Source organism: Abrus precatorius, unplaced genomic scaffold (genome assembly GCF_003935025.1).
Source record: "Abrus precatorius isolate BTA unplaced genomic scaffold, Abrus_2018 Scaffold9, whole genome shotgun sequence".
NCBI classification, from domain to species: Eukaryota; Viridiplantae; Streptophyta; class Magnoliopsida; order Fabales; family Fabaceae; genus Abrus; species Abrus precatorius.
Genome location: NW_020874439.1, coordinates 8,508,086 through 8,580,174, shown reverse-complemented (window position 1 = coordinate 8,580,174; position 72,089 = coordinate 8,508,086). Strand labels below are relative to the sequence as shown.

At 32.8% G+C, this 72,089-nt stretch overlaps 1 protein-coding gene and 1 non-coding gene across 2 annotated transcripts; one reads left to right on the top strand and one right to left on the bottom strand.

The window, feature by feature from the left end:
* Nucleotides 1-40,895: 40,895 nt before the first annotated feature.
* Nucleotides 40,896-44,236, bottom strand: LOC113850740 (GTP cyclohydrolase 1-like). Its single transcript, XM_027481291.1, has 2 exons — nt 44,026-44,236; nt 40,896-42,103 (listed from the first exon to the last, which is right to left on the bottom strand). The coding sequence occupies exons 1-2, from the start codon at nt 44,234-44,236 to the stop codon at nt 40,896-40,898; spliced, it is 1,419 nt and encodes a 472-aa protein (XP_027337092.1).
* Nucleotides 44,237-58,169: 13,933 nt separating this feature from the next.
* On the top strand, nt 58,170-58,274 carry LOC113851687. The gene has a single exon (XR_003502258.1). It is a non-coding gene; the product is annotated as a small nucleolar RNA R71 (small nucleolar RNA).
* Nucleotides 58,275-72,089: the final 13,815 nt, after the last annotated feature.

The following is a 72,089-nucleotide window of genomic DNA, read 5'->3' as shown; positions in this document are numbered from 1 at the left end:
TTTTGATAACTTTTCAATATGGCCAAGTGGAGACTTCAAAAAATTACTTTCAATTTAGCATAGAGAGCAAACTTATTGCCATCAAAATAAATGAACTCTATTAGCATTTACCACTACAATCTTGTATAATACCACCATCTCATGAAAAAAGGAGAATTTGAGAACTAGTTTAAAATTAGCAAAGAACAACCCTTTTTAGATTGATTGATGAAAGCCAAAATATGTCGATACTTAATTTGTTCTCATCAAAGAGTATACTATTCCTCCATTGTCAAAGATTCCAAAGAATGAATAAATAGAAAATACAATTTATGTGTCAAGCTAAGGTAGCAATCCAAATAGTAATAGAGTCATGAAAATTAAATGGGCAAATGACACTCCTAACTGAACCCAAACTTTTTTAAGGTAAGAAATTTTTGTGACAATGGTTAATGTCTTTAAGCTCATGAAAATGCGTAGGACAAGAACTTAAGGAAGTAAATTCATGATGATGATGCAAAGCAATAGTGGAAAAAGATTCATGACCAATAATTCAAATGAAAAATCTAACTTTGTACATTACTGGCAACTTCCAGACTTAATCAAGATCAGAATTGGTAAGGGGTTAGATCTCAAATCATTGAGTCAAACATAAGTTGTCTTTGCAAAGTAAGTCTTTACTGTACTTCCCCAATACCACTAGTCTTCTATACTTCTAATTGTTAGCCCAGGGAGTTGGTGTATATTGTAACACCCTAACTTTTATTGCACTTTTTGTTGTTTTGTTTTCAAAATGGAAGATTTTTATTTTTTAAGACAACAATATTTATCGCTTCAGCGAGAAATGTCTTGCTCAAGCGAGATTGTTTGATCTCGCTTAGGCAAGAAATATCTCACTTAGGAAAAAATATCAGCAAATGTGTAGAAAAAATTAATCTCGCTTAGGCAAGAAGTATCTCACTTAGGCAAAAATATCAGCAAATGTGTAGAAAAAATTTGTCTAGTTTTCTTGCTTAGACAAGAATGTCTCACTCAAGTGTGTAATAGCCCAACAACTTATTCGGGACTGACGACTGTCCCCACAAACCAACACGAGACTTTTCGGTGTGCTTTGTTCTCACTCGCACACTTCCCAGAACTTCCCAGAAGGTCACCCATCCCATAATTGGTCCAAGTTAAGCATACTTAACTTTGGAGTTCTTAAGTGATAGGTCACCGAAAAGTAAATTCATTTTGTTAGTATAGGTAGTCCTAATCAATTCCTTTAAGGTATCCTTAACTGTATACATAGTCTTTGGATCCCCCTCTTATTCTGGTGTAAGTTTGATTCATTCATGTGCCCCTTACCACCGGAAGTCTGCCAGGTAACTGCTCCTTGTTCATGCCACATTGCACCGACAATCACTCTCCGCCCTCGCCTAGCGCTTGGGTGTCACATGCCCACTAGCTTCCTCTTGGTTCGTCCTTGAACCACACACAACTTATTCGGGCACTGGCGATCACTCCCCGCCTTCGCCTAGCGCTTGAGTGTCACATGCCCACTAGCTTCCTCTTGGTTCGTCCTTGAACCACACACAACTTATTCGGGATTGACGACTGTCCCCACAAACCAACACGAGACTTTTCAGTGTGCTTTGTCCTCACTCGCACACTTTCCGGGAACTTCACAGAAGATCACCCATCCCATAATTGGTCCAAGTTAAGCACACTTAACTTTGGAGTTCTTAAGTGATAGGCTACCGAAAAGTAAATGCATTTTGTTAGTATAGGTAGTCCTAATCAATTCCTTTAAGGTATCCTTAACTGTATACACAGTCTCTAGATCCCCCTCTCATTCTGATGTAAGTTTGATTCATTCATGTGCCCTTACCACCGGAAGCCTGCCAGGTAGCCACTCCTTGTCCGTGCCACATTGCACTGGCGGTCACTCTCCGCCCTCGCCTAGCGTATGGAAGATGGAGACAATTTAGGAAATTTGGGAGAAATGCAAGGTGGTGACTACTATTCAATATGGTTACTGATAAGTCCATATTTTGATATGTTTTGACTTTATGTATAGACTTGAAACTTATTTTATAGGTGTTCCACACTAATTTTATTATTAATTTTCATAATTAAGCATAAAAGAACTACCAACGCATTATGGAAACATTCTGAGTAAAAGTCGGGTAAATGCAGTTGAACTTGCGAGCAAGCACGATCATGCTTCGTACTCTTCATGGGTGTGCTTTGTATTCAAGCATGGTCATCCTACTTGAATTTGAGATCAAATTTTGAAATTTAATTTTGAAATTTTGAGAGTTTGAATCCAGATAAAGCTTGAAAAATTCGAAGGATGTTTTAGCTAAGATTTTGAAAGTTGGCAAAACCAATTTCCATTCTGAGAGATAAAGCTTATCTGTTGAAGGCTGTAACACCTTAAATTTAATTTCAAATAAATAATACTTTTGCAAATTCGAAATAATAAAAGTTTCATGAAATATTTTGAAATAGAGAAAGGGTTACAAGTTTATATCAAATAACTGCTACAGGACCATTTCAAATACAATAATTTCAAAATGACATTTTAAGTCCTATAACAGTTCCATCCAACCCTTCACTGAGTCCGGTGCTGATCGTCTTGATTACCTGAAAAAAGAATGTAAGGGTGAGTACTCTACACTATCCAACACACACACACACACAAATAGAGACTCACTTCAAACACTACACATTTACTAACATTTAAATCATGCATTCATGAGACAAGCATCTCAATCTCAGTGACAATCATCATTCATCATCTATTCAAATTTAAAATACAATCGATGCACTCATTGCACCAATATTTCACACACGTGCTCTTACTGCACCTAACCACACTCATTGTGACACTGTGATCACAGTTTCATACCATGAATGGTCGCAGGTTACCCCTGCCTCACGGATACCACGTGACAGTTACGGGTCGCTCAGCAAAGGTAGTGGTCAAAGGTCTAGTCAGGAGGATAGCGTGTGGCCCGTGGTGCACCCATGCTCACTGTTGGTGTCACCACCAGTTTCACACCATGAATGGTCGCAGGTTACCCCTGCCTCACGGATACCACGTGACAGTTACAGGTCGCTCAGCAAAGGTAGTGGTCAAAGGTCTAGTCAGGAGGAGAGCGTGTGGCCCGTGGTGCACCCACGCTCATTGTTGGTGTCACCACCACTCGCTCTTCCCCAAGGTATTTCTACCGTCCTCATCTTCCACACCTCTAGTGTATCTCTGAACCATTCATAACTTCATTACAACGACGTTTAACACACCTCAGTCACACACACAATATTTAACCTTGCACACGACACATAGCCCACGTTCATTCACAATACTCAGCACATAGCCTACATTCATTTACATCACACGACACTAGGCCCATATTCATTCGTATTACACAGCGCTCAGGCCCACGTTCAAATCATATTATATGACACTGAGGTCTATTTTCATTTACAACACTCGGCACATGTGTCCCTATTCTGTTACGCTACATTTTCCACATTTACCTACATATATCATGCCATCCATATCCATTTTCAACTACTTACATTATTCAATCATCAATCAAAGATATAATCACACACATTTCAATCAAGGGTATGTCAACCCAATCACAATCAACTCACATTACATTCAACACACAATAATTTCCATTAACACACTCATTCTTACTCTCTATCTCAATCACATTACAAAAAATATAGCAATTAAACAAATTTTCAAGCAAATGAGATAGGATAGAGTCCTCCCTTACCTCAAATGAAGACCCACACGCAAATCGACCCAAGGAAGTGCTCCCCACACGGATTTCATCCTAAATACATGGAAGAATTTCATGAAAACCTAGGGAAATCACAAAAATAGGGAAGGGGAGTGAAAAAATAAAACCCTAACTATTAACACTCGCCTCCAAGTGTTCCCAACACGAATCTAACCTTCAATCTAGCTTCCGAATGGCTTTGGAGGCAATTTAATTGGTGGAATAGGGTTGTGGGTCGAGAGAATCAAAGAAATTTTGAAGGGAAGGTGAAGAAATAACCTTTCTCGAACCCTAACCCCTTTTAAATCCTCTCTGGTCATGACACTTTCGCTACAACGAGGACCTCACTACAACGATACCCTCCCTCGCTACAGCGAAAAACTCAGACAAAATTGTATTTTGGTTTTTACAAAATCTCGCTACAGCGAGACTGCACCTAGAAATGCATCCCAAACTGTGGCTTTGTCGCTACAGCGAGGGGACCTCTCGTTACAGTGACAAGGCGACAATTTCATCCTTCTCTCCCAGTGCCCTCTCGCTATAGCAAGACATCTCTCACTGCAGCGAGAACATTCTGCACCAGAACACTTAGCCAAAATTCAGTCTAATCCCAATCGTCTAATCATCTACAAAATATAAATACACTACACAGAAAAGTCAATACAAGCACTTATATTAATAATCAACTATATTACAAAATTCGGGGCTTACAAAGGCTATTTTGTAACACCTCTAATTTCGTATTCAATTTATTTAATACATTATGACAATTTAAAAGGAATAAAATGAATTTTTCTTAAACAAGTAGTATAAAAATATGGTGACATTAAAACTTTCTTCTAAATGAATCCTTTCATGATACTTTGCAAAAACATTAGAAATACATTTTTAACAATTTAAAATTCAACATAAAAAAATACGATTGATAGAATTAATTGTTGAGTATTACAAATATAATTCAAATCATTATTTATAATAATCTTTAGCAAACCTTTTAAATGTCTAAATTTATCATCACATTATTTACATATCAAGAATTAATTTCTAACTAAGACTTAATCAAAACTTTTACAACCTTAATACAATTTAAAGCCTACAGAGCAGATTCTTCCTTGCAAGATTGCTGAGAGTATAATCCTAGAGAAGATCGTCCTTCATTTTAATTCTTAAAAAAGTGGTTGTAAGGGTGAGTATTCCCACCCCCACTAATTTTTATTCTTATAATTCAATATAAATAACGTAAGAAATATTTTCTAATACATTATGGATCAAAATAGAAATAATTCATTTTTGTATAATATTAACCAAACAGAAATCATCCATACACATCATGTCACACTAAATCAAATACAATCATTTAACACAATATGCAATGAGATAACATACTTTGTACCAATAAAGTAAATAATACTAGTTTTGATACTAAATTAATAAAATCATAGTAGCAGTAATCATATTATTTATACTTCAAATCATACAATATGCATTGACATAATATCAAATCATACATTACATTAACAAATATTTCAGCATATCAACAGATTATCCATCTCATCATTATTACTTCAAACATACACTACGTTCACACCACTTCATTCATTTTCATACCAAGCAGTATGTCATAACAAGTGCATCACAACTATATTAATTAATGCATTATACTCGTCGATGTATTATAATACCTGTATTATAATTAAATTAATTAATCCATTATGATTCACCTATTACAAACATACATCTCACAAATTCACATTTATTACATTTGGGATCCCTTGAGGTCTTACATATGTATAGATAGTCGCTGGCTAGCCGCAACTACATAGATACGTGTGTTCCCCCGGCCCCTTTTAACAAATGTATAGTCAGAAGTCTCGTCAGGAGATGAGTGTGTGGCCTGTGAATGTTTTTACTTTCAGCAAATCATTGTGCACTCTTTTACAATTAGCATTCACCACCCTCATTTTCCCAAGATTTTCCAAATCTGCTCTGAACTCTATATCTCGAGTGTATCTCTATTGTAACATCCTAAAATTTCTAATTCGTAAAACGTAGATCTTATTTCTAATAATTCAAGATAAAATACCAATTCTTGTGTGTGATGAACTTTATTATTGCAAATTAATAAAATTTTCTTTCTGGGGAATTTGTGTATATGAGATTTTCAAACTTTGCAATATTAATGGAACAATAATACAAAAAAAAATAAATCATAATAAACTAGAATTAATTATTCTCAGTGGGAAACCTAAATATACGTTACATATATCAAATATAAGAATTTACAAACTGTTTGTCAGAATATATGGGACTTAAAATAATATTTACATAACCAAAATAATTACATCATATATGAAAATTTAATTCCCAGAACAGTCCCTAAAATACATCCCAACCCTGAGAACCCGGTACTAGTCAATTCCATGCCAGCTTTCTATCTCTGCCAGATCTTCACAATCAAGGTCATCGTCTGATCCAAGGTAACGATTGCTTGAATTAGTTGTGACCTTTGTGCCAGTCACTCCCTCAAAGGTCCATCTGGACAGTCTTCCGATATGGTCGTGGTCATGATATGTAAATAGGTATGTGAGGGCATGCTGGAGTTCTAACAATACCACTATAGATATAGATACATAGGGTCTAGTATATTCTATTTCCAGGAAAATCAAAAGGGATACTATAAAAGAAATCCATCTCTAACATAATAAAGGTCCTAGGTACATCTTCAAAAAGAATAGAAAACTTAATATAACATAATCTTTTATATTCATTAAACACATAATTAAGCCTATTATGTACTGAGCTATCTAATAGTCTAACTCTTTCCTGAGGCTTGGTCATCTTGATTTCATGAAAATATTAGTAAGGATAAACATCTATTCTATCATTTACAAATCATTATATCACAGAATCATAGTTTATAATATAAAGAAAATATATTCATTTTTTCACATTTATTCATATTGCAAACATATTCACGTATATACAACTCAACAATTTATTATACATTATCAATTATCTCATTCCAATACGCACTTCCAGTGCATTGTGATCACATATATCGATGCATGCAACATTTCTTGAGGTTTTATTCAACTAGGTAAATAGTCACCGATTAACTCATGCACACAGATACAATGTATACAATAATTGGGCCCCATAGCAAAGACATAGTCAGGAAATGAGTTTGAGGCCAAGTGGCACTTTCGCTCTCAAAAAGAGTGTGTACACATACACGAATGTCGCTCACTACCTTATATTTCTCCCAGATTTCTTATTGTCTCCAGACTTTATACCCCCAGTGTATCTCTATAACTATTCACACTAGATCCAATTCATAGTCGATACTTAAAGTCATTCTTATAATTATTCCTTTTTCCTACTCATAAGATCGTGCTTAGTAAAGCACTTATAGACTAAATTTATTCCACTCATACCCTTTTTAATATAGTTACAATTACTAAATTCTTCAGACCAGTATTACACTTTATCATAGCATCTCATCCAAACATATTCCATAAAATCATATCATAATCACTTAGCAAATTTAATAATATTCCACATTGAACACTCATCATATAATGCATATAAGCACGTAATAACCAATCAGTCCAAACAATCAAACAAGTATATTTTCAACCATTATTCACACAATATATTTTTCAACCACATATTTTCATGAAATATCCATGTAACAATGCTCTATCGAGTACAAAATAAATACTATAATATAACAACAAAATAGAGCCCTCCTTGCCTCGACTTGAGTTTATGGAAAGATATTGGTGAAGAATAAAGTTCAAATATAGAAATTCTCCTGAGTACCAAGAGATATCCGTAAGGAATGAAAAACATGAGAAATAATTGGAGAAAACAAAGTTTTTATCTAGAGAAACATACTTGGAATCATTTAGATTCAATGTCTAAGCTCAAATATGAAGAGTAACCGGAGTTTTTGAGGCTTTTCTCTAGAAAAAGGAAGAGAGAGCTCGAAGAAAACAAGAGAGGAACGGGAGTTTGGAATGAAATGAAATTTCCATGCTGAAAATCTCTTAAATATCTCTCAGCCCCCCGCGTTCTCGCTTGAGCAAGGAACAACTCGCTTGAGCGAAAAATATCTCGCCTGAGCGAGATATGCAGATAGTGATCTCACCCAACATATCTTGATATGCTCGCTTAAGTGAGCTCTATCTTGCCTAGGCGAGGTGACAATTAAGCTGAATTTATCCTATCTTGTTTGAGCAAGAATTATCTCGCTTGAGCGAGACTACCCTGAAACATCATCTTCCTGGGCGCTTAGTCTTGCTTGAGCGAGATTGCCTCGCCTGAGTGAGACCTCTTACACCAGAATCCTTCTAATAATACTCCATACTCATTTCTAAATGTATTCTAATACTACTTAATATCAAACAAAACATAGTTTTACTGAAAATGAAAAAAAAGGTGTTACATTTGTAATTATTTATACTGTGTCTCAACATTTCTCATGACACTTAATTTCTCTGTATTTCGTATAACATTCAATTTCTCAACATTTTTCATTACAATTCATTTTATCAGCATTTCCACGTGACACATATCTTATCATCATTTTAGCATTTCATATTCTACATAATTTATCAACATTTCCCTTTCCACTTTGATAACATATACAACTTTAATTTTACATGCACAATTATTCACATAAGCCCGCTATTCATCAATTTCACTAATAAAACAATATCATTCAAGGCAATCAAATACTTTTCATAATAACATGAATTCACTAATTTTCATATTCATCAGTTACAAAACACAAACTCACACTCATCACACTACACAATTCCAATATTGACAAATCGTCCACCTATTTCATATCATACAAATCAAGAAAGTGTGTCAAAGGTCGATCACCCTCAGGCTCAAACCAGTCGCGCAGTTTAACATACATTAAAACTAAGTCACAGATAAATTGCCGAAGATCCCACTCTCTCAGTTTTTTTAATAAATTTGTCTATCTTGGGATTTAGTATCTTTTATCCTCTATTGTTCAAAGTCCTACTCTAGTAAAAATTATACGTACATATTAGTATCAAAATCATAAACTTTCTTAAAAACTTGTTTTGCTCATAATTTCTTCTGTAAAAATCTCATCTAGGTGTTTTTAGAAATAGACCATCGAATTTTCATGCTCAAAAAATCCTATTTAGCATTGAATTTTTAATAAATATGAGGGCTTTACTATTCAAAATAAGAGTATTGAAGGACACAAAATAGGAGTTAGGGTTCAGGATCTACTCCCCTTACCTAGAAACGAGTCTCAGATCAAATTCTTCTTAAGGTCCAAAGGAAAGGTACAATACTTCTGATGGAAGGTTTTGTCCAAAATATAAAGATTTCCTTGGTTTTGAATGACATAGATGTTTGAGATTAGATCTGCAAGAGATTCAAAGTTTGGGAGAGTTTTTCTTAAGAGGGGAAGGAGAGAGAATAGAGATAAACGAGGAGAGAAGGTTGTGTGGTGAAAAATGAATGTTTTTAGGGCTTGAGTTCCTTAAATAGCCTTCTATACCCGTGCGTTCTCACCAAAGCAAGTAGATTCTCGCTTGAGGAAGCTCTGCTCTCGCTTGGGTGAGCGCTTCCTTACCTGGGCGAGACAACCAAATAGCAGGACTACTCATTTTTTGCTATTCTTGCTTGAGTGAGAGATAATCTTGCCTGAGTGAGCTCCATTTCGCCTGAGCGAGAATGGGTCTAAAGACCTCCTTGTTTGCCTATGACTCCTTGCTTGGACGAGCTCCATCTCACCTGGGCAAGCTGCTTCTCACCTGAGCAAGACCCTTTCTTACTTAGGCAAGAGGACAATTGGGTCAACCTTGTCCTATCTCGCTTGAGTGTGATGGATACTATTTTATAATTGCATATAATTAATGAAAATATAGGAAAAAGACACTACAAGTCTCTTACTCATTTCCTAACCTAAACCCTTGACCACACTTTTGTTAAAATGAGTCGTGTTGGTACATATTGTATTCGTATGCAGCAGCTAACCAATTACTATCTATATTATAAAGTCCTCAAAGAATTTCAGGGGCAATGATTGAGAAATTATGATGAATATGAAATAGTATAATTTAATAATTGTGTGATAATAATATATGTGTTATAACATATTAATTGATGTTGTTATGATACATGTGTTGTAATACATCAAAGAGTGTGATTAGGACATATGTATTATAACATATTGATTGATGTGATGCGATATAATACATGTATTATGACATACAAATCAGTGTAGAAATGTATGCTATGAATTTTATAAGTGTGATTGACTTAATATGTGCTCTGTTATGATAATCATTGTATGATCTGTGTGTTATAATCAATATATATATATATATTAGATAATATTTTTAGTATCATTTCAATTATTCTGTCAAATGAGGGATTTAGTGGGGTGAGAAATACTTATCCTTACTAACTATTTTTAAGAAATAGATTTTGAAGAAAATTAAAAAAGATTGACCCAATCTAAAGTCATATTCTTAGTGTGACTTTAAAGAAGGACTATTCTATAGGGTTTAGAATAATTTTAAAGAGTTGTAATATTTTATTAAATTTACATTTTAAGTTGACCAATTTCTGTAAATATTTTAAATGTCAATTTTAGAATTTATAATACTTTGATAAATTTTATCGTAATTAATAAATTTGAAGTGTATTTATAATATTGGTAGTTAGTTACTTTATTATAATTCATAATCAGTTTTAGATAATAAAATTTATTCTCTTGAGAGGTGTTATTGATTATGTTTGAGACTCATGTATGTGATGTGAACCAAATGATTTGTTAATGTAAATTTAAATTTGATTCTATTTATCACTCTAAAATTTTGAAACTATTTCTTTGAAAGATTTAAACACTTTTACATCCTATAAAATTTAATAAGAAAAATGTAATTTTTTCTTTTATTTAATTCTTTAATCTATAAAATAGAACAAAGTTCTTCTATTTTTCCCTTTTTGTTATAAAAATTTATCTATTTTTGGATAATAAATTGAGAATGTTATAATTGACAATCATAGGAAAACTAAAATTAAAATTAATCTAAAAGAGAACATAAAGAATTGTGAGAATGGAATCATAAACCCTATGTTCTTCTTGATTAATTTATTGTCAGAGGTTGCGCTATTTTTAATTCTATTTTAATCATTTTCATATTTCAATTCTTATTTTATTTAATTTCATATCCTTTAAGTTCAAACAATTAAATTAAAAAAATTTTAGTAATTGGAAACAATCCTTGTGGGACGATAATTTGGAAACTTATTTTTAGAATCTTTTATTATTTTTCGACGGATATACTTGCATATGAACAACTAGTGATTAAAATAGAACCAACATTTAGAAATAGAATAAAATCATCAACATGTATAGAAATAAAAAATTGTATATAAATAATCAAAATATATTCGAGTTGAAGATTACATCCAATTCTAAAGGAAACTTTGTAACATCTAAAAATTTTGGTCTTAAATTGCTTGTTCTATTTGTACAAACTTAGTATAAAATATGAACTTTTTTGTATATGACAAGCATTGTAATTACTGGTAAATAAAATATCTCTCTGTGAAAAAAGTTAGTTATAAAATTTACCAATTATACAATATTAATTAAGTAACAGTAGAATAAAAATCATAATCAACTGGAAATAATTATACAAATATAGGTACAAGTCCGCATTTATATATATGTTAAATACAATAATTTATAAACTGTTTGTCAAAATTTATAGGACTTAAATAATAATTACATAACCATAATAGATAGAGTCTCAGAGTAGCCTCAAAATACATTCTAACACTAAAGACCCAATACTAGTCATCTTCGTGCCATCTCTCTATCTCCTCTAAATCTTCAGAATTGAGGTCATCATCTGATCCGAGATATAAATCTCTTGAGTCGGTCGTAACCTTAACATCTCTAACCTGTTCACTGGTAACTTGGGTCGGTCTTCCAAGATGGTCATGGTCATGATATGTAAAGATATATGTGAAGTCTGCTAAGGTCCTAATCGTGCCTCTATAGATATATATGCATAGAGTATAGTGTATTCTACTTACAAGAAAATCAAAGGGAATACTATAGAATAGATCCATCTTTAACATAATAATATTCCTAGGTACATCATCAACATGGACAACAAACTTAAAATAATATTTACTCTGATACTCATTAAATACATAGTTTAGTCTATTGTGTACAAAACTGTCTATAGCCTAATTCTTTCCTAAGGCGCTATCATCCTGGTTTCCTGAAATATTTAGTGAGGATGAGCATTTATCTTATCATTTAAACATAACACCATTTTAAAGACCAACATCACATCATAATCATAATCATTAAACATAAGATAACATAATTGTAACACCCTCATTTCATTATATAGAAAATTATGTTTTGTTTGATATTAAATAGCAATAAGATGTGTTAGGAGTGTATTTTGAAGAGTATTAGAAGAGGTAAGTGCAGGGAATCTCACTCAAGCGGGACTGAGCGCCCAGAGATATCTTATTTCAGAGAAATCTTGCTCAAGTGAGATGATTCTCGCTCAAGCGAGATAGAATAGAATCTGCCCAACTATCACCTCACTCAAGCGAGATGAAGATCTTGCCCACGCGAGCTGTGTCGTTCAGGCGAGAACTCACAATAGAAACACCGCCCTCTTTGGTCGCGATCTCGCTTAAGCGAGATAGAGCTCACTCAAGCGAGAATATCAGAAAAATGTTTGGAAAATCATTGTCTGCATATCTCGCTCAAGCTAGCGATCCGTTGCTCAAGCGAGATGTTGTCGCTTAAGCAAGATGTTCCTCACTTAAGCGAGAACGCGTGAGGTTGAGGGGTATTTAAGAGATTTTTAGTATGAAAATTTTATTTCACTTTCACAACTCACGTCCTTCTATCTTTTCTTTGAACTCTCTCTTCCATATCACAGATAAAAGCCTTAGAAACTCCAAAACTTCACCAAATCTGAGCTCAAACTTTGACTCTACAGAATCGTCGGTGAGTATCTTAGAGCTCGAATCTCTTATTTTCACTTCTATCTTCTTTGTTTACATTGAAGTGTTTTTGGTGTGGAGGACCCCACATAATATGAAATTGCCCATAGCCAACTACCGCGTGTGGTCACTACAGAAAGATGGGGCATCAGACTAGTGGTTGTTGATTTGCACCCAGAGGAGCGGAAGTGTTAGTGGGAGTAACAGGCCAGCATCCAAGAATAGTGGGGGATCACAGTCTAATATGCAAGGAAAAGTGTTTCCCATGACTGGCTTTGAAGTAGCAAAGTCAGATGACTTCATTCGAGGTAAATATATTCTGAAGGAAAAGCTCGTAGATGTTCTTTTTGACTCTGGTGCTACTCATTCTCTTATCTCTTTGGATTGTGTGCATTGTTTAGAATTATCTGTTTCCTTTCTGCCATACACCATCATAGTATCTACTCTTATAAATCAACCTGTTGTGACTTCCCATGTATGTTGGGGTTATTTGATTTGCCTACCCTTTTCTCAGTTGGACATTGTGTTAGGAATGGATTGACTATCGTCTAATCATGTCGTTCTTGATTGTAAAGAGAAAACGCTAATTTTTTGTGATAGTATGCCGAGAAGTCCTAGACTCTTAAATGAGAGTGACTCAAGGAACATGGTCAATGTCAGGGCCTTTATGGTATTATTTTCTGCTGATGCAGAAAAAAGTATGAAGGTGGAACATATACTAGTGGTGAATGAATTCTTAGAAGTTTTCCTAGACAATGTAACTAAATTTCCACCAGAGAGAGAGATTGAATTCATGATCGATCTCATGCCAAGAGCAAGTCCAGTCTCCATTGCACCTTATCGGATGTCACCAATTGAATTAGCCAAAGTAAAGAAACAAGTTGAGAACTTATTGGGAAAACAATTTGTGAGACCGAGCATATCGCCATAAAGAGCTCGTGTCCTCTTAGTAAAGAAGAAGGATGGAAGCATGCGAATGTGCGTTGACTATCGCCAATTGAATAAAGTCACAATCAAGAACAAGTATCCTCTCCCCAGAATAGATGATTTAATGGATCAACTGAGAGGAGCCTCAGTATTCTCAAAGATCGATCTGCGAACTGGATATCATCAGATTTGGGTGAAGAATGAAGATATTCTGAAGACTGCTTTCAAAACTCGTTATAGGCATTACGAGTGCTTAGTTATGCCATTTGGTGTGACTAATGCTCCGACCGTATTCATGGATTACATGAATCAAATCTTCTATCAATACCTGGACTAGTTTGTGGAACATGCTGAACATCTGAGGATTGTCTTGCGAATTCTGAGTGAACGGCAATTGTATGCAAAGTTTTCAAAATGCGAATTTTGGTTATCGCAAATACAATTTCTAGGACATGTAGTGTTTAGTGAAGGAATCGTGGTTGACCCAACTAAAGTTGAAGCGGTGTCTCAATGGTCAAGACCTACTACTCCAACAGAAGTTCGAAGTTTCTTAGGATTGGTCAGTTATTATAGAAAGTTGATTGAAGGATTTTCTAAAATAGCCTAACCTTTGACGAAGCTGACGCAGAAAGGGAAGGATTTTGACTGGAATGAAGAATGTGAGGCAAGTTTCTAGAGGTTGAAGGGGAAACTAACATCAACACCAATATTGATTCTGCCAGATCCCGAACGAAATTTTGAAGTATATTGTGATGCATCAGGACAAGGTCTTGGATGTGTTTTGATATAAGATGGTAGAGTAGTGGCGTATGCGTCTAGACAATTGCGACCACACGAGGATAATTATCCCACACATGATTTGGAATTGGCGGGAATAGTCTTTGCACTGAAGATATGGAGACACTATCTCTTTGGAGCAAGATTCAAAGTCTTTAGTGACCACAAAAGTTTGAAGTACTTGTTTAATCAGAAAGAGCTGAATATGCGACAATAGAGATGGAAGGAATTTCTAAAAGACTACGATTTCACGCTATCTTATCATCCATAGAAAGTGAATGTGGTTGCTGATGCATTGAGTAGAAAGTTCTTGCATATCTCGGCAATGATGGTGAAGGAATAGAAGCTAACTGAAGAATTCAGAAATCTGAACTTAGCGATTGAGCTACGACCTAACAGCCTATATCTGGGAACCTTGAAGATCAGTAATGATTTCTTGGCTCAAGTTCGGTTTATGTAACAAGAAGATCTCTCGTTGCAAGAGATGATGCGTCAAAAGATGAAGGCAAGAATTTAGAATTTCATCATGATTCAAATAGGCTAATAAAGTTCAAGGACAGAGTGTGCATCCCTCATAATGAAGAGCTGAAACAAATGATTTTGGGATAAGCCCATAAGAGTAAGCTAAGTTTTCATTCGGGAGCGACAAAGATGTACCAATACCTACGAAAGAACTTTTAGTGGTACAGGATGAAGAAGGAAGTAGCGGAGTACGTCGCCAAATGCTTAACTTATCAAAAATCAAAGACAGAGCATCAACGTATGCTAAGGAGGTTACAGCCACTGGAAATTCCTGAGTGGAAGTGGGATGACATCTCTATGGACTTTGCATTCAAACTGTCAAAGACCAAGCAGAATCATGATACGATATGGGTGATCGTAGACAGACTAACCAAGACTACTCATTTTCTTCCAGTCAACATGAAGTACAAGATGGAGAGGTTAGCAGAGCTGTATATTAAAGAGATCATTTGATTACATAGAGTGCCTTCAAGCATCGTGTCTGATCGAGATTCGAGGTTTACTTCCAAATTTTCAAAGAGTTTGCAAAGATCGTTGGGAACTAAGTTGAAACTTAGTTCAACATATGATCCTCAGACCGATGGACAAACAGAGCGGACCATCCAAACCCTTGAAGATTTGTTACAAGCTTGTGTGATGGAGTAGTAAGGAACTTGGGAGGAGTGTCTACCTTTGGTGAAGTTCACCTATAACAATAGCTATCACGCTAGCATCAGGATGGCACCGTACGAAGCATTATATGAAAGGAAATGCAGAACGCTGTTATGTTGGTATGAGTCTGGAGAAGCGATTCTATAAGCACCTGACTTAGTTGAAAGGAAAAACGATCAGATTAAGAGGATCAGAGAAAAGATCAAGGTTTCTCAAGGCAGACAGAAGAGTTACTACGATAACTGGAGAAAACTGTTAGAATTTCAAATAGGATATCATGTATTCTTGAGCGTCTCACCCATTACTGGAGTTGGTAGAGTGTTGAAATCCTGAAAATTATCTCCCAAATTCATTAGAACATTTAAAATCTTAAGTATAATTGGTCCTATAGCACATCAAGTTGCACTGCCTCCAAATTTGTCCAATTTGCATCCAGTCTTTCATATGTCTCACTCAAAAAGTACATCCCAGATCCATCTCATATAATCAAACTTGATCCTATCTAAGTTCAAGAAAATCTCTCTTATAATGTATTTCCAGTAAAGATTGTTGATCGACGAGTCAAACAGTTAAGGGGCAAAGAAATATCTCTGTTGAAAGTGATATGAAGTGCAAATGATAAAGGAGATGCCACTTGGGAACTTGAGAATAAAATAAAGGAAGCTTACCCCCATTTCTTTCTAAATCAGTGAATTTCGAGGGTGAAATTCCTAAAAGGGTGAGAGAATTGTAACACCCTCTTTTCATTATATAGAAAATTATATTTTATTTGATATTAAATAACATTAAGATGTGTTATGTAACATCCTTGTTTTTATATTTATTATTATAGCATTAAATGTTAGGTGTATTTGTGAAGTTATTTGAATTTTAGAGAGTTTAAATAATGTAAGTTGTAGGATATCTCACTATAGCGAGATATCTCTTGCTGTGGTGAGAAAGAGTGTCTAAAAATCAAGCATTTTGATGCTCTCACTGTAGCGAGGAGATCTCACTGTAGCTAGAATGATAGACAGCAAAGTGCAATTTTGTTTGGTTTTTTCGCTGTAGCGAGAGAAAGGCTTGTTGTAGCGAAAATCTCTCGTTGTTGCGAGAAATGACTCGCTATAGCGAGAATATTGTGAGTCAAGGGGTATTTAAGGGTTTCCAAGTTAGAAAACTTGGATTTAAATCCAAGTTTTGAGCTCTTCCTCCGTTCTTTCGACCTCTAACCCTCCCTTCTCAGAAAATCTCCCTAAAACCTCAACTTTCTTTTTAATCCAAGTTTGGGAACTACATCAATCAACTCCAAGTAAGTTCTTGGAGCTTTGTTTTCTCTTTTTGGTTGTTTTCTAAGTTTCTCCCTTCTCAAAATGTTCTCTTTTGTGATATTTAGGAAGATCTTGGTCCTTTCACCAAAACCCTTCACAAACCTTCTTTCAAAACTTCATTTCAAGGTAAGTAGGGCTTTATTTTGTGATTTTAAGCATAATAACTATTTTGTAATCATATGAGTACTTTATGTATGAGTTCTTGTATGACTCTTATGATTGATTGACATTGAATTGTTATGAAAAATATGTTTGGCTAATTTTGGATGTTAATGATATGTTCAAGTAGTCTATTGTTTGGAATTTAGTTCAGAAGTGCTTTACTAAGCACAATCTCTTACTTGAATAACGAGTTTAGTATGAAGGAAAGTATGAGATAAGTGTAAAAAGCTGAATGGATCTAGTATGAATAGTTATAGAGATACACTGGGGGTATAGAGTCCAGAGACGATAGGAAATCTGGGAAAAATGTAAGGTGGTGAGTGACATTCGCCCATTTGTACACATTTTTTCTGAGAGCGAATGCGCCACATGGCCTCACACTCGTTTCATGACTAGACTCTTGACTATACCTTTGCTAAGGGGCTCGTTATTGTATACGTTGTATCCGTATGCATGGGCTAACCGGTGACTATTTACCTAGTTGTGTAAAACCTTAAGAACTGCTGGATGCATCGTATATCTGTGCTATCCAAAAGAGAGGAATGTAATGAGTTGTGATGGAATATATGTATATGTGATATATATTGCTTTGAGATTCATGATTTTATGATTCCTTGCCTTGTGTTCTATGATTGTAATCGTGCTATGATGTTGGTCTTTAAATTAATATTGTGTTTAAATGATAAAATAGAAGCTCATCCTTACTAATATTTTCAGGAGATCAGGATGACAAAGCCTCAGGAAAGAGTTAGAGTAGTAGATAGTTCAGTACATTATAAGTTATTATGTATTTAATAAATATCAACAACTGTGTTACTTTAAATTTGCTATTTTGGTAGAAACTGAACCTAGAACTCTTGTTACATTAGAAATGGATTTCTTTTGTAGTATTCTGTTTGATTTTCCTAGGAATAGAATACATCAAACCCTGTGTCTTTATATGTATAGTGGTGTTAGGACTTTGGTAGCCATCACATATTTGTTTACTTATCACGATCATGACCATCTCGGAAGACCATTTAGATGGACTTTTGAAAGAGTTACTAGTACTGAAGTTACAGCTGATCTAGGCAATCTTTATCTTGGATCAGATGATGATCTCGATTCTGAAGACTTGGTAGAGATAGAAAGTTGGCATGGGATCGACCAGTACTGACTTCTAAGTGTTGGAATATATTTTGGGGCTGCTTTGGGATGTCTTTGAGATGTAATAATTTTGGTCATGTACATGTTATTTTGAGTCACACTTGTTTTACCAAATAGTTTGTAAATTATTATATGAAACATGTATTACTGCAGGTTTTGTACCAATGTTGTAAAAATTTATTTTGAGTAATTATAATTTATACTTACTATTATTTATTTAATAATTTTTGTATTGGTAAATCTTGTAAACGATATTAATTATAATTAGGTATTTTATCTATTTATATTGACAATATTTTTCATATATGAAATATTTATAGAGTATACTGAGTTGTATAAATGAAATAAGTAGTTTTTAAAATTTAAACAAAAATTAGGATGTTACATGTTAGGAGTGTATTTTGAAGAGTATTAGAAGAGGTAAGTGCAGGGAATTGCCCAGAAATATCTTATTACTAAGAACTGTTGTGTTTGTATTTATGAAAATGCTCTATCTTATTACTAAGAACTGTTGTGTTTGTATTTATGAAAATGCTTGATTTGAGTATATGATGGATGATAATATGTTTTTGATATATTTAGAATATGATTTGTTATGCGTGAAGCATGTTTGGTGTTGATTAATGATGAGTATGATCTTTATTTGAATATATGCATGTACATAGTGGACTGAGTTCGAGGGAACTAACTTTAGGCAATAACTAATTTATTGTATGAAGTAATAATGAGTTAGAATAAAATATAGAGGAACGAGATAGAAATATGGAAAGGGAAAAGAATATGATAAGGACGGGTATAGATAGTTCAAAGGTACACTGGGAGTATGAAAGATGGAGAAGACTAAAAAGTCTTGGGGAAATGAGGGTGGTGGATGCTCCTCTTAAATTACGCAAGACAAATGAGAGTATGAGCACCACAGGCCTCACACTTATTTCCTAACTAATACTCCTGATCATGCTTTTGCTAAAAGGGGCTGGGTCGGCACATGATATATCCGTGTAGCTGCGGCTATCTAGCAACTATCTATGGTAAGGAAGACCTCGAGTGATCCCAAGAGCAGTAAAGTGGAGAACTGGGAATATTAGTAGTAGTGGACCTAAGTTGAATAGAATAGATGATTGATGATTTTGTTATGTGATGCTTATATGATTTCTTTATCTGTATCATTGAATTATTTGTGTTTGTATGCTTAGTAATAAAAATAGAGACCCATCCTTACGTAAACATTTCAGGCCAAGATGACAACAGCACCCACTAAGAGAATTAGTCTTGTAGATAGTTCTATAACTCATAGACTAAATTATGTATTTAATGAATATTAGAGACTTTGTTTCTTTAGGATTACTGTATATGAAAATGATGTATCTAGTGACTTTATTATGATGGAAATGGAATTAACTTATAGTATTCCTTTTGATTTTTCCATAAGTAGAATCCATCATACCCCCTGTGTATATTTTTTTTGGGCACTGTGAGGACCCCAGCAGCTTTTTCCTACCTGTTCACGTACCATAACCACGATCATCTTTGAAGACCATCTCATTGGACGAGCTGATTACGGGTACCCAGGTTACTACAGACCGTGGTGACTTATATCTCGGATGGGATGACGATCTTGACTCTGAAGATATAGTGATGATAGAAGGGTGGCACGGGGATGACTAATGCCTCTTTGGTCATGTGATGGATAGGCTGCTCATTAGGACTTATTATTATATTTTGTATTTTGTAAATGTTGGAAAATAATCCTAATATATTTTGATGAATATTTTGTAAATGTTAATATTTTGTATATTAAGAAAACAATGTATGTTTATTCTAATTTGATGTTTATGCTTAAAATTTGTTTAATCTTATGCACTTGAGCAAGATAAACGAGATATATGATAATTTCACTTGTTATATTTGATCAGTAATAGATTTAACTGAATTTTCATATTTATTTTGAGATTATACTCTTATTAATTTAAATAAAAATAAGGATGTTATAGTAATAACATCAATTTAAAAAAACAAAAACAATATGTCACATATGCATATATTCCATCACAAGTTATAATATTCCTCTATTTTATATACTCACTTCCAGTGCACTATGATCAGAGTTTTCAGATGCCTCTATTTTGAGGTTTTACATATCCATATAAATAGGTTCCGGTTAGCCTATGCATACCGATACAAAGTATACAATAATGAGCCCCTTAGCAAAGGTATAGTTAGGAGTCTAGTCAAGAAACGAGTGTGAGGCTATATGGCACATACGCTCTCAGAAAAAGTGTGTACATATACGTAAATGTCGCTCGCTACCCTACATTTCTCCCATATTTCCTATCATCTCTGGACTCTATACCCCTAATGCATCTCTATAACTATTAACACTAGATTCATTCAGCTTTTTACATGACTTTCATACAACTTTTGTACCAAACTCACCACTCAAGTAAAAGATTGTGCTTAGTAAAGCACTTCCGGACTAAGTTCCAAACACGTATACTATCATAACTTATTTATTATTAACACCCAAAATCAACTAAACATACTTTCACAACAATCTAATAGCATTCAATCATAAAAATCATATAAGAAAACATAAAAAAGTACTCTCATTAGTGCAAAATATTCACTATGCTTAAAATGGCAAAATAAAGCTTTCCTTACCTTGAAACGAAGTTTTGAAGGAAGGTTTATGAGGGGTTTACGAGGAGTTTTGGTGAAACTTAGAAAACAAACAAAAATGAGAGCACTAAACTCCATGAACTTACTTGGAGTTGGATTGGTTGAGTTCCCAAACTTGAATTTGGAGGAAAGTTGAAGTTTAAGGGGGATTTTTTTAGAAGAGAGGGTTAGATATCAGAGAGTACAGGGGAGAGCGCGAAACTTGGATTATAAAATCCAAGTTTTCTAAGCTGAAAACCCTTAAATACCCCTTAACTCGCAATATTCTCGCTACAGTGAGCTATCTCTTACTGTAGCGAAAAAAATCAAACAAAATTTTATTTTATTGTCTGTCATTCTAGCTACAACGAGAGCTCATCGCTACAACAAGATAGCATCAAAAAGCCTGATTCTGATGCTCTTGTCTCACTACAGGGAGAGATATCTCGCTTTAGCGAGATATCCAGCAATTTACATTATTTAAACTCTCTAAAACTCAAATAACTTCACATATACAACCAACAATCACTACTAAAATAATAAATATAAAAAAAACAAAGATGTTACAAACTTAGCCGCTCATAGCCGTCATTGCAATAAAAGAAAGAGATGAAAAGGGATTAAGAATGATGTCCCAATACTCCTCCGCTGTATACCCTACTCTTCCTTTACTAGGTTCCCTTTTTTCTAGCTTCCACTCTTTTTCTTTTTGTTTCTTCTTTCTTTAAGTAGTGACTTAAACGAATTTTTGCTAAAATGAAAATATTTTTGCTCAAGCTTAAAAGGTATTTTTTATCAAGCAAGAAATTTTAACTTGAACTAAAATTAGACAATGACCAATTTCTGTTTCTTGTATTTGTACTCAAGCGATAAATCCTTTGCTTGAGTTACTAGAGTAAAAATTGGATAGATTCACTTCCTTTCTTTCTTTTCTTCCCTTCCTTCCTAAGTTCCTATAAAAAAAAAAAAAAAAAGAAGATCAAAGGAAATCTTCATCTTTGTCTCTTAGTCAAATTAAATGAATTAATTTAAATTCTTCTAAATTAGAAAGAGACTGAAACTCAAATTTAATTCATTTAAGATAATAAGTGCCCTAATTCAAATTACCATTTACTATAAAACTTGATACTTTTCACCTTTACATAAGGTTATTGTATAATTTCTTATTACTAATGTTACTTTATTTTCATGTTCATGTGATACATTTGAGTACAATGTATATATCTTTAAACATATTTGTGAGTGTACAGACTATTTTTTATTATTCATTGTAATTCATCAATGTAATTGTATTCATTTTCTCTTCTTTTGTACTGTTATGAAATTTTGGGATATTGAATTGTTTCAAATTTAATTTAATTATTGATTGTGATACATAAGTTAGTTTATCAAGTATATTTGAAATACCAAAATGTTTCTAACTATATTTAATTATTTTTATGATATTACTTGGTTTATTGAGTGTAACAAAATTTTTAAAATTTTAAAATTAATAAATAAATTGTCAAATTTTTTTCATAATATTAATTAGAAAACAATTAAAATAATCACTTTTAGAACTTGACTTTTGGAGAGTAATTCACGTGAAACCGTTCTTAGAAAATAAAGTTTGGAGAGCGGTATAAGATAGAACTGCTCTTCAAACTGCACTGAGAGTAATTAGGAAACCACTCTTTAAAATTCAACTATTTCCATAATGTTAAATATTAGAACAATTCAAAACGTTATGCAAAAACCACTCTCTTGTATCCTTTCTAGCATAGCAGTACTTTCAAAATAATCTGTTTTAGGCCCGATTGAATAGCTCACAGCGATATATGACATAATTAAAAAAAGAAACTTCTAAATACTCACATTTAAAAGTTAAGATTATAGACTATTAATTTGATTTCTACGTACGTTTTTAAATTCAATTTGAAGTTGCATATCTGATATCTGATATCTGATATCATATATTTGACAAAATCAAAAGCAAATCTAACATAAATGCGACATTATATATAAATTAGGAGCTTGATTGCAGCAAGATCTAACATATAGAAGACACCTTTGCAATTAACCAAATACCTTTCGTCTTCAACGAGAGCAAGAAACAAATCGAATTAAATAAGGCTTTAGCGGATCATATTTAACATGGGGCCAAGGAGTTGTCTCTGTTAGCAATATGTATTGCATGGAATAATGTGAATATGCTGACTCGTAGTAGTTAACATTATAAACCTAATCATTAAAATAAATTAATATTTTTTGTTAAAATTTTAAAAATATATAATTATACTGTATATTTTTAATTGTATGAGATAAGAGATAAAATAATTAATAATTAAAATAAATAATATCCTATTAAAATTTAAAAGAAAATATTTATTTCACATTTTAATTTAATTTAACAAGATATAAACTGAAACCAAATTTATTAAAATTTTAATATGTAAAAACTAAAAGCAGTTTTTTTGTACAGAAACTTTTGAAGGAGGAGATAACGTCCACCTTCAGATAGGAATAAAGATGATTATCTTTTGCCATCAATTGATTGATGACACAATTGTGTTATAAATTATTTATAAAAGGACACCAATTCAAAATTCAATAAATAATTTTTTATCTATCAAAATCGTGTTAGGATATATTAAAAAAATTAAAAGAATGAGTGCATTATTACATTTTAACAAAAAAAATTATTTTTATTTTTAATTATTATTTTTTTCATATTTTTTTATTGGAGGTTGTGATAACCTTAATTTCTTATTTAAAAACAATATATTTTATAACAAAATAAAATAAATAAAATAAATTTATTATAAAAGATGAGGTATGAAAATGAGATTAAATTAAAACTTTCCTATCAGTAAGTCTATCCATGAGAAATTACAAAGACATTAGAAATATCGAAATGTAAATTATACCTTAACCATTAAATTTACAACCAATATTCATAAATGAATTTTATTTATATACAAAGTTTAATATTTACAAACTATTATCAAAATATACAATAGAACTTAGAATACATAATTACAATATAAAAATAAACTAAGTCTTAAGAGCAATCCTTATACACATCCAAAACATTGAGGACTCAGTTCTAGTCACCATTACCGTGCTAACCTTTTATCTCAATCAGCTCCTCTAGAGTTAGGTCCTCATTCTCTCCAAGATCTCTAGCATTAGTCTCAACCTCAATGCTCATTTCTCGCTCAATAGTAAACTAGGTCAGTCTTCCATATAGGTCATGACCAAGGAAGGTATATACATAATTCGCAGCTGCAAGAGTCCCAACTGTCCCTCTATAAACATAAATGTTAAATGTGTGGCAGATCCTATTATTTACAGGATAATCGATCAAAAGGTACATTATAATCTAAATTCATTTCTAATGTAAAAACATTACCCTATTCATTACAAGATCTACAACAAATTAAAAATAATAGAATTGCTAATTTTCCAAAAATACATTGATTAATCTACAGTTTACAAAATAATTTATTAATCTAATTAATCCATGAGATTCAATCATCTTTACTCCCTGAGATCTTTAGTAAGGATGAGTATTTTTTCACCATTAACATAATGTAATTACATTAATACAAAGCATAACATAACTTTACTCATGAATTAAAAATAAATATTGTCACCTTAGTTACACATACAATTTCATCAGCAATTTCCATAAAATCATACATACTCATTCACAAATCATTACACTTATCTCTCTCAAAAATGCATTTTTCTTTGCATTGTAATCACAGATATTTGATGCCTCAAATACTTCATAGGTCTTACACCGATGGGTAAATAGTTGCCAGTTAGTCCTTACACATGTATACAATAACGAGCCCCTCAGCAAAGGTATAGTTAGGAGTCTAGTCAGGAAATGAGTGCGAGGCTATATGACGCATTCGCTCTTAGCAAGAGTGTGTTCATATATGCAAATGTCGTTCATCACATTACATTTTCCCTAGATTTTCTAATTGTCTCTGAACTTTATACCCTCAGTGTATCTCTGTAACTATTTACACTAATTCTCTCATCACTTTGTGCCCATCCATACTTTCTTTCATACCAGTATCATTTATTCAACTAAACAGATTGTGCTCAATAAAGCACTTATAGACTAAGTTCATGCAACACATATATTATGAAATAAACACAATCATCCAAAACTAACTAAACATATATAATCAACTTTTTAGAACAGTTAAGTATCATTCAAACATACTTTTTCAAGCAAAACAAAGAATACATAATTGTACTTTCACGAGAACAAAAATATACATTATGTATAATGACAAAAAAGAGCTCTTCTTACCTTGAAATGAAGTTCTAGAAAGGGATTGTAAAGAATAAACGTTCAAAGGAACAGAGATCTTCTTAGAGTCGATTGGATTGAACCTCCAAGTTCATATTCAAGGAATGATCGGGATTTAAAGGAAGTTTCTTTGAGGAAAGAAAGTGAGACTTTAGAAAGAAATAAGAGAAAATGAAACTTGAATTGTAATGCAAGTTTTCTGGCTGGAAATCTCTTAAATATACCTGAAACTCACACGCTCTCGCTTGAGCGATGCTCCATCTTGTCTCGGTGAAAACATCAGATAATGGTTTTCTAAGCTTTTTCTAATATTCTCTCTTGAGCAAGAGGTATTCCACATGGGCGAGAATGGATTCAAAGAGTTCTCCAATTTTTTATGCGACATCGACTGAGCAAGCTCCATCTCTTCTGGGCGAAAAGATAGTTGGGACAACTCTATCCTATCTTACCTAGGCGAGGCTCATCTCACTTGAGTGAGAATGCTTTAGAATCTCCTGGTCTAAAATGCTCAATCTCGCTTGAGTGAGATTTTTTGTGTAACATCCTTCTTTATAATTTGAAAATCCTTCTTTTCTAAATATACAAATATAAATGAAATTTGATTGAAATATTAAAGGACAAGGATAGTTTTGGAGATTTACATATATACAAATTTGAAACCGATAAAAATTTGCAAAGTTTTAAAACTTTTTATATACATAAGTCTTATTGATAATAGTATACAATAATTTTTCAATCTAAGTTAATAATTAAAATAAAACTAATATTATAAATTGTAGCATATTTCCTAACTCATGTTACATATAAATAAATTTAAAGTACAATTAATACTGCTTTTTGGCAAAATAAATCTTTAACTAAAGTTGAATGTAAGTTGCAATTAAAAATAGTTAACTACTAAATATTATAATTGCACTTCAAATTATTATTTATAACAAGGTTTATTAAAATACTATAAACTCTAAATGAAAACTTAATTATTATTATTATTATTATTACATTCATCAAAATAAACTAGATTCTATTAATGCACTTCATTTTTTTATAATTCACTGCAAATATGATTCTAGAACGAATCCATCTTCTTTTAACTCTTCATTACCTGAAAATGTTTGTAAAGGTGAGCATCATCTGTTCCACTAAATTTTCATTTTTATAATACAATCAAAGTAGTGCAGAAATATTTTCTAACACAATGCATCAAAATAAAAAAATTCATTTTTACAATATTAGCCAAAGAGAAATCATCCATACACATCATTTCATACTTAATTAAATACAATCATTTAATATAATATGCACTGAGATAATACCAACTCATATATTAACGAGTGTTACAGCAGATTAAACAAATTATCAATCATATTATTAGTACTTTCAAACATACTATGTTCATATCATTTCATGCATTCTCACATCGAGCAGTATGTCATAATACGTGTGTTAGAACCATATTAATTAATGCATTACAATACATGCATCATAATTACACCTGTTGATGTATTACAATACTTGTATTATAATCACACTAATTAATTTGTTATGACTAACTTATTACGATCACACATCTCATAATTTCACAGTCATTGCCCCTGGAATCCCTTGAGGTCTTCCATAAGTATAGATAGTTGCAGGTTAGCCGCAATAACATGGATACAATGTGTGCCGATTTAGCCCCTGTTAGCAAAGATATAGTTAGGAGTTTAGTCAGAAAATGAGTGTATGACCTATGATGCTTTCACTTTCAACAAATCATTTGCACCCACTTAAGAATACCAATCACCACCCTCATTTCTTCAAGATTTTTCAAATCGTCTTTGGACTCTATACCCCTAATGTATCTCTGTAACTATCTATACACAGTCTTAACATTTATCATAACATTCACTTTCTCAACATTTTCACATGACACACATTTGATAAGCATTTTAGTATTTCACATTACACACAATTTATTATCATTTCTCTTTCCAATTTGATAATATAAACAACTTTAATTTTTCATGCACTCCCATTCACATCAACCCTCTGTTCATAAATTTTTACTAATAAAATATTTTATCATTTGAGGGTAATCAAACACTTTTCATAAATTTTTAACATGCATCATCTATCAGGCAAAGATTCACACTCATTGTATCATATCAATTCAATATAGAGAAATCATCAATTAATTTCACATCATACAAGTCAATGAAATGTGCAAGAGGTCGAACGCTTTTAAACTTAGACCAGTCATATAGTATAAAAGTACCTTGCAGAATCACACTCTCTCGGTCTTCATAAAATCTTCTATCCTAGAGTTTGACATCATTCATAGTACACATATTATTCAAAATAATAAATGACAGTATTCTCTTTACATATGTAATGATTAATAATAAAATCATAGGACTTCTTTAAAAATGATTTTTGTTCAAACTTTTGCTATAAAATTGTATTTAAATAGTTTTAAAAACAACCATAGGTTTTTCATGTCCAAAATTTTCATTCTTAACATCGAAATTTTAAGAAATATTAGGGTTTTAAAGTTTAAATAGGAAAAACTCAGGTGGGGTTCTCAACTAAAATACATAAATAGGAGTTTGAGTTTAGGATAGTGGGGCAGTGCAATAGCAACATCAAATCTAAGCTCTTTATTTTGATTCAATAGCCATTATTAGCTTAGGCCTAGCATATTTACTTAAATAGGCTTTAAAAAAAGCCTATGTTTATTAAGGAAGCCAGGTCAGGCTAAAACAGGACCCTGCAGTATACTTCACTCAAAAACTTTAAATTTAAAATACAATTCAAACATAATTAACAACAAACAACCAATTAAAAAAAAGACGTTATAGAGGTAATCTTACTTGAGTCAATAAGATCAGTGAATAATAAAATTCTCCCTCTGAATATTTTTCTTTTTTAATTAATATTTTAAAAGTATTAGATGATAACTTTTATTTTTATAAAAAAAAACAATAAATATACAAATGACGAGTGGCATTAAATTCATTGAAGCATGTATAAATATAGTAGTTAGTAGCATGTATATTTTTAAATAAATATATATTTTAATAATTAAAAAATAAATTTTCTAAGTTTTATAAATAATTATATATATGTATGTGTAATAACTTTTTTTAAGAATAACCTTTTTATAATTATTTTAACTTCAGTATGTAACCATAAAATATAAGTTAATGAGGATTTTTTATAAATATAAATATAAAAATTTGTGAAAAATAATTAGAGGTTTATATAAAATAATAAAAAAACATTAAGTAATAATTTTTATTTCCAAAACATGGAATAAAATTAACAAAATAAAGTAGATAAAAATTAAACCGATTACAGATTTTAGTCTTGAAGAGTAAACGTGGCTAGTTATGAAAAAAAATAACTTTACGTGTTTTTTTTTATATATATATATAAAGTTTTGTTTTAAACAACAAAAAATAAGTATATATTTTTAAAGAAAAATAGAAATAAACATACTCTAGATATTTTATTTTTCAATTAGAATACTCTGATTTATATTATAAAAGTTGATTAATTCCTTAATCACGAAATATAAAATAATAATTTTTTTCTAAATATAAATATAACTATTTTAAAAAATTAAGTAATAATTTTAATATTTAAAATTTAAAATAAAATTAAAAAAATATAAAAATTAGACTAATTATATATAATAAGAGACTCTAATTCATATTTTCAATTAATTTTAATTTTAAAAAATAAATACGACTAATCGTAAAATAATTTTGAATAAATTGTTAATATAATTTTATATATTAATTATTTTAAAATTAAATTTTATTTTATGCTTGTGATGTATTTAAATTCGTTAATTAAATTGGTCAAATGGGATGCTTTTTTCGATGTGACATAACATAGTATCAAAGTATTTTAAAGACATTTCGTAGCTGTCAAAAGATTATGAGATGAATTGTTGAGTGTACGAAGAAATCACAATGTCCGGAGTCGACAAGAGATAGCGGATGCATACTTTGGTTCTAATTATGAAAAAGTTGAACTCATTCTAAATGTGATGAAAGATTAAGTAGCTAAAGAAATTTTTATTTAAAAAATTAGTATAAAAATTGAATAAACTTTTTTATAAAATAAAAATAATTTATATTATTTTATTTTTATAATATTTAAAAAACTTTTTTATTTAATTTTTTAAAATTAAAAATAATATAATTTTTATTACGAATTTTATTATGTTTTATACTAACTTCTTTTTATATAAAAGTTTCTCTCTAAATTCAACTAAATTCAAGCGCTTGTGTGAAAGATACTATTTAAGCTGTATGTATAAAAAATATTTATGAAGTCATTTAGTGTTTAGCCTAGATTATTCACAAAAAGCTGTAAAAAAATATTTAATCTTATTTCATAAATTAAAAAAAATTAATTCATAATATTTGATTAAATTTATCTTCTATATTAGTTAAAAAAAATAGATTCAAAATCCATGTTTTACCATTATAAAAAAACATGTTTTACTTATCAGAATGAACAGTTTAGTCTTATCATCAGCTGCAATCAATGGTATGATTAAATCATTATTATTTATATTTAGTAACTAATTGTGTGATAAACATAAAAAATATCAAAATTTTAAAAATAAATTGTTTAACGACCAAAATAAATACTACCAACAAATTAAAGGAAAGAGGTCACTATTATCACTAAGTTTTTCTTTTTCTTTTTTAATTTTCTTATATTTTTATTTTCCTCTTTATAAAATCTTTTTAATATTTTTTAAAACTATTTCTCTCATAATTTTTCTTTATAAATTTATATATATCTCTCTTTTTATCTATAAACTTTATCTCTGTCTCCTTAATTTTTTTTTTCTCTCAGTGCAAATGCTTTCTATTTTTATTTCTCAAAATAATTTTTTTTATCAAAAAAAATAATTTCTCTCTAAGCTCTCTGTCTAATTTTTTTAGTTATCTCTCCATTTTCTGTCTTTAAATTGTCTTTGTGAAAAAAATTTCTTATGTATTTTTTTCTCTCTTTAAAGAATTAAATAGAAAAAAAAAATTGACTTTAAAGTAAGTAATTTCTTTTTCAAATATATATAGATTAAAAGAATTTAACAGCACTCGTACTTATAATAAAGAATACTTAATATCAAAAACATTCTACAACAAATATGTATTAAAAGAGCATCTTTGCTCAATGTTAAACAAAGCTTAGCAGTCCTTCAATTACAAAATATAGTAACATTAGAAATTAGGCTTCCACTTTTCAGCATAACAAAATTAATCACAAGAAACAAACTTTCCTTTTTTTCTTTTTTCTTTTTTCTTTTTTTTATTTTACTCTTCATGTTAGTCTAGTCAAAGCTTCAATAGGTTTTCTTTTTTTTCTAATTCTGAATTAACATGAGTCTAAATATGATTATAATAATTTAAATGCAATGAGAGGAGCCAAATGCAGAGAAAAGATAAATAGTAAAAGGAGATATAAAGAAATAAAAGAAAAAGATTGATTAAAAAAATTTAACAAAGAAACACAATAACCTGAGTTATAACTTCAAAAAAAAAAAGAGAGAGAAAAGAAAAGAAAAACTTAAAAAACAAATAAAAAATCTCATATAAAGGTGGAAATCCTTGCAAAGGAGTCTTTGGAGATACTCCTTCGCCATTATTCTGAATTGAGAGAGAATGTTGAGGACTTCTCTTGAAGATATCAACAAAGGGTTTTTATTGCTAGGTTCCCATTGTGATACCTTTTTTTATAATAAAATATTATTTTATTTTTAATCTTTTTTTTAGGATATAATTTTTTTATAATGACTTTTTTTTTGCAAAAAGTATTTTTTTTATTTTTGGTAGAAGAAAGCCACAAAACAAATAAAAAAAGGTAAAAAAAATTACAATTTCAAATATAAGACTCTTTTATCATCAGCTTAAAGAAATAATCTCAAGTCGGTAGAAGGTGAGACCCAATATTTGAAACCACAATTTGAAGAAGTTCCTAGCTTAGCTAAAAAATTTGCATATATATTATCTTCTCGTTGGGTGTGCCTGATGGTGATTTACCAATCTTTTCTTAACCACTCGTTTATATCCTAAATAAGATTAGCATACTTGTAAAAAGGTGAAACAATTTCTATCACAAGGTTTATGACTTCCATCGCGTCAAAGTAACACAACAAGAAATGCTTGGAATTTAGATTCTAAATCATTTTCAATTCCTGAAGCATGACTATGAAATCAGCATGAGTATTGTCAGAAATGTCAATGAACCCAAAAGCTCCTCAAAACCAATTTTCATCCTTATTTCTAATAAGAGCACCAAAATCAACTCTTCCTGGGCTCTCTCAAGCACTCATACCAACATTAAGGATGAGGTCAAATTTCTGATCAGCCTCCCAAAGAATCCAAGGCTTTAGGCGAGCCTGAGATTGCCACACTTGCTCAGATAAACGAAGTTGGTTTGTAAGGTTCATAACATTAAGTATAATTTTATAAATTGAGATATTTTTCCAGTAGTACAATCATCATTCTTGCCCTTTCATATCTACCATAGTATAGCTAAAAATAAAAGAGCATTACTTTTATGTTAAGTCATAATCCAGTTGTTGGCATCAAAGGAAGTTAGAGATGCTTCATTACATAGACATGCACAAAATCAGATTTCCTTAGCTAGTGGACAGTCTTTGACATAGTAAAAAATGTCCTCAATGTAAGTGTGACATCTTGACCAAATGAGTGAAGACACCAAATTCCTATGATGCCTTAAGTAATTTATGGGAAGGATATTACAATAAATAACCCAAACTAGGAATTTAATTTTTTTCGTACAAGGAAGACATTAAATCTATCTCTAACTAAAATGTTAGTACGAAGTTCTCCTACTAATAAGTCAATTAAAATCATGTTTAGTTGCATAACTTTCATCCAAACTACTTGACCAAATAAACCTATCATTAACATGACTACAAATTGACAAGTTAGATTAATAAATTGTTGAAGTAATTGTTATTGGTATCAAAGTGGTAATTTGAGAAAAATTTCACCCTTGTTAACGTAAACGTCCTTAACTTACAACTCTATATCTTGAATGTTAATGTAAATGCCCTTAACCTACAACTCTATATCTTGAATATTAACATATGTAGTGTTGTTACATAATTTGCCTAGTCTTGACCAATCATGATACCACAAGCAAAACTTATCCATTACTAAGTCGAAAAGTGAACCCATTCCTTATAATATTTTTAGCCTTTTTGATTGCTTGCAAAACTGAGACCCTTCATCTTTGTTATGATCTAACAAATAATCTTCCTTCATATATTTTGCTACTAGCAGTTGGACCCAGAGTTTGTCTTTTTTGTTCATCATATACCAAACTATTTTACCTAAAAAAGCTACATTAGTTTCCCTAGTTGTACTCAAACCAAGCCCATGTTCTTGGATTCTACAAGTGATTGTGTCCTAATTCACCGAGTTAATTCTCTTTCCATAATTATTTTTATAAAGGAAAATACGCACACACTTATCAATTGAGTGGCAAACAAGTTAAACCAGTCAATACACTTGTAGATAGTATATTAAGATCGTTGTAATAATTAACTTAACTAGAGCTAAATGTCTCTCTTTATTAAGGAACCCAGCTTCCAATTAGCAAATCTATGTTGAATTTTATCTACAATGAAGTCAAAGTGTTCACTTTACTTGAGATCACTAGAAAGCTCATGTACTTATCAAGAGAAGAAATCATTACCACAGAAACTAGCTTTTGAAGCGCTAACTTAAACAACGGTTAGTATGAATCGCTTTATAATAATATATTTAGAGAGCGATTAGCGTTGAACCGCTCTCTAAGGTATACTTCTAAGAGCGGTTAATATTGAACCGCTCTCTAATATACATTTCTGAGAGCGGTTAATAGAGAACCGCTCTCTAATGTAAACTTCTAAGAGCGGTTTACTAGAAACCGCTCTCTCATGTATACTTCTGAGAGCGGTTAATAGAGAACCGCTCTCTAAAGTCTTTTTTTCTATCTTATAAATGAAGCGCGCTCTCAAATCTCTTTATCTTGCTAACAAACTTGCTTGCTTTTACATCTGTAAGTTCTTTTCGTCTTCTTCATCTTTTATGCGCTAACAAAGTTGTTCTCTGTCTCTTTCACTGTAGGTTCTCTTTGTCTTCTTTGCGTTAAAAAAGTTAGTTTCTTTTACATCTGTTGCTACCTTTCTAATTGTTCTCTATGTTCTCTCTTTCTTTCTTTTCTTTCTCTATTAACTTTAAACCATCTCGCTAATTTGTTCTCTTTTCTCTGCTTAATAGTGTTGCAGATGTGAACTATTTGGTTAATACAATATACAAACTCAACAAGTTTCACTTTTGATTTGTGATAAAAATGAAGAAAGTTTGAGCATAACAATAAATTAATTTTGATTTGAAATATAAAACTCACGAAGAAAGAAATTTCAAATTCTAGATTCACGGTATATTTTAAATGATATTCACTTTGTGAGAGCGGTTCCACATAGAACCGCTCTCTAATATCAACATTTGAGAGCGGTTGTTTAACCGCTCTCTTACGTGCAACATATTAGATAGCGCGGGATTTTAGATCAGTTCTAAATGCTTTCTAAATTAAAACGGAACCGCTCTGACATCTCTATTTGGGCGTAGTGAATAAAACAAATGTCTGAGATAGAGGTGAACTTGGCTTCTTTCTGATCATTGATACCAACCGAAGCATAAGCTCAAGATTTTATTAAGTTAACCTTTAGACTTGACACAACACTAAACTGATTGAAGATTTCCTTTATGATTCTAATTTGAAAGCTTTTAACTTTGGCTAATAAAATTACCACCATCAGCGAAAAAAACATATGGCATATAGTTGTGACTAATTATTTATCACAAAATCTTTTATAGTAAAAATTAATATTTTCATACACAAAAAGAAGAGATATAGAGAGAGTGGATTACCTTGGCAGAGGTCGCGATTTGAAGAAAAGAAATGAAGCTTATTCCTAATCCATAAAATGCTCATGGATAGGTCAGTAACACAGTGCATAATAAAACTACTAATTTACTTAGAAACCTATGTTTAAGAAGGTACACCTTAAAAATCCTCAATCAATATAATTATAAGTCTTTTCTAAGTTCAATTTAAAGGTAACATCCACCCTTTATAATAGATTATTATTCCATTAGTTTCTTACTTAATGTCACTTTTAATCAATAATTAAATTTTTATATAAATAAATATAAAAAGCAAGTGATATTAAATAATCCATACTTGAAATAAAAAATTTAACAAAATTTTTAAATTATTACCGACAGAAACATTCATAAGCTATTTATTACATTTTCAAATTAAATACTTTAAAATAAATAAAAATGCCTATCAATAAAATTACAATAAAATTTATTATAATATTTAAAAACCTGTCAATAAAATTACAAACAGTCATCAGTAGTTTTTTTTTTTTTTTTACTTAATAACGATGTCGTTAATCTAATTATATAGACTTATCTCCATTTTTTTACCTATCGATAAACCTGTCAAAAAATTACTCACTGATTTGAATAACTGTTGTTGATAATATTTCACCGATGGCCAAATTACTGATGCCAGTAAACTTGTCAATAAAATCAAAATCGTAAAAAAAATTGTTTCTTGTAGTGAATTAATTTAGCGACCAAAATTCAATAGAATTAATGTAGTTATGATTATTTTAGTTAATAATTATTTTATAATAGATTATTATGAAAATTCATTCTATAAAATGAATTTAAATGCATTAAGTGAATAATGATTGACACTTGCTAATTAGTTATTGGCGCTAATAATAATTAGTAATCAGTTTTGATCTTTAAAAGATATGTTTTGTTATTATTTAGTTTTGATTAGATCTTTTTAGATATTACGTAACTTTTTTGTATAAATACTTCTTTCTCCTTTGTAATATAGTGAATTTACAATCAATAATAGATATTCATTCAGTTTGTATAAACTCTTTTATGGCATTAGAGATCTCTTGATGAGGGCTTTGCCATGATCATTTTTTTTTTCTTCCGCTAAGCACTCTTACATCCCATGGCCAAATCAGAAAAACAAGAAAAACCTTCTGGTTCCTCGAAACAAGATGAATCTCAAAACCTCAATAGCTCATACTAAATGCATCCTGGTGAAAATACAGGAGTAATCATTTCTACGTCGCAACTCGACGAAACCAATTATCATCTCTGGAGCAAAAACATCAAGTGAGTGCTCCTTTCAAAGAATAAACACAAGTTCATTGATGGCTCCATCAAAGAACCAAAGAAGACTGATCCACTTTATGATGCATGGGAAAAGTCAAACAATCTTGTAGTAGGATGGATCACCAAAATCATGTCACCACAAATCACATAGAGCATTGCCTACATCGATGATGCACAGGAGCTGTGGGAGGATTTGAAAGATAGATTTGCGAAAGGGAACCATTTTAGAGTTTCATATTTACTTCAAGAATTGCATTCAATCAAGCAAGGTGAAAGTTCTATCTCTTCCTATCACACTGATTTAAAGATTCTACGGGAAAAAGTGGAATCATTGAGACCAATTTCTTCTTGGACTTGTGGAGCCCAATGCACTTGCAATATCATCAAAACTTTCAAGCAATATAGGGATTCAGAACATGTTATATGTTTTCTAAAAGGATTAAATGATCAATATGCCCATGTAAGAAGCCAAATATTGATCATGGAACCCCTTCCATCAATCAACAAAGTCTTCTCCTTGATTCTTCATTAAGAAAGGCAATTTGAGAATCCCATGATGGTAGAGTCCAAGATTTTTTTCACTACCACAAGGAATGGTTCTAATTGGAGAGGAACTACAGGTGGTAGAAATAACTACCAAAGTGACCATGGAAGAGATAGAAACAATTCCAAAGGATCTATAGGTGGAATGACCAATGTTTGTAGCTTTTGTGGTAAGGAGAATCATACTGTGGAAACATGCTACTTCAAGCATGGTTTCCCACCAAACTTTAAGATCAAGAACAAAAACACTGGTTCATCTATCAATTCCTTATTTGATTCAATCGTACCGCGTAATCCTTTAAAGGGAGTTCTGGGTGAGTTATTTCAACTTCATGCTTTCTTTTCTTTGACTCAAAATGAAAAATGAGGGAAAGCCAAAAATTCTTTTTGATTTTTCATTTTTGAATTTCAAACAAAAAAACACAAATTTTGAGACAAAAATCAAAAATTAGAACACACAAGAGCAAAGTAATAAGATAATAATAGAGGAATAAGATACTACTAATCAGAATGGTGAGCAGAAGGAATCACTAAGTAATATCACATCTGACCAATATGCGCAAATCATAGAAATCCTCAAAACAAGTAATTCACAACGTCCAGATCGTATGATAAATCAAGTTTCTTATAATAAACCTGATGATGGTAAGATTCATCAATCCTCTGCTAAGAAAGGTAATCTTCTTGGCCCTAATGCTTGGATTTTAGACACTGAGGCCATTGATCATGTGACTAACTGTTTAGATAATTACACTAGCTATTATTTTATAAATCCTATACAAGTTAAACTCCCTAATGGCACTATTACACATGCTGGATTTTCTGGGACAATTTCTTTTACTGATAATTTCTATCTTGATCATGTTCTTTTTATTCCTAACTTTCAGTTCAATCTTATTTCTGTTCAAAGGTTGACACCATCATTAAATTATATCCTAATATTTGATAAATCCTCTTGTGTCATACAAAATATGACTACTTTGAGGAGAATTGGACAAGTTAAAGTACAAAACAATTTATACCTACTACAGCATCCTAATAAGCCTATTGTAACTGTTGTTCTTGCTTTGTATTTTTTAATGAGAAACATGTATTGAACACTATTAGTAATTTTGATTTGTTGCATTATTGCCTTGGGCATCCTTCTGATAAGGTTTTACATCATGTGAACAAACATTTTTCTTATGTTTAATTCAATTCCAATACGGTTTGTGATTTTTGTCATTTTGCCAAACAAACCAAACTCCCCTTTCCCATTAGTTATAGTAAAAGTAATATTTCTTTTGAACTTGTACATATGGACATTTGGGGTCCAGTTTCTGTCCCTTCAATGCATGACCATAAATATTTCTTAACTATGATAGATGATTATTCAAGACATGTTTGAATTTTTCTCATGAAATCTAAGAGTGAAACTAGAGATCTTATTGAGAATTTTATAAATATGGTTTATACACAATTTGGTAAAAGAATCAAATGTATTAGATCAGATAATGGAACTAAATTTGTTATGCATCCTGCATATGCTAAGCATGGCATCTTGCACCAAACCTCTTGTGTGGAGACTCCACAACAGAACTCTGTTGTTGAAAGGAAGCACAGGTACATTCTTAATGTAACTGGAGCCCTATTGTTTCATTCTCATATGACAAAGGTATTATAGGGATTTGCTGTCAAGCATGCAGTATACCTCATTAATAGACTTCCATCATCAATCTTGTAAGGTAAGAGTCCTTTTCAATTACTTTACAATGAAGCACCTAATTTGCTTGATCTTAAAGTTTTTGGTAGTTTCTGCTACGCATCTACCTTCATCCAAAATAGATCCAAACTTGACAGTAGGGCTAGAAAATGTGTTTTTCTAAGATATAAAGCTGGTACAAAAGGGTATATCGTGATGAATCTTTTCTCTAAGCAGTTACATGTTAGTAGGAATATTATTTTTTATGAAGATAGATTTCCATACAAATATACTATTTCTGAAAATATCTCTCTTGTTGACAATACTTTCTTTGATTTTTTTTCCTTAAGACATTGCTTTTCACTTTCAATTTACTTCTCCAAATGATAAACACCCTTATATTGCTTCCACTCCCTCTCATGAAGAACAAAACATTGCTGAAACTTATATCAACACCAATAATACTCCTTTTAATAACAGTGACAGCCAACAAATTAGGAGATCTCAAAGAATTAAGCATCCTCCTAATTACCTTTCTGATTATCACTGCAGCTTGTTACATACCCACTCTAATGAGCCCTCTGGTGATGTTAAACATCCTTTGAGTTCAGTTCTTTCTTACAAATCCCTCTCACCTACTCACCTCACATATACCTTATCTATTTCTACTCACATTGAATCGCACTCTTATTCTGAAGCCATCAAATTTGATCATTGGGTTGAAGCAATGAATGATGAAATACAAGCTTTAACTGAAAATGGAACCTGGTCTATAGTCCCTCTCCTTGCAAAAAAGACTCCCATTGGTTCTAAATGGGTTTATAAATTTAAATACAAATAAGATGATTCCATTGAAAGATATAAAGCCAGGCTTGCGGCAAAAGGGTATAATCAAATAGAAGGGTTGGATTACTTTGATACCTTTGCTCCAGTTGCTAAAATGAGTACCATTAGACTCCTTTTGGCCATTGCCTCCTGCCAAAATTGGCATCTTCATCAATTATATATTAACAATGCTTTTTTGCATGGCAATCTAGACGAGGATGTTTACATGACTATTCCTCAAGGAATCCCTTCACCTGGTCCTAATTATGTATGTAAACTTCATAAATCTTTTTATGGGTTGAAACAAGCTAGCAAACAATGGTTTGCTAAGCTTTTTACTTATCTTGGCTATCATCAATCTCAACATGATCATTCTTTATTTGCTAAATTTTCTAACAATCATTTTACTGTCATATTGACTTATGTTGATGACTTGATTTTGGCTGGAACAGATACCATAGAAATTCAATTTGTTAAACAACAACTTCATAGCAAATTTAGAATAAAAGATTTGAGTCATCTGAAATATTTCCTTGGGTTGGAGGTGGCTCGGTCTCAAACTGGTATTACTCTTTCCCAAAGAAAATATACTTTAGATCTTCTTTCTGATATTGGGTATCTTGCAGCTAAACCAGTCTCAACCCCCCATAGTTAAATTCTCCAAGAAACAGGAACTGAATACTCAACCCTATCATGATGTCCCTGGTTATAGAAGACTAAATGGGAAGCTTCTTTACTTAACAACAACCAGACCTGACATTGCTTTTTCTATGCAACAACTTAGCTAGTTTATGTCCTATCCCACTAACTCACATCATCAAGCTGCTGTTCAGATTCTTAGGTACTTAAAAGGTGCTCCTGGCCAAGGAATCTTCTATCCAGCTACATCCTCTCTACAACTTAAAGCTTTTAGCGATTCTGATTAGGGGACTTGTTCAGGGACTCAACGATCAATCACTGGTTATTGCATATTTCTGGGTGATTCTCTCATATCATGGAAATCCAAGAAGCAGCCCACTATATCGCAATCTTCTTCCAAGGCTAAATATAGAGCCTTGGCTTCCACTATCTGTGAACTTCAATGGTTGACATATTTACTTCAAGGCTTGAAGATTCCTTTCATCACTCCTTCATTACTATACTGTGATAGTCAGTCTGCTCGTCATATAGCTCACAATGTTGTCTTCCATAAATGTACGAAACATATAGAAATTGACTGCCACCTAGTTCAGAAAAAGCTTCAGGCTAAACTTTTCATTTGCTGTCAATTTCAACTCGCGAGCAAATTGTTGATATTATAATTAAGGCTCTTGATTCTTCTCCTTTTTCTTTTTTGGTTTTCAAGTTGGGAGTAATAAACATATACTCTCCAACTTGAAGGAAGTATTGGCGCTAATAATAATTAGTAATCAGTTTTGATATTTTAAAGATATGTTTTGTTATTATTTAGTGTTGATTAGATCCTTCTAGATATGACTCTGTTTTTAGTTACGAACTTTTTTGTATAAATACTTCTTTCTCATTTGTAATATAGTGAATTTACAATCAATAATAGATATTCATTTAAACTCTTTTATCAGTACCTTTTGAAACTTATGATAGAATGCATTAAAAATTATGGAAGTAAATGTCATTTTACATTATTTTAATAAAAGGAATTACTTCTTATTCCCTAACCAATGTCTTAAGTGTATTGATTTTTTATTTTAAAAAAAATTTAAGATACGTTGAAAGGTACGCAATAAAAATTGATATTCATTAAAATGTATATAATATTACCGAATTCAATGCATTATAACATTAAACACTATAACTTTTAATAAAATTTATTATTTATTAATTCTTTTAGTATGTGTCCTGAGAGACACACGTATTAAAAGAATCATTCTTAAATATTTTTTTTTATGTTTGGATTATAAAATAATCACTTTTTTAAAAATAAAATTACCAAAAGAAATATAAAATATTGTGCAATAGTTAATTTTTCAATTCAAGATAATTAATTATGAAAGATAAAATAAAAAAAACTCTAAAAAATAAATTGATACCCTTTAATCATATGAGCTTTACAATTTTGTTTATCTTAAATAAATTATTTCATTTTTGAAAAAGGTGATAAGAAATTATAAATTAATTTTTCAAATTAAACCTAAAAAATAATAGTTTAACTCAAATAAATCATGATTCATCGAAACTTGAGACATCAAGAGTCCAAGATCAAGGGGAAAAAGAAAAGACTTTGGACAACAATGCTAGTTGTACGTGAAACATTAAAATGTGCAGAAAATGACTGAAAAGTGAAAATGGGACAACTAAAAAATCCTTCCAATGCAAGATGAAAATGACTGAAAAGAGGTCCAATCATGGCCCTTCAAGAGATGAAACACTTGGAATACTCTCCAAGAACTTGGCCTTTGCATCAAGATCAGTTGAAAAGCGTCCTAATACAGCAGTAGTAGCTGTATTACTTCCAAACTTCTGAATTCCCCTAGAAATCATACATGTGTGGCTTGCCTCTGCCACTACTATCACATTCCCACCTAATAATGGTGAAATGGTTTCTGCTATTTGCCTTGTGAGCCTTTCCTGAACTTGTAGCTTAAAACCATAAAAATGTACTATAGACTGTAAAAGTGATTTTCTAATGGGATCAAACCCTTTTGAAATGAAGTATCCTATGTGAACAACCCCATGAAATGGAAGTAAATGATGCTCACATTGTGACCAAAAAGGCAAGTTCACCTCTGAGTATACTTCTTTATCGTTCAAGCCTAGCTCCCCATTAGTCTTCAGAGAATAATCCACCCCACCCCAAATTGAACCATTGAGCTTCTTATCAATGCTACTCCATTGAAAGTTCATCAACCATTTCACAAATCTACTAGGAGTCCCCACTAGCTCCTCCCTTGTAGGATTTTCACCTAAAGATTCAAGAATTGAAGATACAGCAGTGACCATAATAGGGTCAAGTCCTCCAATCTTTGATGAATCCACCTTAGATGAAAGACAAGACAAAGAAGGACACCAACATTGGTCTAATGAGCCACCCTTAAAATAAACTTCATTCTTATCAATACCTCTAAACTTAAGAAGGCCAAAGAAATCACCCCACATGTCTGAATCTTTGTTTTCAAAAACACCAGACCCTGAAGAAACAAGTGTCTCCACCCATCCTTTATGGCTTGAGTCAAGAATGCTTGATTCTGTATCTGGAAAGTGGATGTGTGAACACTGAAGTATGATAGCAACCCCTTGTGGTTGTATACCTTGATGCAAAGCAAAACACACCTCATTTGCAAGACGTTGAGGCTCTTGGAGTCTCTTTGCAAATACTTCAGCCACACGAGAGAGCTTGCTTAAACCCAAAACTCTTTGGCCAGAAGGAACATAACCCACATGACACTTCACTTGGAATGGCAGCATGCAAGACTCACAATAGGAATAAAAGTCAAGATCTCTCACAATAACAAGTCCACCTGCTCCTCCTGCATGACCAACAGTACTAATGTCTAGACCAGCTTCTGGGAATAATGCACCTTGCACTATGTCCTTCGCATTTTGCTTGTAACCTGAGAAAAAAGATCCTTCTTCTCAAGATGGGTGACTACATCTTTCAAGATAATGTGAATTCTTATTTCATAAAATAAGACAACATTCGGGAGTTGATCAATTTTTCTTTCATGATACTAGAAATTAATTTAATTAGTAATATTAATTTTATAGAGACTAAATTAAATTAAATTGACGATACTTAAAGTTAAAAATTGTATTTTTATAATAAAAAATATCAAGTTGACTAACACTAATTTGAAGGATTTAATTAATATTTTGTTAATAAATTTTGACATTCACAATTATATTAATAAATGGTAAAATTATAGTCAGATAAGGTGGTAGCGCGAGAAAGACGAACATGATTCTTAGGTGATTATCTACTTGAAGAAAAAAAAAAAAAACAATCTAGTACCAAAACCTTTATTCTCCCCGACCAAAAGAAAAAACAAAACTAGAAATTAACTCTAACATTAATTAATTGGTATAGAAGCCATTTTAAAATGTTTGGCGTATCCTTGAATGAAAACTTCCTTTTACTATCACATGCATTCCTATATTTAGATTTGTCTTATTTAAAAGTTTGATGTGATAAAAAACCTATTAAGAGTCTATTTTAGGAAAAAGATCCCCTCCTGTTACATGAGGGTCATGTTCCGTGTTTTTGTATTTTTGTTTAAGCGAATTATTTTTCGCTTAAACAAAAATGCAAAAACACAGTAATATGACCCTCGTGTTCGCGTGCAAACATGAGTGGATCCCGATCTTCTATTTTAGGTTACACCCTAGAAACATGTCCATAAACATATCAATCCAAATAAGTTAGCAGCCCTACTAGGATAAATAGGTCAATAGACCTATTAACATAAAGAGACCAAATAAATAGGTCAATGAGTATATTAACCTAGATAAAATTAATGAAGGCAAAGTCAACTTTAGTAAATTATTATTTTCAATAATTATTTTAATAAAATTAAAAATAATTAATTTAATTAATAAATTTGACATTTTATAAAATAATAAGTAATAAAATTTCACATAATTAAAGAATTAATTAATATTTTATCACAATTATTTTATTTTAATGTCTGGTATGTTCATTCAGTAGACAGCTACAAAAGCGAGAGCCCATAAGCTCCCATCCCAAAATGGTTGAAGATTATTAAATTTGTCACCATGTACTCTTCGAAATTTAAGTTTAAGTTACACACTCATTCTATCTTGTACTAAAATTTAATTTTATATTAGAAAAAGTACGTAGAGACTGTGAAATTAACTGTCAAAATCTAACCCTTGTAATATTTTAAATAAATTAATTTCCCACTTTAGCCTTTGAGATTATATGAGCTCATAATTTTAATCTCCCACTTTATTAAAATTTTAATTTTTAATATAACTGTGCAAAATAATATCATTTATACAAGTCTTTTTTTCTTTTTTCTTCTTTTTTTTGCTAATAGTCTTTTTTTTCTTTTTTACTAACGTTAAAGACAAATATAAAATATATTTTCAAATGTAGATATTAATATAGTAAAGTTAGAGAATATAATGGTTGAGATATACAGTCTTAAAAATTAAAGTAGGAATTTTTTATTCTTATTTTTATTTGTTAGATGACACCTTATCAATAACTTTATTTCATTCTCTAAAATATACCATATCTCCAACGTACCATCTCTCGAAAGAGATAAATGCATTAACTTGGAGTAACTTAGGACATAAAAGAACAAATCTATAGCGATGAAAAGCATAATGCAACTATTTGATTGAAACTTCAGATATTTCAGAAGATTTAAAATAACTATGATGTTTATGTGCTAAAAATCTTCACAGATTTCTCACAACAAAAACATCAATAATACTATATAGGATTAATATAATTTACTTCCACGATTTAAACTTTATGACTAATCATAAAGTGAGGGGGGAGGGTAATCACCTATGGTTCCTTCACAAAGGGCCTTGGCAACACGAAGTGGTGTCTTTCTAATGCCTTCCCTGTTGATATCTTCCCCTAGACCCAGTAACAGGACTTTGACAGCATACTCAATGGAAGCTTTATTTGTTTCTTGCTCAAAACCCTTTTCGCAACCCTTATTTACTCCATTTTCAATCTCAAAATTTAAATGACTCTGACCCAAAAACCCCATTGAAAGAACACTGGAATATCAACTCTCACAAGAATGATAACAACATAAAATAATAATGCATATATAGCACCTTGTTTTCCCTATCTTCGTTTTATGAAGCTTGCTTGTTTATATAAACATATATAAGGTGCATGGTGGTGCCGTGCTATCCAGGGTGTTGGTGGCTGCTCTGGGGCAGCTACACATGTTAAAAAGTAATAAAAAAATTTAAAATAAGTTTTTAAAATATCGTAACACAAGAATTAGTTTTAATTATTAAGAATTTCTCATTTTAATTATTTAAATTTAAAGATGAGAAAATAAGAACAAAAATTAAAAAAATCAATTATCAATAAAATAAAGAGCAAGTAAAGTAAAACAGTTCTTATTTTAACTTATAGGAGAGTAACTTAGAGTATATAAATTTACTCATTCAATATTTTATATTATTCTTTCACTTAACTCTAAATTTGATTTTATAATTACCAATCGTTCATATAAATACTATCAATAACTAATGGTTATGTGATATAAATATTTTTTTCTCTATATTAACATTTACAATAATCATGCAAGATATCAATTTAAAAAAACATAAAGTATATGTAAACTTGTTAATTTAATAACAATTGGAAGAAAAAAAATTGATTTGATCCACTTAATTCCTTATATCTTATCTTAGAGATTAATTAACTAATCAAGTTTAACTTTTGGTCTAAACTAGAAGTGACAATCTTGTTTAAGTCAGATAGGACTGTTGCAAAGTTTTTTTTTTTTTCTGAATATTTAATAGAATTACTTTTATTGAAACTCAATTTTGAAAAGTTAAGTTAAAATTAATATGTACCTATTAGATTTATATGTTTCGTGGTTAATTTAGCTCAATTTATAGGAAAATCTCAAATATATTTATTTAAATTTTTTATTCTATACTAGATTTCATATGATAAAAAGATACATTTAACAACTTTTTGTTGAGAATTATATTTAATAGTATTTATACATTAAATGGTATTAGATTCTATAAAATTTAATAAAAATTTATTATATATAACTCCTTAAGTTGGTCATGTTAAAAATATAGATCTAAACTTTGCCCCTCCAAGATAAATAAACAAAGACTTATACCTTAAATGTAACCGGAGAAGTGCTAATTTAAAAGACTTAGCATTAATGTTGCATGTGCATGCAACTGCAGCGTTGCTTCATTTTGAGTAAAAAAGGAGCTCCTTTCTCCATTGGATGCTTCAACTTAAACACATGGTTATGATGTACTGAAAATGGTTTTTATAGATTGTTTAATATAAAATAATAATTTTATCTTAGTGTACTAATGAAAATAATAAATTATATTAATCTAGCTAGGATAATGTTAATTATCCTGCAAAGTAATTTAGACAAATTCATAAAAAAGAAATAGACAGTCATTGGTAATTAAAGTCTTAAATTGGTACTTAAGGAGCATGACGGCAGACACCCCAATCTTTTGGAACGTAGAAATCTTATTTTAATTTCTATAATTAAATAGACAATTTCGTGACTAATGTATATATTGTTAAGAATTAAATATTTTATTACTTTAGTTTTAAAATTAAATTTAAGCAATAAAAAGTTAAAAAAATATATTCAAAACATATTTATGATATTAAAATAATAAAAATATAATAAATATTTTTTAATAAAAATTTAATTTTAAATATTTAATCTCAGTTTAGGGTTTAGGGTTTAATATTGTGTGAAGTGACTTATTTTGTAAGTTACTTAATATTTTTATTGTTTTATATAATTCTAAAATAGGAAACGTATCAGAGTCTGCGATCTAGAAGCTAAAGCAATATTTTTACATTATTAAGGATTAACGTGTTGGAGTTTTATATATATATATATAATTTAGAAATTATATATCTATAAAAATATGAATTTTTTTTTTGAAAAATCATTAATGACAGTTTTTAATGTAAGTTTTATAGAACAATGAAAAGTTATAAAATTTTAAAATTCGTTAATAGTGTTTTTTAAAATATATTAAAAATATAAAAAGTCAAAACTCATCAAAGATTATTTTTTTAAAAAAATAAAAAATTTAAAAATAAAAAATTTTAGTGATAATTTTAAAAAAATATTAAAACATTGTCTATGATAAATTTTTTTAAAAATTACATTTTTATAATTTTTCTAAAACACTATATTGAATAATTAAGGGTGACTTTGAAAATTTATTTTTAAACGAGCACGGAAAGCTGCAATTTTCTTGATATGATGCACAAAAAATATTTCTGAAAACAATAATAAAGAGGTGGCGTCAATTGAGGATTTGGCAACTCATTCAAATTGCAAATAATAAATTATTCAATCCCAAATATATTTGAGCAAGTTGCCTGCAAAAGTTCCTGTACTTCGAAAAGTACAGCCTGTTCATGATAGAATATCAATACCTAGGTTGTCTACTAATAGTAACTTAACTAAAAATATCTATTTTAATAAACTATATAATTATGTTATAAATTATTGTAATTTTTTTTATAAATTCTTCTCAACGCACCTTTTATAGCCTTAAAATATCTATAATAAAGCCAATGCGATACCGAATAATTAATTAACAGAATCTTTTATCAAATTTGGTGATAATGTATTATATTGTTCACTAGCTCCTAAAACACTCTACTTCATAAGTGAGTATTTTGTGAGATGATTTTTTGTTTTTTGTTCGGCAAGGTAATGGATCATCAATCACCAAATCAATGTGACGTTGCTGCAAGCCCACGGATCTTTGCTAGATTTTTTCTTGTCAAGTTGCTATTAATGCTCTTTTGTTTGCTCTACAAAATATTTCCTTTAGTGTTTGTTTAGATATTTTCTTAAAAATGGGATGGAAGGAGAATGAAAAATTTATTTATAATTAACTTTTGTTTTGAAGTTAAGAAAAAAATAGGGAGAAGGGTTAATGCTCTTTTTTTCTTAAATTTTTGAAGTCTTTCCTAAATTCAATTCTTTGAGTTCTTTTTAAATTAACAAACTTTTATAAATTTTAAATATTTAAAATTAAAATATTTTTTTCTCTCTTCCTTTATTCTTCAAATTCTTCTTTTTTCTCTTTCTAAACATTCAAACAAAGTCATAAATCTCATGGTATCTTTCCTTTATAGGCCTTTAGTAACTTGACAACATTCATAGTTTTAAAGTTTGGTAAAGAACAAATTACTACACAAATATATGATGGCAATCAATTACTTTTTATTGATTTTCAAGCAGTCAATTGTTAGTTATCAAAATATATAAAATAAATATTTATAATTAAAATAGAATCGAGAAATACTAAAAATAAAATTTTTATTGTGTAGAAGAATATTATAATTTATCTCTAATTACAACAAGAACCAATAGGACTTTTTAGCTTCCTTTATTTTTAAGTTTGTTTTAGAAATTTTTAGTGACCCTTGATGAAGCATTTTTATGTTGTGATTAAAAGATTTGTCGCAAATTCTCATCAAAATTTAAACAAATTAATGTAGTACTAGAGTTACCCTAGATTGTCTCCCATGAACATTGGCTATTAATCTTCATTAAACATGTTGAAGGCATTAATTGAACAAGCAATTAAAATGGGGGGTTTTATAGTTTCAAAATAATATAAGGAGCAGCAAGCAAACAAGTTTAATTAATTCAAACAATAGAAAGCAACAATCCTTAGTTCATCCACATAGATTCTATCCTCATTCCACTCAAGATTTAACACTCATCCTCTCTCCCATTAATTAGGTTAATTTAACAAGCGAAAATCAACTTTATGGTCCCAACAAAATTACACAATTTGTTAGGCTCTAATCCCTCATCCCAAGATTACGCAACCTTAGAATTAAACCTAGGATTAAGCAATCCCTAGTTTAGAATCTTCTTAAAACGAATTAGGGTTAATTAGGCAATGTCCCCCTTATTCACCATTAATTCAATTCAAGAGGCAAGGAAGAAGTAATGCATGAAAAGAAAGGAGTTATAATTATCATTAAAATCAAGGAACTCAAGAATCCATGTGAACTCACTAAGGATTACACAAAAATTTAGCCCTCCATGGAAATGGGGGTAAAAAACATAGTTTGAAAATGCAAAAAACTCCTTGGCATTAATGTAAAAGTAAGAAAAATGAGAAACCAAACTCTAGGTTGGACCCTTGGCTGTCACCCAAGGTTGCCCTCCTTTGCCTTAATACAATGATTTACCTATCAAAAGGACTTGGTTGGTCACAAATAGGAATAAGTAAGGTTCAATTTGATCAAGGAGGGTCAAAAGCTCAAGTGGGTTTTCAAGATAAGGGAATCCTTTTGAGTGAGTGAATACAACCAATTAGAATGAAATGCATCAACTGAGATAGCCTAAGAGGTTCAAACATTCTTTCACCTTGTTTTTCATCATTTTTTCATTATGTGAAGATCTCTTCAATCGCTTGGACCTTGCTTCATTTTATTTTCCTTCATTTTTCATTCTTTCTTTTATGATTTCTTGGACTTTGGCAACCACTCTTTTTCTTCAAATTTAAGCAAATTTTTTTTTACATGTATGATGTCCACCACCCCAAACTTGAGAGTTTGCTTGTCCTCAAGCAACTACAGTCAAAATCAACACCCCAAACTTAGTGTTTGCATTTACTCTTGATGTTACTCAAAAGAAATACGTTCTTGATGGAAGAAAAAAAAATGTTTTGGCAGACTAAGTTTGACAAAAGAAGGGAATGTAATACAATAAGGTACAAGGGTGGGCAATGGTGAGTGGGTGTGTGTAAAGGAGGCCTCAATCATCTAGATAAAAAAAATTGCATAATGCATATTCAACTAAGAAGCAGGGCAAGTTTTAGAGGATAGATGCAAAATTACATAGAATATACACACAGAAAGGAAATTAGGGGCTCAATTCTCTACCATGGTAAAAATGGTGATAACTACTTAACATCGTGTGAGGATAATTCACCTTGCAAGAAAAGATATTCAGCATGGCATGGAGAGAGAATTATTTACAAAAGTAGAATGTGTTCATGAATTGAATGAAAATAGCAATAAGAGTCTATAATTGGAATTACAAAATTAGATTCAATGAAAAAGAAAAAGAACAAAGAATTATTTTTGTATTTTGATGTATAATTGTGCAGGAAAAAAATGAGGTTAAGAGTATATGAAATAGAGGCAAAGAACTTCACCCCCCCTTTCATGAATGATAGTGCCTCAACTCATGGGAAAAAAATGATGCTCCTCTTGATGGAACTAAGGGCATTCTCTGCACAAAGAGACAATAGATTCAGCACCAGAAGAAGCAAAATAAACTCAAACTCAGATAATATATATATCTAGCATAAAGAGTTAACTTGCTGTTCAGAGTAGAAGCAATAAAGGAAAATTAAAAGCAGGGAAAATAAATAAAAAAGTGTAAAAATTACAGGGAAATTAGCAGAAAAAATATGTTCAATGAAATGGAAGGGTAAATAAATAACATAAATAGAAATTTAAAGCTAAATTGCATCCTCATCAGAGCTGGAGGAGAGGTCATCATCAGCTGCGTCAGTGTCAGTGTCTTCATCATCCTTTTCCTCTGCTACTGCAACTGGGTCTAATACTTGCTCCCCCTCTGAGCTGCTATCTACCTCTTCCTCCTCCTCTTCTGCTGTAGGTGTGAAAGGCGGAAGATCATTCTGAACAGCTGCTCTGAGATAAGGGGCTGAAAAAGTGGGGGCATAGTAAATTTTTTCTGCAGTCATCCCCACCTTCTTCCCTATGTTGAGCAACATAGTCTCTGTAAGGGTCAGAGCAGCCTTTTGACCAGCATGTATGGCATCTTGTCGTAGAGCTATTTCTTTCAACTGGTCTTTCATGTTGGAAGGGAAGCCTTTCTTTCCTGCAGCTTGGGGAGGTGCCTCTGGGGCTGGGCTCTTCTTAGCCTTGAACAGCTCCTTCACAATAGATGTGGTGATGCAAGGAGCTGCTCTGATTTTCTGCTGATATTCTCCAAAATCAACTCCAGCGTCTTAGTAGAGCATAGTGATGATAGAAGGAAAACCCATAGAATCCTTCTTCCTAGCTAGGATCTCCATGATGGCATTGCTAATAACATCGCCAACATGGATGGGCATCCCTATCATGATAGCATAAACTAGCTCTGTTCTCTTCACTGCTAGGGTAGATGAATGCATTACTGGCATGAAGGAGCTCAGGATGAAGATGCTTCAAACCTTGGCAGGTGAGAGGAGGTGTTTTGTAGTCAAATTCTTGGGCTGGAGCTTCATGTCAAATTCTCAGTTCTCTCCAGCCTTACATATCTCTTGGAGGATTAGCTTGTAGTCCTTCTCCTCCAAGTAGCTGAAAGTAGTGTAGTCCAGCTGTCCAGGCCTCTTCTCAGGAAGAGGAATGTTGAGGATCCTCTGGATGTTGGCAGGGTTGAAGTCTATCACCTTGCCTATGATCATGGAGTGTCTGTAGGGGAAATCATCTCCCTTAACCCTGAAGGCATTGGCATAAAACTCTTGGGTGATGTCCTTCCACCTATGCCCAGCACATGTGGTGAACAAATCCCACCCCCTCTTCTGGATTTCCTGCTCAAATTGGGGGTAGGTCCCTTTTTGCAGGTCAAAATTCCTGTCCTACACAATGTGTCGCCTGAGAATATTTGCTTTGAAGAAATTCTCGTGAGCCAGGGACCTAAATCTGGGATCATAGGCAGGCTGAGGCTTGGAGGAAGAAGCAACAGCTGTCTTGGCTCTCTTGGCCCTAGTGTGTTCTTCCTAGGAGTGTTTGCCATTAATTTGCACATAGAATTTCACACCATTTGGAAATGAAAGAGAGAAAATTCAAGCAAATTACAACACAGTTGCAGAAGAGAGTAGCTACTATGATGAATGAAAGTAGTTACTTTGGCAATAAAGCAGACAGAATGCAGAGGTAATAGTGTGGGCATAATTTCACAGCAAGTGTGCATGAATCAAAGAAAATTGAGGCAAATCAGAGTAGTTCTGCATACAAAAGTAACTACTTTGCTAATTGATAGTAATTACTTTGACAATGACAGAACAGACAATTAGGCACATGTAGAGGAAATGAAATGAGTCATGCAAGTTTTTGCAATGTTGAAGTGATAAAAGTGGTCACTATGAAAGTGAACACTTTCAGTGAAGCTTATTAGCATAAAAATAGCATGTAGACACAAAACACTTGCAAATTCAAGCAACAAATTAGGTCCAGTGTAGAAGGAAATAGTTTTCAGTTCAAAGTGATCACTATGTGTTGGCAGGTAACTACTATGACAGAAAAAACAATTTCAAATGGAATCCATAATTTGTTTGTTTAAAATGCAGAAAAAACACATATCCTATATTGAATCATGGTCTGCAAAAGAGGTTCATTTGATAGTAGTTGAATGTAAAATTTAAACACAGAGTGCATTTGGATCCAAACAGACTAATTCTCAATTTCTAAGTCAATCTGCAACATGTGGAATGCAGAAAACAGCTATGCACAAGATAAATTCAACTAAATCAGCTAAGGTAAAAAGTATGTGCAACAATATGGGTCCAATTTCATTTCAAATTTCTAGAATGCAGAACATGGAGTGAGTGAAAATGTGAGTACATAGTAATGCAATTCAGATCAGCAATGAGTGTAAAAAATGAGTAGACACAAGGTATTCACAGAGAGTGATCACTATGAATGTTGATAGTGACTACTCCAGAGCAAAAACACTTCAAATTCACAAAGGAAAAATGCAAATCAATTTCTAATCATGAGAATTGGAATTTCAATGCATAAAAATCACATTCAAGACTAAAACAAACATAGGGAGAGTAGAATTTCAGCATTACACACAAAGTAATCACTACGAATTATGAGAGTAGCTACCCTAGGGTTCAATCATGTCAATTTGTACACACAGAATCAAATTAATCATCCCACTAACTTAAAATCATGTAATTATCCTTGCAGAAACTGATTCTAACCAGTAATTTCAACTAAAATTGGTTCTAATAAAAAATCCCCAATTTAAAAACGAAGAACCCTAACGCAGAGAGTGAGGAAGAGGAAATTACTTGGATTGGAGTTCAAATCAAGTGCAAAAGTGCAGGAAAGTGACGTTCAAGTGCAAGGAATCGAATTTGAGGGAGTGGGTGCTCAGAAAATTTGAAGGGGAGTGAAAAAATTCTCAGAAATATAGAGTGAGAATGAACGTGAGAGGGGCCCTATTTATATGAAAATGATGGGCGTGGTTACTCTCAAGAACCATAGTAGACACGTGTAAGAGGTTTTGCAATAATGGGGTGCGCGTGGCTACTATGAACTTTCATAGTAATCACTACAGAGGCGTCTTTTCTCAGTATTTCAAAAAAGGTTGTGTGTGGTTACTATGAACTTTCATAGTAACTACGCACGTCAAGTGTTCAAAAATGGGTTCTGTAGTGGTTACTATGAACTTTCAAAGTAACCACTACAGATGCGCCCTTCATGTGTATTTTCCCAGAGTGCTGCGCGTGCTGCGCGTGGCTACTATGAACTTTCATAGTAGTTATGCGTAGACCAATGAATTTAAAAGCCTTCAAAGTGGTCATTATGAAAGTTGAAAGTGACAACTACAGAGATTAAAGTCACATACCTTGGTGGAAAGTGACCACTATGGCTTGGGGAAAGTGATTACCTTCATGGTAAACCTTAAAATTCTTCCTAAAGTGAATGCTTGGTGCCCTGGAAATGATTATTCCTCCTTCTCCACTTGGACTTCCATGAATATATGCATAAATTGAGTCCAAATAAAGCAATTTTTCCTCTACAAAAATTATGAACAAATCATTAATCAAATAATGAGTCAAGTGTAGAACAAAGTGTTTGTGCAGCATGAAATAAGCAACATGACTAGTAATATAACTCAAATGAAAGAATGCTTATTGAAATTAAAACAGAACTATAAAGTGTTATAAAAACTGTGAGTTGCCTCTCACAAAGCGCTTCTTTAACGTCACTAGCTTGACATTTTATGGAGCTCTCACTCCAAAATAACCAAAGAATCAAGAACAGCTGGAGGTTGCTCTAGGAAAGCTTCCTCCACATTAGCCTCAAGTGTAGGATTCCCATGGAAAGGCTTTAGGCGATGGCCATTCACTTTAAAAACCTTGTTTGTGGATTCACTTTTTACTTCCACTGCTCCATAGGGAGAAATGGTGGTCACAATGAAAGGTCCGATCCATCTAGATCTGAGTTTTCCAGGCATGAACTTCAAACGGGAATTGAATAGCAAAACCTTTTGACCTATGAAAAACTCCTTCCTTGCTATTTTTGCATCATGAAAGGCCTTTGTTTTCTCCTTATAAGTTATGGAGTTTTCATATGCTTCAAGGCGAAGTTCTTCTAATTCTTGCAAGTGTAGTTTCCTTTGTTCCCCAGCTTTGTCTAGGTCCATATTGCAGGCTCGCACTGCCCAATAAGCACGGTGTTCTACTTCCACTGGCAGGTGGCAAGCTTTTCCATAGACAATTCTATAAGGTGACATTCCCAAAGGAGCCTTGTATGCTGTTCTATGAGCCCAAAGAGAATCATCAAGATGCTTGCTACAGTCTTTTCTATTTGGATGAACAATCTTTTCCAAAATCTTCTGAATTTCTCTATTGGAGAGCTCAGTCTGCCCATTGGTCTGGGGATGATAAGGTGTAGATACTTTGTGCACTACTCCATACTTTCTCAGTAGAGTCTCAATGGTTCTATTGCAGAAGTGGGTACCCTGGTCACTAATCAAAGTTTGAGGTACTCCAAACCTACAAAACAAATGAGTACGCACAAAATCTGCAACCACTCTTGAATCATTAGTTCTTGTGGGCTTAGCCTCTACCCACTTAGAGACATAGTCTACAGCAAGCAAAATATATACGAAACCAAAGGAATGAGGGAAAGGACCCATGAAGTCTATACCCCAAACGTCAAATACATCACAGTATAAAATGGATTGTTGAGGCATTTCATGCTTGAAGGTGATCACCCTTCCAGTTCTTTGGCATCTCTCACATGTAAAACACACTTGCCAAGATTCCTTGAAGATTGTAGGCCAATAAAAACCTGCATCCAATACTTTCCTTGCAGTCCTTTGGGACCCAAGATGGCCTCCTACAGTGGATGCATAGCAGAAATGCAAAACTGATGCAACTTCTTCCTCAGGAATGCACCTCCTAATCACTTGATCATTACAAAACTTCCACAAATAGGGGTCATCCCAGAGGTAATGCTTGGCATCATTCTTGATCTTTTCCCTTTTAATCCTTGGTGCATCTGTTGGAAAAACTCCTGCAACTAAAAAATTTACAATGTCAGCAAACCAAGGCAACTTTGAAGTACACAACTCTAATAGTTGCTCATAAGGGGAATCATCTTTTAGAGGAGTGAGTTCAGGGACTCCCTCTATCCTGCTCAAATGATCTGCCACCAAATTTTGTGCTCCACTTCTATCCTTTATCTTCACATCAAATTCTTGAAGTAAAAGCATCCACCTTATCAGCCTTGGCTTCGAATCTGTCTTCTTCAAAAGGAACTTAAGAGTAGAATGATCAGTAGACACCACAACTTTTGACCCTAACAAGTATGATCTAAATTTATCTAAGGCAAATACTATGGCCAATAGTTCCTTTTCAGTTATGGTATAGTTACACTGTGTAAGATCCAAAGTCCTAGATGCATAATAAATGACATGTGGATCCTTACCAAGGAGTTGTGGTCAAGGCTGTCTTTAGGCAATCAAACGCCTCCTTGCACTTGGCTCCAAACTCAAAATCAATATCTTTCTGCAGTAACTTGGAAAGAGGAAGGGCTATCTTGGAAAAATCCTTGATAAAGTGCCTGTAGAAACCTGCATGGCCAAGAAATGCACGCACCTCTCACACACAAGAGGGGTAAGAAAGTTGTGAAATGACATTAAGCTTAGCAGGATCTACCTCAATTCCCTTCTCAAATATTATATGTCCTAAGACTACCCCCTGCCTAACCATAAAATGGCATTTCTCAAAGTTCAGAACAAGGTTAGTCTCTACATCTTTGTAAAACTCTATCCAAGTTTTCTAAGCATGCAGAAAATGAAGACCCATATACAGTGAAGTCATCCATGAAGACTTCAATACAATGCTCAACCAAATCAGAAAATATGCTCAACATGCATCTTTGAAATGTACCGGGAGCATTGCAAAGCCCGAATGACATTCTCCTATATGCAAATGTACCGAATGGGCATGTAAAAGTGGTCTTCTCCTGATCCTCAAAAGCTATGCATATTTGAAAATAACCAGAGAATCCATCTAGGAAACAGTAGTGAGACTTACCTGCCAGGCGCTCCAGCATCTGATCAATGAAAGGTAGAGGAAGTGGTCTTTCCTAGTCGCCTGGTTGAGCCTCGTATAATCAATGCAGACTCTCCAGTTGTTCTGCACTCTAGTGGACAAGAGCTCATCCTTCTCAGTCTTCACCACTGTAATCCCTGACTTTTTGGGCACTACCTGCACTGGGCTCACCCATGTGCTATCTGATATCAGGTAGATAATGCTTGGCTAGAGTAGCTTGGTGATCTCCTTCTTCACCACTTCCAAAATGATCGAATTTACCCTCCTCTACAACTTTCTTACTGGCTTGGATCCCTCTTCCAACAAAATCTGGTGCATGCACAAGGAAGGGATGATTCCAGGGATGTCAACCAAGGTCCATCCAATAGCCTTTCTATACTTCCAAATCACATCGAGCAGCTGCTCCTTTTAGTCCTCATCAAGCTTAGTGGATATGATCACAGGGAGCTTCTCACCTGCTTCCAAGTAAGCGTATTTTAGATGCTCAGGCAAGGGTTTATGCTCCAAGGTGGGAGGTTGGTCAACTGAAGGAAGTGGTTTAACACTCTCATTTGAAATGATCTCTGTAACATTTAAATCATAAGGGTTAGATTCAACTATACTTGCTATACTCAATGAACCACATTCTATCCTTTTTAACTTTTCAATGTCATTAATGTCAGAAGTTGCACAACTTAAATCCAGAAAATCAGAGATATAAGTATCACACAAAGATGAATTAGTACAATATTCACAAATTTTAGTATCTACGATATCTGCACAATCAGAAAAATCAAAGAAAGAGTCTCCTAAAAATTCAACAAAACTATCATCTATCAAATTATCAAAAACATCAATGTGGAAAACTAAATGCTCCTCAGATAAGTGCTTCATAGCATTCAATATGTTGAAGCAGACTACACTCTCTCCAAACTCCATAGTGAGAGTCCCAGCATACACATCAATCTTGGTCCTGGCTGTCTTCAAGAATGGCCTCCCCAAGATGATGGGTGCAGCTACTTTTATTGGCTCTTCTTCTTGCATGTCCAAGATGCAGAAGTCATCAGGAAAGATCAAGTCATTCACTCTTACTAGAACATCCTCCACAAGGCCAGTTGGATTAGTGGTGCTCCTGTTTGCTAGCTGGATGATGACACATGTGGGCTGTAATGGTCCAAGAGACAAAGATGTGAAGATAGATAAAGGCATAACATTAATAGATGCACCTAAATCAAGCATGGCATTATCTATCCTATTGTTGCCTATAATGTAGGGAATATTAAATGTCCCTGGATCTTTGCATTTCTCAGGCATGCAAGTTTTCTGCCTCTCAAAAAGCGCTGATACATTCCTCCCCATGTTCACTCTTTCATTACCTTTTAGCTGCCTTCTATGAGTGCACAAGTCCTTAAGGAATTTGGCGTACTTTGGGATTTGCTTGATAGCATCTAACACGGGGATATTGACTTCAACCTTTCTGAAGGTATCTAGAATTTCTTTGTCAACCTCTTCTTGCTTCTTGCTGGGCTGACCCATTCTTTGAGGGAAAGAAATAGGAATGGATCTCTCTTCTTTGTCTACCACTCTTGGTTGATATGATGTGGACGTAGGTGTAGGCTGCTCTTGGCTCTTAATCTCTCCTCCTTCATTTTCTGCAGCTAGAGTGCAACTAGGATTCTTCTCCTTAGGCATCTCTGGCTCTTGCATCACCTTACCAGATCTCAAGGTAATGGCACTCACATTCTTTGGATTTGTTATAGTTTGTGCAGGGAGATTGCCTGAACCTTGAGATTGAAGTTGATTCAGGGACAAAGCAAGTTGACCTATTTGATTCTCCAAGGTCTTGATACTTGCTTGAGTCTATTGCTGGAAGGCCTGACTTTGTTGCTGGAAATTGAGATTACTCATAGTGAGTTGCTTCATAAGTTCTTCCAAGGATGACTCACTCTTTTGAGGTGCAGGAGCCAGTGAAGAGGATGCTTGATGGTGTTGCTGAGATGAAGATGATGGATGGTGATGTTGCTGGGCTTGATATGGCTTGTTTTGTCCAGCTTGATGCGGTTGGAAATGGTTATTGGTTGGTTGGCTAGAGCTTTGATGTTGTGCATTTCCTTCCTACCTTAAGTTAGGATGGTTCCTCCAATTGGGATTATATCTATTAGAAGATAAATCCCAGCTTTGTTGTTGCTACAGCTGCTGAAAAGGAAATTTATTAGCATAAGCTTGAGGATTACCTTCCGAAGATTTAGTTTCTTGTACTGTGGGGCAACTATCAGTGAAGTGATCCGTAGATGAACAGATCCCACAAAGCATGGCTGGAATGGATGGAGGCGGAGGTGTATATGCAGCAAAATTCTTTTGAATAGATGCCAATTGTTTTACCATAGAAGCCAACTCATCTAGCTTATTCTCCAGCTTGTGTGAATCTAAAGTTTGAATTTCATTGACACTCCTGGACATGATGGAATTTTGCCTTATAGCAAACTGTTGAGAATTTGCTGCCATATTCTCAATGAGGTTTCTAGCGGCTGTGGGAGTCTTATCGACTAGGGCTCCCCCGCTAGCTGCATCGATCATGCTCCTATCCATTGGGTGTAACCCTCATAGAAGTATTGGATTAGCAGCTGGTCACTTATCTTATGATGGGGGCAGCTAGCACATAGTCTCTTGAAACGCTCCCAATATTCATACAAACTTTCCCTCTCCAGTTGTCTAATACCACATATTTCCTTTCTTATTAAGGCAGTCCTCGAGGCAGGAAAATTTTTTCCAAGAACATTCTCTTGAGGGTGTCCCAACTTGTAATAGAGCCAGGTGGAAGATAATACAACCAATCTTTAGCCAAATTTATAAGAGAGAACGAAAAATCCTTCAATTTCACATGCTCTTCAGGCACACCTTGTGGTCTCATTGTAGAGCAAACAATATGGAATTCCTTGAGGTGTTTATGTAGATCTTCACCTACAAGACCATGAAATTTAGGCAAAAGATGGATTAGGTCAGTTTTAAGAACAAATGGGGCATCCACATCCGGGTATTGGATACACAAAGTCTAGTAAGTCACGTTCGGTGCGGCAAGCTCCTTAAGTGTCAGGTCATTTTCTGCCATTTCTAAAGGTTCAAAATTTAAAGAATGCACAGAAGAATATATGGAAGATTGAGAAGATGGTTCCTCAGTATGTGCAGATTTTTGTCCATTTGTCCTAAGATTCCTAAGATTCCTAAAGAATGTCCTATCAATTTCAGTATCTAGAGGATATAAATCTCCTGGATTTGATCTGGTCCTTCATTAGGAATTAGCTATGGAAATTGAAAAGAAATTGAATGAATAAGGTAACTAAAGTGCAGATTATGCAGGAAAGTATTATGCAGAAAAATTAAATACAATGTGCAGTGAAAACGAAACAACAAGTGTACAGTCCTATTGATTAAATCCTGCAAAATTCTGCAGAATTATGCAGCAGAAACAGGGCAATTGTGTAGCAAACTAAAGTGCAGAAATCAGAATTCACAAAATGCAGAAAATAGCAACTGGTTGTACCTAAATGCAAGATATCTCTACTTACCCATAAAACTACAACTATACTAAAGTATTCACAATGCAAAAGTTCAAAGAGAACTCACTAAACATGCAGAAAACGAAAATGAAAACAAAGCAAATAACATGTTTATGAAAAATCAACACCAATGTTCCCCGGCAACGGCGCCAATTTGATGAAGCGTTTTAATGTTGTGTTTAAAAGATTTGTCGCAAATCCTCATCAAAATTTAAACAAATTAATGTAGTACTAGGGTTACCCTAGATTGTCTCCCATGAACATTGGCTATTAATCTTCATTAAACATGTTGAAGGCATTAATTGAACAAGCAATTAAAATGGGGGGTTTTATGGTTTCAAAACAATATAAGGAGCAGATAGCAAACAAGTTTAATTAATTGAAACAATAGAAAGCAGCAAGCCTTAGTTCATCCACATAGATTCTATCCTCATTTCGCTCAAGATTTAACACTCATCCTCTCTCCCATGAATTAGGTTAATTTAACAAGCGAAAATCATCCTTATGGTCCCAACAAAATTACGCAATTTGTTAGGCTCTAATCCCTCATCCCAAGATTACGCAACCTTAGAATTAAACCTAGGATTAAGCAATCCCTAGTTTAGAATCTCCTTAAAATGAATTAGGGTTAATTAAGCAATGTCCCCCTTATTCACCATTGATTCAATTCAAGAGGCAAGGAAGAAGTAATTCATGAAAAGAAAGAAGTTATATTATCATTAAAATCAAGGAACTCAAGAATCCAAGTGAACTCACTAAGGATTACACAAAAATTTAGCCCTCCATGGAAATGGGGGTCAAAAACACAGTTTGAAAATGCAGAAAACTCATTGGCATTAATGTAAAAGTAAGAGAAATGAGAAAGCAAACTCTAGGTTGGACCCTTGGCTGTCACCCAAGGTTGCCCTAAACTCTGAAAAATGTCCTAATTTAGTAAAGAAGAGAAAAGGTACGAAAAGTGTAAGAGCCCCTATTCTAATTTGGCAAAAATCTATTTATACTAAGGTTGGCGCCCTCCAAAGTGATTACTTTCATTCTTTCATAGTAGACACGCGCAGCATCAGTTGGGTCCACTATCAATTTTGATAGTAGACACGCGCAGCACTGGTTCATTTTGGGCTATCTGGAGTGACTACTATGAACTTTGATAGTAGTTACGCGCAACACCTTCAATTCTGCATGCTCTGGAGTGACTACTATGAACTTTCATAGTAGCCACGCGCAGGCTTAGTAGATTTTAAGTTGCTGTAGTTGTCACTTTTACCTTTGAAAGTGATCACTTTGGTTCCTTTGCTGGAAGTAGCTTGCTGTAGTGGTTACTATCAATCTTGAAAGTATTTACTTTCACCTCAAATTCCTCAAAATCCAATAATTCTTCAAAATAAGCTTGGGGATTCCTGCCACATTATTCAAATGATCAAAACATGTAAAATAAATTATCTAAATTAATGTAAATTAACCAAAAACTAAGAAACCTATATTATTTAGCCTAATTAGAATATTCATCTTATTTACACTATCCAAGTCTATTCTTTTCTATAAAAAGTAATAAATGATGTATAAAAATTTAGTAAAATGTGGATTCATCAACCCTACTAAAATCTCAGAAGTTAATGAAACTGGACTCACCCTTATTCCCAAAATTGATAGCCTTGATTCTATTAAGAACTTTAGACCAATCTCTCTTTGTAATGTTAGTTACAAAATTATTACTAAAATAATTGCCAACAGGTTAAGAAAGTTTCTTCACACTCTTATATCTGCTAATCAGTCCAGTTTTATTGGGAATTGACAATGTTCTAGTCCTACAGGAGCTCATACACTCTTTTCATAATATTAGATGTAGAAACAACTTTACGGTTATTAAGATAAACTTAGAAAAAGCTTGTGACAAGCTAAGATGGAGTTTTGTCAATGAAACTCTTCAACTTATTGGTCTAGAGCCTTCTCTGGTTAGCCTTGTTTCGCAGTGCATTTCATTGTCAACTATGCATTTTGTTCTTTGTATAGATTGGTTCCCTTTCAGGTTTGGTACCTAGGGTCCCATTATTTCTCACCTTTTTTATGCCGATGACCTCATTTTAGTTGCAAAATCTGATGTTAACCAGGCTAGGATTATTAGAGATGTCCTTGAGGGGTTTTGTGCTAGTTCAGGTTTAAAAATTAATACCAATAAATCTTCTCTATTTTTTCAAAGCATTCTGACCCTTCCTTAGTGTAGTCCATTTATGAGTGCTTAAGTTTTAATATTTCCAACCAGATTGGCAACTATTTAGGTGTTTCCATCCTACACACTAAACCTGCTAGGAGGAATTTTTCTTTTCTCATAGATAAAATCAAGAAAAAAACTGTCCTTGTGGAAAATAAATTCTCTTTCCCTTGTTAGCAGGGTAACTTTGGCTCAGTCCAATCTTATGAGTATTCCATCTTATGTTATGCAAACTACTTTGATTCTCCCTTCTGTCTGTAATGAAATCACCAGTATTTGTAGGAATTTTATTTGGGGTTCCCTAAGTGGGAAAAAAGGTAATTTGATTAGCTGGCAAAAGATTTGCAAACCTAAAAATGAGAGGGGTCTGGGCTTTAAAGACTTAGAGCTGCTTAATAAGGCTTTTCTAATGAAACTTCGTTGGAGATTAGTATCTTTGGGGTCAAATTCTTAAACATAAATGCAAATTTGTCCTGGGCCAAACTCCTATTTTTAAGTCTAGTCAACATGCCTCCTATCTTTGGAAAAGTATAACATCTATTTGGCCCAAATTTTCTCAAGGTCTTGCTTGGTCAGTTAAGGATGGTTTGTCTATTAAATTATGGACTGATGACGGGATACCTAAGGTTAGAAATCTGGTTAATTACTCTAAATATCATTTCTCTGATTTAGATTTGACTGTCCTTATGACCTTGTTCTCTGTTGATAGATACTGGGATTGGCCCAAAATTTGTGATGTTCTTTCTGAAAGTATATGTAATTCTATAGCCCTAGTTAGTCCTCCAAACATATCCAATGGATCTGATACAGTGTTATGGTTTCTAACCAATAATGGTATATTTTCCATTAATTCTGCTTACATTTTGCTCTCTACTCCTTCCGGTATTCCTTTCATAAGTAAAAATATCTTTAATCTGGTTTGAAGTTGGAAAGGTCTCTCTAAAATTGCCTTTTGTCTTTGGAAAATCAGTTATGGGAGGCTTCTCACTAATTAGGAAAAGTTTAAACAAAATATGTCTAACTCTTCAACTTGTCCAAGGTGTGATAAGACTTCCAAGTTTGTTATGCATATGTTGAGGGACTGTGTTTTTGCTAGAGAAGTTTAAGATTATTTAATTTTCCCTAGAAAGTGGATGTCATTTTTTAGTTTGGGTTTATCTAAGTGGTTAAGGCTAAATCTATCTAACTCTTCCCCAAGCTATTTTCAAAACTAGAACAATTTATTTGGTTATGTTGTTTGGTTCCTCTAGACTAGAAATACTTATATTTTCATGAATCATTCTTTTTAGCCTAATGACATTGTTTATAAGGCTATGTATGAGACTAACTACCTTATGTATTGTTGCATGTTCAGTTCCAGAACCATTCCTAAGCTAGCTTCTGATCCCAGGTGTTTTAAATGGTGTCATCCTCCAACAGGACAGTTCAAGTTGAATGTTGACAGGGCAATGGCCAAGTCTGGATCTGCTTGCTCTGCCTGTGGTGGCCTCATTCGTGATGATCGGGGGTAGTTGATTGCTGGTTTCTATAGCAACATTACTCCTTACTCCCCTCTCCTTGCTGAGCTTTGGGGCATTCTCCTAGGGATCCAACTAGTTGTTCAATTTCATATTCACACAATTTGGATAGAGAGTGACTCCAAGAAAGCTATTGGTCTCATCCTTAACTTGCAACAATCATCTCATCCCCGTGTCATATTATTAATAGAATTTGGGATGAACTTAAATCTGTTTGTTTTATAAGGATTATGCACATATGTAGAGAGGCCAATATGTGTGCTGACATGTTAGCCAAATTAGGTCTAGAAGAATTGTCTCCTTATACTGTTTTCACTATTTCTCTTAATTTTCTCCTTCCTTTTTTGTCGCTGGATGCTAGTGGCGTGTGGCATCCTAGATCTGTAGCTTAATTTCTTTTTGTTGGGTCCTTTGACCTCTTTTAATATATATAAAAAAAACAATAACAAGCTCTTAATAATAAAAGGAAATAAAGCTAAGAGAATATTATAAGAAAAACTTCACTTTTGCCTCTGTGAATTTTTCCCTATAAAAATAACACTAAAAAATTAGATGATATGAAACGAGGAAGTATGTACATATTTATAGTTAGAATTCCAATCTCAACTTGTGATGCTCCTAAAACTATGAAGTATTCTTCTCCTCATTCTATTTGCATAGATTGCATATTTGAATGAGAAACCATTCATATTTTTTTTTTCCTTTTCTTTTCCTTAAGCCACAAAAGTGGCTTTACCTTTTCAACAATCTCCCACTTAAAGTCAATGTTGCTTAGCTTTTAAAAGCTTTGTTAATTTATCATTCTCATGCTGCTAAAATTCTTGATGTCATATGAGGGTCTACACCATATAAACTTGTCAATATTAATAGGTTTCGTTATTGCATCTGTTAGGTTCTCTTTAGTATGGGTCTTTCGCATGTCTATACTTCCTTTTTCTACTACTTCTCGAACAAGGTAATACTAAACATCTATGCATTTTATCCTAGAATAAAAGATTGGATTCTTTACAATGTGCAAGACAATGACTATCACAATACATAGAAATCTTTTGTTGTTTGTGCCCAAGTTCTTCCAGCAACCTTATCCAAATTCCCTCCTTATATGCTTACATAACGGCCATGTATTCAACTTATATTGTAACTCTTATATTGTAACTAGAGCTACAATAGTATGTAACTTTGATAACCAGCTTATTGCTTTTCTTGCAAGTATGAACACATAACATGTAGTAGATTTTCTTCTATCAAGATCACCTGCAAAATCTAAATCAACATATCCTCTAACAATGAACTCTGATCCTGCAAAATATAATGCATCACTAGAAATTCCTTTAATGTATCTTGGGATCCAGGATCCTGATAACAGCATCCCAATGCTCTTTGTGACACCCTTACTACTTATTACACCATTAATATAAACATAATATTAAAAATAATCTAAGCAGTAAGAAAGCCACATGTATGAGTTTACGTCTATTCACATTAATAAAAACTAAATACACCATCTGCACCAGTTATCCAAATACATATATACATATTATCTGTCAAAATATACAGTCATCCAGCCATATAAACATATGCACATAGTTGAATTACATACAAAATAAAGTGGGGTCACGATATCAGAGACAACAACTAAAAAAAATGACCTCACAAGTTTTCCCCCTAGACCCATGATCATCAAAAATACCATTTCCTCCAAAAGTTAACAACAGTTGAAGATTTCTATTTACCCGTTCCCTCAGTCACTAGTAATTATACCTATATATATGTACAAGTTATACTTTACTCAGCCTTAGCCTACTCTCCTTTCCTACTAGGATCCTAGAGGAATCAAAACCAGGAGGAAGTCTGGCCTGAGAATAAGTCCTCTTCTTTCTAGTAGCAGTAGGGGTGTTTGAACAGTGAGAGGAATCCGGAGAGTCAGAAGAACTAGATGAAGTCAAATTTGAAGTGGATGAGATGGAAATGTGTTTGGGTAACGGTATGTTTGCTATATTGGGTCGTACAATAGGTGGTACATAAGGCCCGAAAGATCTAAGGAAATTCGGGGGTAATATTGGGGGCGATAATACAGGGACAGGAGGTGGGACATGGGGTCTCATAAACTGTACTTCAAGAAGAAATGGAAAAGTGAGTCTCATGGGTACCCTGATAGGAATAGGGAATGCCCGCGGGCCTGACCCATTTCTACCTAACAAAAAAGTAATAGTGCCAGTATGGGTGAACTATTGTTGTTCCTAATCGTACGCCCATCTTCCTGCAGGATCATATCTGATTGTGACGCTGAACTGGTACGCTGGTCGGGCCATTTGTGTCCTCACCTACTAAACATATTCACATACAACACATAACTAAAAGGGTGAGACAAATCCATTTCAACCAAAGTACAGTAGAAAACATGTCAAGACATTTACAATCATTATAGCAAATAGCAAACAACTCAACACACAATGTACATGCCATGTATGATTCTGTGCATCACCTAGTTAATTGCTATACTAACACATGCATGTGGGCCCAAACTATTTTTTTCTTACTTTCTTTCTTTCTAGGAAGGATCAGGAGTTCACTGCTACCAACCATTTTTGGTTATAAACATCTCATCAGATAGTTTCAAAGGTATAGCTCAACTGATTTTGAGAATCTATCAGGTTCTGTCAGGATAGTCTGGTTTTGCAGTGAGAACTGACAGCACAGGGTTGCAAGCCCTGGCCTTTGCCCGGCTCAATCACACCCGACTATCCCCAAGACTAACCTGGAGTCTCCCCTAGATTTCGTATACTTCCCATCCAACACCATTATCATTACATGCTTATGATGCATGAACCTAATTTCAGTCTTTTAATTAGGTATTAAACATTTCTTTTTAATCAACAACATATGTTTCAAAATTCTACCGATAATCCGGCAGAGTTTCTTCTATAATTCAGATATTTCCAAATTTTATTCTCTTTGCAAAACAGCCAGAAAATTCCAATACACTTCTAGTTTTAAGCAGAGACTCACCACCACCACATTTCACAACTTTCCAGCTATTTCAATGGCTCTCAAATACCTTTTTCCAATTATCACCACATTTCAAAATACTCATTTAAAATAATACTTTAAAATGAATTAAAATACTTTAAATTATTTAAATATGTATATAGGTATACTTTAAATATATAAAAATTATTAAATAAATTTTGATCAAACCACTTGAAATTGAAGATTTTTAAAAAAAAAATCATTTTCTTAAGAAGAAAATTAACCATAATTCCATTTATCAATTTCTAAAACACTTTTTCAAAACCCATCAAATTTTATCTCAAATTTTTCCCTTTTTTTTTAAACATCTTTATTTCACAATTCTTCAATTCTTTTCAACTTTCAACATACCTTCTATATGCTCACTCCACATGAATGATAGTTCATTTCTCAACTATTTTAGGTAATCAATTATTTATACTGAATTCAACAAACAATTATCATAGAAGCATCATCACACATAAAATCAATCTCAAAAAGGAATATCAAACAATTGTACACTAAGTATGGAAATAATTATAAATTCCTTCAAATAATTTATACATACATAGCAAGGAATAAAACACCCCATCTCCCAACTTTTTTCTACTACACCCTTGAAAATAGATATGTCTCCCCTTATCTTAAAGTGTATACCAATTTTTCTCACCAACATCTTCTTTCCACCACTTCTCAAATCACGATCCTAACCAAATAATCACACATAATCATGATCAATGTTAAGAGGCATTAATCACCTAACCCTCTACTAGTGAGTTGAAACTATCATTTTTCTAATTTTTGCAAAAAAAATAAAATGGCTTACGGGTCTTACAATTATTTTCTATGATGTAAATGGAATACTATAAGCCTAAAGGTGATTAAAAACAATTATTTTCCCCTTATAATTATTTCCATACACTCTTGGGACAGCACCTCTAGACCAAAGGTTTTAAAACCCCAAATGCATTTTTAACAAAACAAAAAGCACCAAAATTATTTATTATAAAACATAGAAGGATTAAGCTAATTAAAACATAATTTAGAAACAAAAATTTTGGACAAAATCTCACCCTCATGCCACTATTCCAGCACCCAAAAAGGGGGAAAAAATAAAAATTTAATCGGTTCAAAGTTGTCAAAATGATAAAAATAGGTGGAATATTAAAATATTTTAATGAACTTACTTGAAAATTTAAGGGATTAAGACCAAAGATGATCAAAGTTCCTTGGGAGAAAGAAAATGGGGCTTATGGAAGTGAAGGGAAGAAGTGGGAAGCTTTAGAGACTAATCCTTATCTTAAATAGTGAAAATAATAATATAATATTAGAATTTTCACTAATTTTTTTGTAATTAATTGAAACAATTAGATAAAAATCCCAAAATTTAAAAATAATCATGAAATATATTAAACATAATTATAAAATAATTTTTGACACTATTGATCCTTTAATTGATGTCCAAAATGTAGCGTCCTGAATTTTGTAATATTAATTATTGATAACTATATAAATCTAAATGTATATTTATGTGTGTATTTTTAAATATATGTTGTGAATATGTATATATATGTAGATGGGTGTATGCATGACTGGTTGGGCTGAAATTGGCTAAGTGTCTAAGTATAGGGCGAGAGACTGGGCTGCTCTTGCTGCAGCGAGAGGATTCTCAATATAGCGAGAGGGCCCTGGGAGGAAGGACCAGAACTGTCGCATTCTCACTATAGCGAGAGACGTCTCGCTATAGCGACAGAGCGACAGTTTAGGGTGCATTTCTGGGTGCAGTCTCGCTATAGTGAGAGGGCCTCGCTGTAGCGAGATTCTGCAGAAACCAGAGTGCAGTTTTCTCTGGTTTTTTTGCTGTAGCGAGAGGGCGTGTTGCTGGAGCGAGGAGACCTCGCTGCAGCGAGAGTGTCACGACCAGAAAGGATTTAAAGGGGGTTAAGGTTCGGGGAGAGTTATTTCTCCCTCTCCCTTCAATTCTCTCATTCCCCAAAGCCCTTTTCCACCGATTAATTGCCTCCAAAGCTGTTCAGGAGCAAGATTGGAACTCAGATTTGTGTGGGGAACGCTTGGAGGTGAGTTTTATATGGTTAGGGTTTTTGTTTTCCTTCCCTTTCTCTGTTCTTGGTGACTCTCGGGGTTCTCATGGAATTCTTTCATGTGTTTAGGCCGAAAACCGTGTGGAGAGCAGTTCCGTGGTTGAGTTCGGACATGTGTCTTCAATCCAAGGTAAGGAGGGACTCTACCCTACTCTTTTATGTGTGATTTGCTACTATTTTGTGTGATATTGTGATGTGGTTGAGTAGAGGGTAGGAAATTGCTGAGATATGTGGTGTGGGCACTTGTGTCGTTTATACATGTGTGTATATCTGAATGTATATTGTGAAAATGTGGACTCGAGGACCGTGTAATATAAATGGAAATAGGCTAAGGGCCGTGTGTCTTGAATGAATTGTGGGCTATGTGCTGTGTGTGCTGTGAAAATGAAATGTGGGCCTAGTGTCATAACTATTAAATGTGGGCTATGTGCCGTATACTGAAATGTGTGTGACTGGGGCGTGTAACGCCATTGTAATGTGCTGTGAATGGTTCAGCGATACACTGAGGGTGTGGAAGATGAGGACGGTAGAAATACCTTGGGGAAGAGGGAGTGGTGGTGACACCGACTATGGAACGGGTGCACCACAGGCCACACACTCTCTTCCTAACTAGACCTCTGACCATTACCTTTGTTGAGCGACCTGTGACTACCCACGTGGTATCTATGAGGCGGGGGTAATCGGAGACCATTCATGGTATAAATTTGTGATCACAATGTCAATGTGAGTGTGGTTAGCGTGCGTATGCATGGTTTAATGAATTGTACTTATGGATGTGATAATGTTGCATGTACTTGTATTTGTTTAATGTATTGGAAATATGCTGAAGGTGAGACTTTATGCTTAATTGTATGTTTTGATAGTGTAGAGTACTCACCCTTACATTCATTTTTCAAGTAATCAAGACGATCAGCACCGGACTCAGTGAAAGGGACAGATGAAACTGCTATAGGATTAGGATTTTAATTTGAAACTAATGTAGTTGAATGGGTCCGGTAGTAGTGACTTGATAGAGATTGTAACCCTTTTCCTTATTTTAAAAAATTTGATGAAATTTGGATTAAAAATAGAAGTTTTATTATTTAAAAAATTTGTGAAATTCTTTATTTATTTAAAAATTAAATTTAAGGTGTTACAAATAATCTAGAAAAGATTTTACAAATTGCATCCCTACAATTCAAATAATAATAATAGAAAAACACAAAAACATTCTAACATGCATATGGTGGCTCTAATTATCTATAGTCATCACATCCTCATACAAGGATTTATCAGAAAATTTAGTTTTACGAATTACAACATAAAAACATCTATAGTTAGATTAGAATCTAGAGGTTTGTCAATAGGTTCATTTTATGTACTAACTTGGAAATGTCATTCACTCTCTAGTTTAGCCCAAGTAAATCTTGTTTAGAAATATTATCTCTACCCTTCTTATTTAATTCATTTTGAAACGTACTCATGATATTTAATAACTACTTATCATTTTGTTTATTTATAATGTAATTCTTTTTTATCATAAATATCTTTAGATAAAACAAATTAAGTGGTAACATTATTATTATTATTATTATTATTTAGTTTTATTTTAGATTTAGATATCTCTTTAGACTGGTTCCCATTTTAGAGCCTATAAGATTTTTAACCATAGGTTTATGCATAATCTTAGGATCCTCTATTTCCCTCATTGTTCATTATTGTTGAGGCTATTGATAGAACTGAACAACACAACTACATGTGGAGGTAGGTTCAATTTCAAGATCACAAAGGATGCTAAATTTAGACCTTGAGGGAGAATCTTTTCCTTTACCATTATAACAATTTTTTTTTAAAGTTTTAAATTGTCTTAAAATTATTTTAGGAGACCTTTTGACCAACATTCAAGAGGCAAAACTTCCTGTTCAGACTTACAAGAACATTCATTATTACTTGTTTGAGCTTGTTCTCTAACTAAAACATTCTAGGAAGCAAATCTACTATCTATATTTGAAACAGACTAAGATAAATTAGCCATTAATTTTGTTATTCTAACTCTTATCACTCAATATCATACAATTTTCTTGTCTATGCTCATTTTTCTCACATGTAAAATGTAACACCCTTATTTTGTTATTTATTAATTTTGTATTTTCTGTGAATTGTTAATGCTTGTTACTCAAAATTATGAGAGTTTTATATGTGTGTAAGTTGTAGGATTTCTCATTGTAGCGAGAAATGAGTGTCCAAAATCAGAGTCTTTGACACTCTCTCGCTATAGCAAGAATGACAAACAACAAAGTGCAATTTTGTCTGATTTTTTTACTGCAGCGAAAGAAGGTCTTGCTGTAGCGAGAATGTCGCGAGTTGAGGGGTATTTAAGGGTTTCTAAGTTAAGAAACTTAGACTATAATCCAAGTTATGACCCTTCTTTATTCTTTCTGACATCTGTCCTCATTTCCTCAGAAAACCCTTGAAAAATCTCAACCTCTCTCTGATCAAAGCTTGGGAGTTCACTTTCCTTACTCTTTTGTAAGTTTTTGAAGCTTGATTTTCATTCCTTTGGTTATTCTCTTTTTTTTTCCTCCCCGAAATAGGATCTCTTGTGATATTTAGGAAGAACTCGACGTTTTGTGCAAGATCTCTCACAAACCCTTCACTAAACTTCCATTTCAAGGTAAGGAGAGCTCTATCTTGTTAGTAAGAAAGTGGTATGTTTGTGTTCATGAAAATGTTGTGATGAAACGCATGATTTTGAGTATATGTTGGATGAGAACATATTTTTGTTATGTTTGAAGCATGATATTGAATGATGTGTATGACCCTTGTTTCAAGTGTATGCATGTATGTTATGAACTGAGTTCGAGGGTGGCCAACCTTCGGCAATGATTGATTGATGTATGATGTAATAAGAAATTAGAGCAAAATAGAGAGATAAAAGGATGAATAATATGTGAGCAGAAAATAACGAGTTTGGGGTATAATGATTAATGAGAAGAGTAAAGTTCATAAAGAGAAATGGAATGAGAAAGAAAAAATGATATGGACAAGTATGGATAGTTCAGAGGTACACTAGGAGTGTGGAAGATGGAGGTGATTGAGAAATCTTGGGGAAATGAGGGTGATAGATGCTCTTCTTGAATTGCACATAACAAATGAGAGTAAGAGCATCACAAGCCTCATACTTGTTTCCTGACTTAAACTCCTAACCATGCTTTTGCTAAAAGGGTCAGGTTGGCACACTTTGCATCCATGTAGTTGTGGCTATCCAACAATTATCTATGCTAAGGAAGACCTCAAGGGATCCCAAAGGCAATGAAAGTATGAAATGAGAATTCTGAGTGTTAATGGATAGAAAATGTAAGAAGCTAAATAATTAATGATCTAGTTGCATGATGGTTTGTTGTATTTCTTTATTTGAACTGTTGACTTAATTGTGAATGCATGATTAGTAATAAAAATAAAGACTCATTCTTACATAAATCTTTCAGGAGACCAAGATGAAAGTATCCAGAGATAGCATTAGACTCATAGATAGTTTTGTACAGTGTAGGTTAAACTATGTATTTAACGAGTACCATAGATTTTGCTATTTTAAGTTAGCCTTACATGTTGACAATGTACTTCATAACTGTATTATGCTAGAAATAGAACTATCCTATAGTGTACCTTTAGATTTTCCTGAAACAATAGAATCCACCATACCCTGTGTATGTACCTTTATCATGGCACAGATAGAAGCCTAACAGCTGTGACCTACCTGTTCACATATCATGATCACGACTACCTCAGAAGACCGTCTCGATGGACTTTTGAGCGAATTACTGGCAAGTAGGGCACTGTGGACTCAGGCAATCGATATTTTGGATCGAATGATGATCTCGATTCTGACGACATTAAGGCGATAAAGAATTGACATAGGGATAACTAGTATCTTTATCAGTCTTTTTGGTGGATAGACTGCTCATTAGGACTTGTTACATTTTGCATTTTATAAATATTGTAAATGAGTCCTAATGTATTTTGATGTATATTTTGTAAATGTCAACATCTTGTACCTTATAAGAATAATGTATATTAATGTTATTTTGATGTTTCCTCTTAAAATTGGTTTAATTCTCATTACTTTGTCATTTAAGTTTTTATAATTGAGTAAAATAAATAGAACATTTTATAATTCCATT

Excerpts from the sequence above, each read along its gene's own strand:
- LOC113850740 (XM_027481291.1), bottom strand. The coding sequence starts at position 44,236 with ATGGGGTTTTTGGGTCAGAGTCATTTAAATTTTGAGATTGAAAATGGA. Across the intron at positions 42,104-44,025 it reads CCTTTGTGAAGGAACCATAG|GTTACAAGCAAAATGCGAAG; the intron begins GTGATTACCCTC and ends CTTTTTTCTCAG.